Genomic DNA, 59,175 nt, shown 5'->3' on the forward strand with positions numbered 1-59,175 from the left:
TGGTGAAATTGACTCCTGGTTCTCGTTGGTCTTTGTTATTATTCTGGTTCACGTTGCTCTTTGTTATTATTCTGGTTCTCGTTGCTCTTTGCATTGTTCTTGCTCTTTTTGCACTTTATTATTGTTCTGGTTCTCTTTGCTCTTTGTTATTGTTCTGGTTATCTTTGCTCTTTGTACTTGTTCTGGTTCTCTTTGCTGTTTGATATTGTTCTGGTTTTCTTTGCTCTTTGTTAGTGTTATAATTCTCTTAGCACATTAATATTGTGTTGGTTCTCTTCACTCTTTGATATTATGCTGGTTCTCGTTGCTCTTTGCATTATTCTTGTTATTTTTGCTCTTTGATATTGTTCTGGTTCTCTTTGCTCTTTGTTATTGTTCTGGTTATCTTTGCTCTTTGTTATTGTCCTGGTTTTCTGTGCTTTCTGCTTTTTAGTTTTGTTCTGGTTCTCGTTGCTTTTTGATATTGTTCTGATTCTCTTTGCATTTTGTATTTTTCTGGTTCTCTTTGCTCTTTGATATTGTTCTGGTTTTCATTGCTCTTTGTTATTGTTTTGATTCTCTAAGCACTTTAATATTGTTTTGGTTCTCTTCACTCTTTCATATTATGCTGGTTCTCGTTGCTCTTTGCATTATTCTTGTTATTTTTTGCTCTTTGATATTGTTCTGGTTCTCTTTGCTCTTTGATATTGTTCTGGTTCTCTTTGCTGTTTGTTGTAATTCTGATTTTCTATGCTTTTTGCTTTTTAGTTTTGTTCTGGTTTTCTTTGCTTTTTGTTATTGTTCTTATTCTCTTTGCTCTTTTCTTATGTTGTTGTTTTCTTTGCTCTTTGTTATTGTTCTGGTTGTCTTTGCTCTTTGCTATTGTTTTGATTCTCTTTGCTCTTTTCTTATGTTCTGGTTCTCTTCGCCATATCCACTGTTCTGGTTCTCTTTGGGATTGGTCTGGTACTCTTTGTTATTTTTTCTATTGTTCAGTATTTTTTCACTTTTTGTTCGTCCATCCTTTTGTTCTCTTTTTCTATTGTCCTATTATTCTTTTCTATATGTTTGCTCTTTCTCATATTTGTCTTATTATTTCCTGCTATTCTCTCTTCTTGTTATGCTACTCTTTGCTATTGCTTTGTAACACTTTACCATTTTCTTCTGTTTCCTATTGGTCCTTTCTTTCTATATATTTTCCGTTTATTCTATTACTCTTTCTCTTGTTGTTTTTGTACTATTTCCTAGTGTTCGTAAACTCTTTCCTATTGTCTTGTTTTGTCATTATTCAGATACTGTTCATTTTGTTCTGGTTCTCTTTTCTTTTTTTCTTCAGCTGATTCTTTCTGTCGTTCTAACATTAGATTTCAGGTCGGATTTAAATTGGTTTGAACTTTCTACTGTGTATCGTGTTTTTCAATGTTTTAATCTTGTCATTCCTATTTTATGTATATGAGAATATGTAAATATACATATGAACACTATAAATCTTGTTTATGGTGAAATTTAATTCTTAATGATGCAACCTTATTCTTTATTATCTTAATATTATTACATAATTACATTCCGTTCACTAAGCTGGTGTTTTTTAAGTGCGATTCTGCATTTATTTGATATTTTAATGGAAGTTCTCGATAAGCATTAAATTACCAGAGCAGAATATTGAAACGTGGTAAAGCCAGAGGGTAGCTGGCTAATGATAACCCTGTAAAACATTCACGTCATTGATTGTAGCCACGAGTAAAATCATTTACGTGTGAAAGTGTTATACAGGTAGTTGTGTCAAGAGATTATCTCAAGAGCGTAGGTTTCACTTTGTCTGATACGTCAATAAGACAGTATTCAAACGACAAAAATAATCAGAAGACATCTAGATGCAACTTATGGGTTACAAGAATAAGCAAGTGTCTATATGTCACCGTAGGCGCTAAATATTATCACAAGGTTAGCTATATAATACCAAAATCTCTACCAATTAATTACTATATATATATAATTACTCTAAATACCAGCACAACAATGTGAAGATAATTTAGCTAATCTGCAATCAATTCCATCATCATGCCTAATATATCATGTACTGTGTTATAACTCTAGATTCTACTGACGAGGAAAACACTAGGCCACCGTAAGCTAAATTTTCAATTTATTCTTAAGGTGGTGAGTGGTCTACTGCTTTGGTCATAGTGCAGGCGATGTTGTTTCGATATCTCAATTGTATGAGTTCGAATTCCGGCGAGAAAGAACAAAACTCTGCTTCTTTGACATCATAGCAACTGCACATTCGTTGTTTCTAGCGTCTAAGACCCATTCGACCAATTAGCTGTACGAGAATGTCTGTCATTAAAAATTTAAATCACAAAAATACTGAACTCCGTGGAAAATACAAAACATGTCCTAACATATACATTTTAGTTGAAAATGTAGGCTTACATTAAACTATAGTTTTTCCTTCTCTTATATTCAAAATTACGCGTATGGTGATATAACTCATTCACCATTTATAATAAAGACTAAGTGTCTCTTGATTTGAGATCCTTGGTTTATGACCTTCAAAAAGAGCTCAAGGTCAAAGGTAAATTTTATGTTTTAGATTCTGACTTTGGCTTTTACTGCATGATAAAGCGATGGGACTTTTTGCAATTTACGTTGAAGTCATATGACCTTTAAAAAGTCTGCTTGAAGTGACCTTGTGTAAACCGGAAGTAGCTATTTTTTCAACCTATTTCAGACAAAAGTGTGTAGAAACCATATATTTTAGGAATTATATTAGAATAAACTATCATTTGACACTGGAAATTACATTTTAAACGGCCGAATATACACTCGAAATGACATTCTAAACCGAATTTTAATATTTGGATATCAAAATAAATCGTAAGGTTGAAAGACCTTCAATTTTCTCTCTTATCAATAGACCACTTTCGAGTTCATCCGTCACCGGAAAAAACTCGTCAATTATACGCGCCTTTATCACCGTCATTTGTGCGTTTAGGGGCGTCGTCACTTCCTTCCAATGTTGAGCGAGTGGTTGGAAAACTATAATTCTATATTGTACGAATTATTCGGCAAATTGAATTCTTAAAATTGACAATCAACACTGCTGTCATTAGGGAATTGTCAGTAAGTACCTACAGAGCAACCATTATTTCTAGTTTATCCTGCACAAAGACGATCACTAAGACGCTTGATGAACGTAAATAGTGCAGGGATACAGGCGAGCCCCTCTATCTGGTAAATGACGTCATAAAGGCGTGCATAATTGACGAGTTTTTGCCGGTGACGGATGAACTCGAAAGTGGTCTATTGGTTTTTAATTGTTGTAAAATGTGTTGTTTATATGTTTTATGTAATTTGTATTTCGTGTTACTTATTTTGCTAGAACAGATTATTACTATTATTTTCACTTTAAGTTTCGGTCTGATTCATATGCGAAATCAACATGAGATTACGGACTTCTTCAAAGGAACATTAATACAATTTTTTACTGAACAGTGTACAGCACTTTGTAGTTAATCCACAGGCTTATATAACTAATGCAAAAGTTGTGCTCTCACGGTTGTAGATAATTGATTACTATCTGAAAATAGATAGATAAAGTTATAGGTATTTATAGCCCGGCACCACAGACGTGGAAACTTACAATGCTTTGAAATTAAAATTACCAGAGATTTTTCTATGGAGTGTTTTTTTTTTTCGTTAATGTTACACGAATTCATTCATTTTATAAAGTGTTATAGAACCGTTTTAAAATTAATGTTCGTCCTTAAAAATAGTTTGCACCGACTGCAGAACATAACATGTATTAATGAAAATGATTATACTTAATACTTCAACAACTGACTTTTATGAAAATGTACTGGAAATGATGAGAGTAAGAAGAAAAGCGACATTGAAGAGATATTAATTAAATGTTCTGCGCTTAACAGGTGTATTCCCTCACTTACATGTTATATGTTATGTTGTACATCTATATAATAGTGATGAAAGTATAATACAGTTAAAATCTTACAGATGATAACAATAGGAATTGTGAAGAAGTTTATAAGAAATAAAACTACTCGGAGTGTGTACAGGTCAGGTGTCACTTGCAGAGTAAGATCTTTTTACACCTTCCGAAGCACCTGAGATAATCTGCAGATTTTGAAAGGATTCGTGTTGTTCAGTCTTTAGTTTTTTTAGGTTGAGTTATGTATACTATTTTTTGCCCGTTGGTCTCTTTCCTTTTTGGTCCTGTCGTGGTCAGTTTAATTTCGACTTATAAGTTTAAATGCTCCTTTGCTATATTTCGCAATTCTCTGTCACATGTATATAACCATGAAATCTACTAGAGAAACAACCAAACTTAAAAACATTAATATTATACTCAAATAGATTCTATGACACACAAATGCGACTGGCTTGATATGTTCATCTGAAACATTGGTGGTATTACACTTCCAATATGTACTACGACACACCAATGCGGCTCAATATTTTCATCTAGAAAAATGTATCCATTTTTTTGACAGGCTTTAATTCAAATGGTTTAGTTTTTACAAGTTCAGTGATCAAATAACGTCTCTTATCATGCGTTCTATTTTAGTTGTCTTTTTTCTTCCCATATATTAGTGTTCACTTCAGGCTATTTATAGGAAAATACCAATAAGGAAATAACAAAAATCTGATACATGAGAAGCATTAAGTCCAAATTAAATGGTGTCAATCCATAATGATTCATTAATCATGCTTCATTCCAAAACTTTCGGAATCCAAAACTCAAGCTAAGACCTCGAAAAGCTACGAGAACAAAAATGATAAATAAGAGCCAACGTAATTAAATCCAGATAAGAAATTAAACCTAAAAAACTGAGAATAGAAAATTGGAAAATGTGTCAAACAGATAACTCTCGCTCGGACACACACAACTCTCGCTCGGACACACACAACTCTCGCTCGGACACACACTTCATTATACGGGAGTGAATGAGCCTGACACACACTTCATTATACGGGAGTGAATGAGCCGGACACACACTTCATTATATAGGAGTGAATGAGCCGGACACACACTTCATTATACGGAGTGAATGAGCCGGACACACACTTCATTATACAGGAGTAAATGAGCCGGACACACACTTCATTATACGGGAGTAAATGAGCACTCATTTCAAAACGGGTTTTGTATGTGTGTATTATTTCTTAGAATGTTTATTCCGATATATATATATATCAATATTGGTAATTGCAGTTAATTACGAAAACAATCCAATAGCCTAAAAAGAAATAATAGAAATGAATAATACAGTTTAGAAGGAAAAATAATTCGTAAGAATGTCGATTAAGTTAATGTTTACATTTACGTGCTGGGAAAATGCCAAATCTAAAAGAAGTGTTATAGGAAGCAGGAATTAAGCTTGTGACTTAGCATCGCACAGAAGAGTAGCTGAAGATCCGCAGTAACGTAATAAGTGAATACTTCACACTACCACAGCTTCCTCGTAATGAAACAAGCATCTGGTACGTTATTAAAGAATAGATTTCTACCATCTGGATGTTAAAGTAAACTACATTTCTATATTGATACAGACTTGTCAGTGATTGACGAGTTATAGCAATATATCTTCCCTGTTTTAAATCAATACTTGACCCAGTTATACTTTACTATTCAGAGCAAAACATATAGTTGTAGTATGATAGGTTTTGATGGAACAATTCCTAGTTTGATTTGAACCGTCAATTTAAACTATAGGCTGAAAAAGTAGATTAATAAATTAAAGTAATATATAAGCTATTATATTTGCAGTTTGAATTTTCAGAATCGAATTCTAAACTCTCAATTTGTTGTCTTTTTTTTCGTGCTCATTTTGTACAATACTCTATTTTTAATGGAGTGAGCATACATATGTAAAATTGAGAAAGGAAATGGTGAATTTGTCAAAGCGACAACAACCCGACCATAGGGCAGACAACAGCCGAAGGCCACCAATGGGTCTTCAATGCGGCGAGAATTCCCGCACCCGTAGGTGTCCTTCAGCTGGCCCCTAAAAAATATGTATACTAGTATAGTGGTAATGCACGTCATACTAAACTCCGAATTATACAAGCTCAATTATGAACTTCAAACTTTGAATAAGTAAAATCGTTGGAATAAAGATTGTTTAATATCAAATTAATCCGGATATCTTTTACTAATTTTTAAATTAACTCTGCCTGAACAATTTATAGCTGAGATGTGTTTGTGTTCTGAGATCTCCCTGTGTTTGTGTTCTGATATGTCCCCTTTTTAATTTCTGAGATGTCCCTGTGTTTGTGTTCTGAGAGGTCCCTGTGTTTTTGTTATGGGATGTCCCATTGTTTGTGTTCTGGGATGTCCCTGTGTTTGTCTTCTGAGATGTCCCCTTTGTGTGTTCTGAGATACTCCTGTGTTTGTGTTCTGATGTGGCTCTGTGTTTGTGTTCTGAGTTGTCATTGTGTTTGTGTTCTGCGATGTCCCTGTGTTTGTGTTTTTTATCCTGTGTTTGTGTTCTTTGATGTCCCTGTGTTTGTGTTCTGCGATGTTCTCTGTTTGTATTCTGAGATGCCCCATTTTTGTGTTCTGAGATACCTTTGTGTTTGTCTTTTGAGATGTCCCCTTTTTATGTTCTGAGATGTCCCTGTGTTTGTGTTCTGAGATGTCCCTGTGTTTGTGTTATGAGATGTCCCTGTGTTAGTGTTTTTTTATCCTGTGTTTGTATTCTAAGTTGTCCCCTGTTTGTATTCTGAGAAGTCCCCTTTTGTGTTCTGAGAAACCTCTTTGTTTGTGTTCTGATGTGGCTCTGTGTTTGTGTTCAGAGATGTCCGTGTGCTAGTGTTTTGAAATGTCTCTACGTTTGTGTCTGAAATGGCATGATGCTTATGTCCTGAGTTGCTCCTGCATTTGTGTTCACAGATTATTCTCTTTTATATTCTGAGATGCCTCTGTGTTTTTGTTCTTAGATGTCCCTGTGATCTGAGTTGTCTATTGTCTGAGTTGTCCCTGTGATTTTGTTCTGTGAATTCCATGTTTTTCTTTTCTGAATTGTCCATATGTTTATGTCTGAGATCTTCCTATTTGTGTGTCGGAGATGTCCCTGTATTTCTGTTTTGAGATGTTTGTCTGTTTGTTATTGTGATGTCCCTAAGTAAGTGTAACGTAAAGTCCTTGTCTTTTGATCTGAGATGCTCGTGTGTTTGTTTTATGATATGTGCACGATTTTTTGTTCTGAGACGTCCCATTACCGTTCTTCCTACTGGCAATATCACTCTGCTGAGCACAGTAGCATTCACAGTATTTTTTGCAAATGAGACGGAGGCATAATACACTGTCACAAAAACTACTTTTAAATATCTGTCTCATTGCTATTAGTGTAAACATTATACTTTACCTAAAACCTAGAAAATTTTGCATCTGTTTATCAGAAATATAAACTTCTTAATTCTGGAAATATGAAACATATCAAATTCATGTTTATCAATAAATCATCCTAAGTTCTGTGTTTTCGTGTGTAGGTAGAATGTTTCCATGATCATTCAGCGTTTAAAGTATAATTTTTGATTTATATAATGTATCACTTGGCATTAAAAATTCCCAGTAGTTTGCACTTTAAAAATGTACTTGAAAAACATAAAAAAATATCTCCAATATGAAACACCGGGTAGTACTACAGAAAAGTTTGTGGTTTATTTTTGTCAATTGGGACGACGTCTATAGGTAACAGACTTTGATAAAAACATTCTTTTGACTAATTGGTGTTTGTCTGCTAGTAATTTAGACAAACAAATAGAGACTATTGGTTGTTATCAATAACATTCCTTATTGTTTATTCTGAGAATAAACAGACGCCATTTATTCATTAACATTATGTGTCCTCAGTTTATGTATAAGATTTAAGCTTCTCATATCTTAGGGCATCAGCCATGAGAAGCTTACATTTAATACATACATATCACTTGGAATCGGATGGCAGGTATCACACTTGTATATCGACATCAGGAAGCAATTGACAAAATGCTAGTGCAATAACCAGAGTAAATTAATGTATAATATATCAATACTGAAACTGCGAATTTCATCTTGTTTTAATCCGTCAAATCGATTTTGAAATTTGTACCGTTTATGCTATGAAATCAATAAAAAAAAAAATTTAAAAACTCAATCAAAAGGCATCTGACCTAATAGAATATTCATATGAATAAGATGTGGTATGATTGTTATGAAACCACCGTCCAACAGAGTCCAATAACGTGGATAAAAACATGCATACGCCCTCCAACAATGAGCAAGCCCATGTCGTATAGTCTGCTATAAAAGTCATGTTAATTTAATTGGAAACCCAAACGGCTTGAATTATGACAAAAAAGGATAATGTATTATGATTTAAATAGGAATTCACTGTCAAGTGTAAGGAATTTGAAGGGCGATATAAATGTATAATGAGATAAAATGATTGTTTGAAATAAAAATTAATAAAATTGTTCATTGAGATATGATAGGCCAGGAAAGAAACAAAATATCTAATTAAATGAGAAAAATGTGTCTTCAAATATCTAAAATTGTGAAGAAAGTATGATATGATCATTTCATTATAAAGATTTGCAGTTGCTGAATCTTTGGTCATTTAATCTTTATCGTTTGAAATTTCTTTTTTTCGATTTTATCAACCGTATTGTATGTTATATCCGAGACATTTATTACTAGTATATGATTATATGTCTCTGCAGTTATTATAATGCAGATATCTCATCACATGCCATATAATGTTAACATCTTGAAATTTCATTTAAAGGTTTTAAATAATTGTGTTAGCTCAAGGCAGGATGAGGGAAGTGCAAGTATTCTCTTAATATGAACATTTTGTTTACTCTGTTGTTACTGCTGGCATAGACCTGGAAATATAGCAACAATTATGATCATATAGCTCAAAGGTTGCTTTCCTATTATGATACCATATGTTATTAATGTAAATAATTTAGTTTATAACAAAGTTCACGATCTCCGACGTATAAATAAATATCTGATATTAATATAAACAATAGCACCCTGTCTTGTAAGGCATACTAATTATACAGGTCTATAAACATGACTTATTCTTTGATTCTGAAGTGATGCCAACGAGAAAATGAATTCTTGTCAATAAATAATATATATATTTTGCTAACTTTATTACAAGAGATAAAGATTTTATTGTCTTTTATTGGTGAACACTTAAAATTATCAACTTCAGCGATAAACAAATATACCTGATGAAAGAGAACACTGTTTAAAAAATACATTGATGACCGATCGTTTGGGGAACCCTGAAATATTTATGAATTCAATGTATATAGGATGTTTTTGGGATATCGAATGTTTTTTGATGAAGTATCAAGTGTTCTTAAAGGAAACAAGAATAGAAAAAGTACATTTTTACACCTGCACCTGCTATTTTTTTTAGCAGATGTACTTCTTCGCATTATTTTGTTTACCTAATTTTATATTACTCATATACAATGCATTTTATTATGTGATTGTGATAGTTACAATACTAGTCAGATGTAATATATTGCTAATTGCTAATTTATCAGAAGTATTTGTTTGATAAGTCTTTCTTGTAGAGTAGATTTTTAAAGCAGATATTGTAAAAAGATCAGGAACCAAACAAATAGTCAATGTATTTCATATGATAATGAAAAACAATATTTACTAGAATTGAAATCTGTCGTCACGACTTTCAAAAGCTTTTAACAGCATGTTAAATGAAGGGAGGGGCAAAAATTATTACTCCCTCATTGCAGTTTCAATTTACGCTCCTCTGCAAGCGTATTTTCTGGCAAGATCACTGATCACTGATCTGTAAGCCAATAACTGAATGAAGCAATCATTCGACTAATCAATGCATATACTTTTTATTACCAAATAATCTTTAATTTAACCCCTCATATTACTTGAAATTTGGATAACTGTGAACGATGACATACATGCCCATTTTTCCGCAGTTGTTCATTCTACATTATTATTATTGCTTGGTCCGTTTTCGTTAATAATAATGCCACCTGCTCTACTCCTAATGAATGCATAAGACATTAAAGGGTCTACCTACCAGCACAACATACCATTTCAATGACCTGCAACGGAAAACTCCTTAACGAGAAACATAAACAAACCACATTGTATGAATATGCCACCATACGTTGAGTCGGTATTGCTGAGTCTGTTAACACAGTCTCTTTTACTATATTATCCGCCCAGTGGTACTTGAATTAGTCTTGATCGTTTGAAATGAAATATTTTGTTTGTAAAATACCCAGTTCACACAAGTAATAATTTGAACTTAGTTGTGCTAAAACAATGTTTGCGACGCCTTCAGGCAAAATCAACTTTATGTGTCAGTTGTCTGCTCTGCAAAGACCACCGAACAATTACTTGTAATGAAAACTTTGGCTCTCAGTTGTATGGTCTCGTGCGCTCCTAGAAGCAGTTATGATTTTTTCAAAACAATCAAAACTTAAAAAGCTGTTTAAGCTCATTAGAATCATAAATAGAAAAATGGATTTTCTCTGATAAAATGTTAGCCTTTAAACCTATGCATTATTTTCTTCTCTGTTTGCTGTTACCTCACCATATGTCTTATACTATTATCATGTATGTCTATGTATTTCTGTATACCATTGTATCAACATAAGTTTTTTCAGATATATATATATATATAAAGAATCATGGAAATCAGTATACCATGCTTTTGAATACAATATGTCGTATGCAGCTTACTCAAGACTAATTAAAAATCACTTTCAGAAATATATGTACAATGCACCATGTCATCTCTCATTATTTGGCGGTTATTTATATATATTGAGGACTTGACACACGCTGTTTCCTCTGACTTTGAAATTACATGACGAATGGTTGATTCAAAGCAGGATATGCTTACCGTTATCTGGTCTTACTGTTTTGGAGCAATTTTCTTCAACTCAAGTTATTGGAGGTTGCACAATTTGGTTACAATCTAGATTGCGTTATAAAAAAAAATGCATAAAAAAAGGAGATTTGGTATTATTGCCAATGAGAACTATCCACCTTATACATAATTTTTATTCAGAAAAAACTTTGTTGATACAATAGTATGTACATAGTTCAAATATGCGTAGATGTTAGTTTTTATAGATATTGTTTTTCTTCCTATATACACCAAAACTATATCTAGCAATCATTATGATTTACTGAAATTAAAGATTGTCTGATCCTTCGTTATAATAAACAAAACTTGTACCGATTTATATTGAAATAAAGAAATTATATTGAAGTTATCAAACAAAACATCATAAACACTGTTTCTTGTTTGATCTTTATCTTACAAAAACATTTCAAAGATATATCTAGAGGCTTTTGTTTATTATCATTTTATAAATGTGATTAATTATGTTTTGTTGTACTAAATCTGTGCTTGTTTAGATAAGGCTCATCCTAAAGCAAAATGTATTTCTTAATTATAACTATATTGTTCATGACAGACCATAACTAGGATTGTCGCTGATATATCTACATAAATCTAAACAGTATATAAGAAAAGATATTTTTTGTATTTCCAATAGAGGACCCAGGTTTAATCCACCCTTTCAGATCCATTTTGAAATAGCACGAACAAGTGCATGCACATTAACATATATAATAAGTCATTCACTTTAATTTGGTATAGAAAATGAGGATACCGGTATAGTTTCACAATGAATGACCAATACTTTTGTTAGTTGTTACGTAAGCTTAAATGCTGGTAAAGACATTGTTTCATTCAAATTATCTCCAGTAACGACAAATATCTTCCTTGCGGCTGTGAAGTTTTCATAATTTTACAAATAAATAATAAATCTCATCATATTGATAAGAATAATAAATTATCTTCAGGGAAAATGTAATAAGAAAGATACCACCTGTTCTATCTAACTTCAACCAGAGAGATATATATAGTTCAATTAATATGTCTCTGCTTACACTTACATTTTTGCTTGTTATTGTTTTCTACCTGATTCTTTTTTGTATTAATCATAAAAGGTGCATGTAAATTTAATATAATTCTGCGGAAGTGTCTTAGCGCTACACATTTTATTCTTTTTCTTTCTATCTTTGCGTTATAACGCAAACCTTTTCTTTTATATTATTTAAATATGCATCCTCTTAGTCTAAGAAGCATTCTACGTTGGGTCCGCTCTACGTTAGATGCATAAACTCAAATTGATTCATGTACATAAATGTGAGCATAAGTTACTAATTTTTGAAATTGTTATCTCCTTTTCATATATTAAAAATAGCATGCGTATCCATAACCTTGTAATGTTCATGAAACTTCTAAAGTTCTGAGAAGGTGAGCTATAGAGGTTGGCCATATATATAAATCTGAGAATGACAATAGCTTTAGAGGTTTACCCTCAGCCTGCATGTCCATGTATATATCCATAGAACATATTTTATTTGGAACCGACGAAATTACTGTTGAACAAAAACACAATCCTTTTCAGAAATGTACATAGTTATATACGCCATACAAAAAGATTCTTTGATTAATATTGCTGTATCATAAAATGTACTCGTATCCAACTGTTATACTGTTTAAACATAATATAAAATTGTATATATTTTTCATATTGTACTGAAATATATAATTGCTGTCATCTTGAAATTTTGAATATTGTACTTGTATGGAGAGGATTGTCTTAAGTTGTTATATAACTTGTATCCAATCCTATTGTATATTTAGACAATAAAATATGTTTAAACTATAAATCAGAGGAGGTGATCTTCAGAGGTTGGTCATGCATAAGTCTGCGGTGATCTTTAGAGGTTGGCCCTGCATAAATCTGAGGAGGTGGGCTTTAGAGGTTTGTCCTGTATAAATCTGAGTAGGTGAGCTTTAGAAGTTGGCCATATATAATAGATATAGGAAGATGTGGTGTGAGTGCCAATGAGACAACTCTCCATACAAATAACAATTTATAAAAGTAAAAATTATAGGTCAATGTACGGCCTTCAAACCGGAGCCTTGGTTCACACCGAACAACAAGATATAAAGGACCCCAAAATAACTAGTGTAAAACCATTAAAACGGGAAAACCAACGGCCTAATCTATATAAAAAACGAGAAACGAGAAACACGTATAAATTACATAAACAAACGTCAACTACTGTACATATAAATCTGAGGTGACAGAGCTTTAGAGGTTTGTCCTGTATAAATCTAAGTAGTGATCTTTAGAGGTTTGACCTGTATAAATCTAAGGGGTGATCTTTAGAGGTTGTCCTGTATAAATCTAGAAATGATCTTAAGAGGTTGGCCCTGTATAAATCAGAAAAGTCTATCGTTAGAGGTTGGACCTATATAAGTCGGAAAAGGTGAGCCTAAGAGGTTGGCCCTGTATAAGTATAAAAAGTGGGCTTTAGAAGTTGGGCTTGTATGATTGAGGAGGTGAGCTTTAGAGGTTGGTCAGGTATAAATCAGAGAAAGTAAGCATTAGATGTTAGTCAGGTATAAATCTATGGTGAACTTAAGAGGTTAATTTTGTATAAATCTGAGGTAAACTTTAGAGGTTAATCCTGTATAAATCTGAGGTGACCTTGAGAGGTTGAACCTGTATAAATTTGAGGAGTTGAGCTTAAAAGGGTTACCGTGTATAAATCTGAGGAGGTGAGCTTTAAAGGATTGACCTGTATAAATCTGAGGAGGCGAGCTTAAAAGGATTGGCCTATATAAATCTGAGGAGGTGAGCTTTGATGAATTGTCCGATATTAACCTTAGGAGGTGAGCTTCAGATGTTTCTTAGTTGTATAAATCAGAGAAGGTGAGCTTTAAAGAATGACAATGAATAAATCAGAAAAGGAGACCTGTGGATGTTTGCCCTGTATTAATCAATGGAGATGATAAACTTTAGAGGTTGGTCATGTATAAATCTGAGGAGATGAGCTTTACAGGATTGCTGATATAAATCTGGGGAGGTAAGCTTTAAAGGATTTGCCAATATAAATCTGAGGAGGTGAACTTTAAGGGATTGCCCGTTATAAATCTGAGGAGGTGAGCTTCAGATGTTTACACTGTATAAATCAGAGAAGGTGAGCTTTATAGGATGACGATAAATACATCAGAAAAAAGAGACCTGTATATGTTTGCCCTGTATTAATCAATGGAGATAATGAACTTTAAAGTTGGTCATGTATACATCTGAGGATATGAGCTTTACAGGATTGCTGATATAAATCTGGGGAGGTGAGCTTTAAGGATTTGCCTATATAAATCTGAGGAGGTGAGCTTTAAAGGATTGCCCGATATAAATCTGAGGAGGCAAGCTTCAGATGTTTGCACTGTATAAATCAGAGAAGGTGAGCTTTAAAGGATGACAATGTATAAATCAGAAAAGGAGACCTGTGGATGTTTGCCCTGTATTTATCAATTGAGATGATGAACTTTAGAGGTTGGCCATGTATAAATCTGAGGAGATGAGCTTTAAAGGATTGCTGATATAAATCTGAGGAGGTGAACTTTAAGGGATTGCCCGATATAAATCTGGGGAGGTAAGCTTCAGATGTTTACACTATATAAATCAGAGAAGGTGAGCTTTAAAGGATGACAATGAATAAATCTGAAAAGGAGACCTGTAGATGTTTGTCCTGTATTAATCAATGGCGATGATGAACTTCAGAGGTTGGTCATGTATAAATCTGATGAGATGAGCTTTAAAGAATTGCCCGATATAAATCTGAGGAGGTAAGCTTCAGATGTTTGCACTGTATAAATCAGAGAAGGTGAGTTTTAAAGGATGACAATGTATAAATCAGAAAAGGAGGCCTGTGGATGTTTGCCCTGTATTAATCTATGGAGATGATGAACTTTAAAGGTTGGCCATGTATAAATCTGAGGAGATGAGCTTTACAGGATTGCTGATATAAATCTGGGGAGGTGAGCTTTAAAGGATTTGCCTATATAAATCTAGGGAGGTGAACTTTAAGGGATTGACCGATATATATCTGTGGAGGTAAGCTTCAGATGCTTACACTGTATAAATCTGAGAAGGTGAGCTTTATAGGATGACAATGAATAAATCAGAAAAGGGGACCTGTAGATGTTTGCCCTGTATTAATCAATGGAGATGATGAACTTTAGAGGTTGTTCATGTATAAATCTGAGGAGATAAGCTTTACAGGATTGCTGATATAAATTTGGAGAGGTGAGCTTTAAAGAATGACAATGAATAAATCAGAAAAGGAGACCTGTGGATGTTTGCCCTGTATTAATCAATGGAGATGATGAACTTTAGAGGTTGGTCATGTATAAATCTGAGAAGGTGATCTCCGAGGGTGGTCATTTATACATTTGCGGGGGTGATCTAAAGAGGGAGGTCATGTATAAATCTAAGAAGATGATATTTAGAGGATGATCATGTATAATTTGAGAAAGGTGGGCTGTATATGTTTGACCTGTATAAATCTATGAAAGTAACCTTTATATGATAGTCTCGTATAAATCTGAGAAGGTCGGCTGTATATGTTTGACCCGTATAAATCTAAGCAGGTAACCTTTATATGATAGTCCTGTATAAATCTGAGAAGGTCGGCTGTATATGTTTGACCTGTATATATCTAAGCAGGTAACATTTATATGATAGTCCCGTATAAATCTGAGAAGGTCGGCTGTATATGTTTGACCCGTATAAATCTAAGCAGGTAACCTTTATATGATAGTCCCGTATAAATATGAGAAGGTCGGCTGTATATGTTTGACCCGTATAAATCTAAGAAGGTAACCTTTATATGATAATCCCGTATAAATCTGAGAAGGTCGGCTGTATATGTTTGACCTGTATAAATCTAAGAATGTAACCTTTATATGATAGTCCCGTAAAAATCTGAGAAGGTCGGCTGTATATGTTTGACCTGTATAAATCTAAGAATGTAACCTTTATATGATAGTCTCGTATAAATCTGAGAAGGTCGGCTGTATATGTTTGACCTGTATAAATCTAAGAATGTAACCTTTATTTGATAGTCCCGTATAAACCTGAGAAGGTCGGCTTTATATGTTTGACCCGTATAAATCTAAGCAGGTAACCTTTATATGATAGTCCCGTATAAATCTGAGAAGGTCGGCTTTATATGTTTGACTTGTAAAAATCTAAGAAGGTAACCTTCATATGATAGTCCCGTATAAATCTGAGAAGGTCGGCTGTATATGTTTGACCCGTATAAATCTAAGAAGGTAACCTCATTATGATAGTCCCGTATAAATCTGAGAAGGTCGGCTGTATATGTTTGACCCGTATAAATCTAAGAAGGTAACCTTTATATGATAGTCCCGTATAAATCTGAGAAGGTCGGCTGTATACGTTTGACCCGTATAAATCTAAGCAGGTAACCTTTATATGATAGTCCCGTATAAATCAGAGAAGGTGATCTTTAGAGATTTGCCTCTAATAATTAGGAGAAGTTGATCTTTGGAGATCAGACATGTATAAACTTGAGAAGTTGATCTTTAGGTGTTAGACATGTATAAATTTGAGAAGGTGAGCTTTATGGAATGAGCATGTATAAGTTTGAGAAGGTGAGATATAGATGATAGTCCCATATAAATCTGAGGAGGTGATTTTGAGCAGTTGGCAGTTTATAAATTGGAGAAGATGATATTTAGAGGTTAACCTCGTATAAATCTGAGAGGTCATCTTTAGGGATTGGACATGTTTAAATCTGAGAAGGTGAGCTAAAGGGAATGATCATGTATAAATCTGAGTCGAAAGCTGTAGAAGAAGACCCCATATAAATCTAAGAAGATGAGATATAGAGGATTGCCCGTTAGGAATCTAAGAATGGAATGTGTGTGTTAGATTTTGGCACAGTTTAAATCTGAGAAGGTGATTTTTTTTAGGTTAGCCAAGCACATGAAGCACATAATAATCATTGAAGGTGAGCTCTTGCGGATCGTCCTGTTTACTTTTGAGAAGGAGGAGTAAAAAGTAAAAACACAAAAATACTGAACTCCGAGGAAAATTCAAAAAGGAAAATCAAAAATCAAAAGGCAAATCAAAAGGTAAATCAAAAGTCCAAACACATCAAACGAATGGATAACAACTGTCATATTCCTGACTTCGTACAGGCATTTTCTAATGTAGAAAATGGTGGATTGAACCTGGTTTTATAGCTAGCTAAACCTCTCACTTGTATGACAGTCGCATCAAATTCCATTACATTGTCAACGATGCATGAACAAAACAAACATACTCAAAGAGTAAAAATGTCAAAAATAGGAGGTGAGCTGTATAAACAAATTCTCGCTTAAGAACGTAAAGGGCTCTACGATTGAATTTGAGGGAAAAGTGGGGGTTATCTTTAGATATATAACGGAAAAGTTACAAAAGTATTACAGTATTATCTGAATAAAGCAATGTTTTCTCTGAAAAGCCCAGATTATTGAAGAATTAGCTGTAGTTTGATTTTCTTTTCTCGATTGGATTACATATAGAGTTCATTTATTATTTTGTCAGTTACATAAAGTTTCATGTTTAAACTGTAATTCTGAATTCAAATAACTTTTATTAAAAGGAAAAGATTTATTCAACACTTCATGTCTAAAAGTTAACATTCAAATCTACATGACAATGGCCGCTGAGAAGTTCTTTTCATAAAATAATGAACATTTTCAAGTGTGAACTATCATAAGGATCAAATACGTGTCTCTTACCAAATGTGATGTAATAGCAATGCAAACATTTCTACGTTTATTTCTACTCGAACTTAAAACATCAAAAGTATGCACAATTATTTATGCAAACACTGTAGACTTTGTAAATATTTTACGTGTTCAAATTAAATCACAGTTTCTATTTAGCAAATATTTAAATCTATGTTTAAAAATTATCACTTTTTCATAACTTTGAAACTTGTATTTGATGATTATTGTTATGTTATGTTTATAGTTATTGTACGATTTAGGAATGATACACAAATATTTATAAACCTTATTAAACTATTTGACCACACTGAATTGAAAACACCCTTTATATAAAGTCAAATAAAATTATTCAATTTTTCACAGCACTTTAAATATTTATCGCAATCACAAGTTCATGAGAACTTATACTTTCATCATAACTGTACATAGGTATAACAGTATAAGAAGATGTGAAAAAAACACCATTATATAGGTAAAACATACATGCTTTATCACCTTTCTGTATGCTCTATTGCTAATTTTGAAACAATGTTTAAAATCATGTATTGACAGATGAAGTACAAAAGTCGCATTTAACTAAAAAATAAATCACTTTGGTTTCAAAAAAATATAACTAAGCACGTATGAAGCCCACCCATCCCAAACTAAAAATAACTCGACATACGTGCTATAGTAGGTAGTAGAAATCGTAGGAGAGTAAACTTTTTTTCTTTTTTTAGTAGATTATTGGATTGTTTAATATTCAGTTTGATTCGATTTCTCAAATTCCATTTGAAACAAAGAACCGTTAATGCATGCAAGTATTTGATTTGCATTTGGTGCCGAGATAAACAACAGTATTGATAAGAGATATCGGTTGACAGATTTATTCGATATTCTGTGCAACATGTATGCATAATACCTATTAAAATTCAAAGCATTAATATAGTCAATAACGGACTGGAGAGATGCTTGATCAACCAATTATAAGAGCTTTAGTAGGGATTTGTTGGCATATTCTCCCGTCTATACCTGTCATGACGGTATAAATGATAGTATTCTAGAGATACATCATCACGGTCTATAGACAGGATATCGATTGTCGCACCTGTTAACGTGCTATATATTAACATTATTTACAGTTATCACTTATTTGTTAAGATAACAAATACTTTAACAAACACTTAATTATCTAAGTCAATAGTAATGTTATTAACTTTCTCAATTGTTACGTAATCCAGGAAACAATAATGAATACATCATTCCTATGATATAGTACAGGTACAAAGGTACTGTCAATTGTTCTAATCAAGATATATATATAGTGAAAGAACAACTAATTTTTCTTAAACATATGTAAATGCTCAGAGAGAAAAAATAAAAATCAAAACGTTTTTAAATGATAGTTTGTTGGGTTTGTTAAAAACGATATAATCAATTTGTTATGAGCAGAAAATATTGCATAGTAATAATGAATGTATTAAGTCTGTTACACCTTGGCCGCATTTCTTTCTAACCAAATTTTGTAAACGCTGTGTCGCGTTGTTGTTGTTTTCTAAACGCTATAAAAGTAGAAACAAATACATCTTTTGATAATTCTTTACTGACCCTGTATGTTCAATAAATCATGCATATGTTGTTGGTAAACACACTTTTAAAAAAAAGTAAAAACAAATACCTCGTTGAATCAGGTTGTATTAAGAAACAAATGTAGCGTTTGTACTGAAAAACGACAAACGACAAACTGCAGACGCATTTTTATCGTTTGCATAGTTTGTCAAAGTTTATGCAAACTTTGCAAACGTATGTTTGAAAGAAATGAACAAAACATGTGCACACTTTTAGAGTGCATTTGTTTCTAACGCGAAATTTTGTCATCGATGACTATCGTTTAGTAAACGCGAAGCTGCTAGAAACAAATACATCGTTTAATAAATTTAATTGACCCCACGTTATCAGACAGAAATAGATTACACTCACGCACTGTAAACAAACAGGTAAAAGTACGGGAAATAAATAACCAATAATTTGTGAAAACAACACGTGCTCGTAATTATTTAAACGACAGATGCAGAAACAAATGAATCGTTTACACGTCTCAACGATAAACGATCAACGACTACGCGACTATTTTGCGCGTACATCGTTTATGTAAACGATGTCAACGTTGACAAAAAAATGTAAGAAACAAATGGATTGAACGACTACGCGCGTACTCGTTTACATCGTTTAGGTTAGAAACAAATGCGCTCTTAGCCGTTTGCATCGTTTGGGATAGAAAGAAATGCACTCTAAAATGACATCTTATTTTGCAGCCATCTATTTTTCACCTTTCTTTTGTAAGGTTTTGAATATATCCAAAACTTTGATATAACAGAGTCAATAAATATTTACTTATGAAAAGACGACCCGTGATTGATTTCCTGGTAATGGCCCTTAGAAAGCACGTGATTTACTCCTAATAGATTAATTAATGGACGACATATCCTAATTTGTATTTAGATTGTAACAGACCTTATAGATTTAACCGATTTTATCAGATATAATTGACGTGGCTCTCAATGTGTTATACTTATTATTTGTTACAGATTTGTTAATAGGACGATATACTGATGAACAATAACCTTATTCTAAACATTACTTACAACATTATTCTGCACAAATGCTTAAACTTGATTCCTTTGTCGTAGTTGAAGCATCGACAATCTTCAAAACGATTTTATTTGTGACAATTATAGTTCCAGTTTTTATCGACAAATATTTATTAAAAACACAAAAGTAACAAAAAATGGAAATTGTGTGAAATGATTTGTAGGTGTAATACCATAATTGATTTTCTCCTTATATTCTTTGTTAAATTTGCACTTTAAAAAAAAATCTGCAGACTTTATCTTTCGTTTCAAAAAAAGAAATACTAGGCATGAGTCAACAGTTATCAAAGGTACCTGGCTCATGATTTGATACGCCAGACGCGCGTTTCGTCTACATAAATAAGATCAAATAAAGGCACCAGTAGTATACCGCTGTTTGAAAGTCATAAAACGATTGAGAGAAAAAAATTCGGGTTAGAAACTTCTTCCGAGGGAAACACATTAACTATAACAGAAAAAGGACGAAACAACAGAAACACTCATAAACGAAAAAAAACCAGACAACAATGCAACATAAATAGAAAAGAACTATTTGATAACAACTGCCATATTCATGAGACTCATCAGTGACGCTCAGATGAAAATAGTTAGCCAAACAAGACATTAGTATAAAGTGGATGAGCAATAAGGACCAACAATTCCAAAAGGTTGTGCCAAATACAGCTAAGTTAATCTATGCTGGGATAAAAAAAAAATCCTTATTATTTCGAATAATTCATACTTTTGTAAACAGTTAATTATAAAAATGACCATATAATTGATATTATACTGGAATGGTGATACCATCGGACACGAAACGATAAAGTGTTATCCTTCTCAGTACTACTAGTATATACAAAATTTCAAAAATGCATCAACTCAGAATTCATAACGTTAAAATATTCAGTCGTGCACAAGAGGTACTGACTACTGTGCTTATTAAATCCCCGATGACTAACAGTCAAGCAGAATCACCGAATACAGAGGATATAATTCATCACTAACAGTCTACTAAATTCCCTCGCTAATACGCATGTTATATTCCATTCGAGGCTCGGAGGACCCCCGAAAAAACTCATTATCGGTACCATTGGATTATAATTGTGTACTCCAGACACGTGTTTCGTCTACAAAAGATTGATTAGTGACACTCAAATCGAAAAGTAAAAAAAAATCAAAATATAAAGTACGAAGTTGAAGAGCACTGATGACCCATTTACCAAAGACAGCTAAGATCATCTATTCCTTGTATAGAAAATCCGTAGTATTTCTAAAATCCAAAGTTTTGTAAACAGTCAATTTATACTTATGATAATGTTCATCATAATTTAATCACAAAAGTGATCTTTCTTATATTAAGCCGCAACATAAAAAAAATATCTGATTTAAAATATTACCAGTATAAACACAATTTTGGGGTTAACATGTTAATAACAATAAACCTTGTTTATCTAAAAATATTATTGTTATCTTATTGATTCATTTTCATAGAAAATGGGTAAAACACAAGGAAATATATTATATAGCATTTGTATTAATATAAAAAGAGAAATACCAAAAATACCGAACTCTTAGGAAATTCAAACGGAATGTCCGTTGTGTTTATACTGGTATTATCTCAAATCTCATCAACTTCGTACTCTATTTGGCCTTTTGAACTTTTTTGGATTCGAGCGTCACTGATGAGTCTTTTGTAGACGAAACGCGCGTCTGGCGTATTAAAAAAAAATTGGCCCTGGTATCTATGATGAGTTTATTATCAAATGGCAAAATCAAAAGCTCAAACACATCAAACGAATGGACAACAACTGTTATATTCCCTGATTTAGAACAGAAATTTTCTAATGTATAAAATGATGGATTAAACCAGCTTTATAGAGCTAGCTAAACCTTTCACCTGTATGGTAGTCGCAAAAAATTCAATTATATTGACAACGATGTGTGAACAAAACAAACATACATTATAGGTAAAAATGTCAAAATGAGGGTACAACAGTCAACACTGTGTTATAATCGTAATAGCCAATGTCTATGTAGCGTGCCCATCTTTTTAATCCCCAACAATGAAATTTTATACGACCCTCTTACTCCATGGGATTTATACATGCATGTAAATTTACATTTTTGATACCCGTCTGTTTACTTATTGTTTGTGAGATATAAGCCATTAAAATTTGACGGGAAATGATTTTCTCTACAAATATTCAGAATATCTTACAAATAGACGAAAAAAGACTACCGAACATTTTTAGAACTTGTTCAAGTATAATATTTTCTAATGAAATGATGTTATTTTGTGATGCTCATAAAATATTTTCAATGGAACATTATGCGCATTATCAGATGGGCGACGTCTTGTTTAAGTAGTTTCTGATGATGAATGGAATATATGATAAATGAAACTTACTATGTATCCGATATCAAATTATATTTTATAGTTTATAGAATAAGCATTGCATTGTTTATCGCTTGATAAAGTGTATGATGCATTGGTTAAAGTTGTATTGAGATATGTTTAAACATTCATCACGTTTCTTGTTTGAATCCATGGTGCCATGCTGTTTTATATTATAATAAAGGATGTTGATAAAATTGAAAATGGAAACTGGGAATATGACTAAAAACGACACAAAAAGCAGACAACAGTCGGAGGCCACCAACGGTCTTCAATGTAGAAAGAAAATCTCGCACAACATCTAAACATGTTTTTAGATATTGTAAATTTAATTTATATTTATGTATCAAAAATATTTTAATAAATGCTTTGTTCATACCAAATAATGTTTTTCTTCAACAGAAATAAATAAAGATTAGCTAGTTGTGCCAACATGATATCTACTTTTATCGTACCAACAAAACATCGTCTATTATCTATGATAACATTACGTCGTTAATTTCGATGCAAACAAGATATTTATTTTGTTTATTATCGTTTCTACAATATAGCGTCAATTATCGATGATAACAAGGTATAGTTTATTATCGATATGATCATGATATTGTCTATTATGGAATCAACCAGATATCGTCTTTTATCGATGCCAAAGAGATATTTTCTATTATCGTGCCAACAAGATATCGTCTATTATCGTAGCAAAGAAATGTCGTCAGATATAGTCTTTTATCGATGCCAGTAAGATATCTTCTACTAATTTCGTCTACTATCATAACAACAATTAAGATAGTGTTTTCTAATGTGTCAACGAGAGATCTTCCAGTATCGTACCAACAAGATATCTTCTAATATCATGGCAATAAGGTATCGTCTTCAACTTACACTTTTGAAATATCATTCCAAGAGCAAAAAAGTCCGATTTGCTATCAAAAGTATTAAGTACAGCTATCTACAATCTATTGTATCCTGTTGGCATCGTTCTACCGTGCGATAGGATCAGGAAACTATTCGTTCTTCTGTGCATTTGAATTATATGATTGACTATTTGCATAATAATTTTCGTAATATATTGTTATTGCCATCTTCAGAGATATGTATTAAAGGAAATCAAAATAAATGCAACAGGCTAACATATTTGAAGAATTGAGAAAACCAGCGATTTCCATACAATTAATAGCAATCAATAGATCTAGCATTGTAACCAACTATCAAGTTGCATTTTATTCTTCAGAGAGATTCATTAGCCGATGAATCGACGACTTTCCTTTTTATTTAATATAACAATACTTTAATATGCCGAAAGGGTATTGTGTGGAAATAGTATTAGTGTAATTCAATTGATTGAAAGCAGCATGCTAGAACAAAACAAATTAATAGGAATGATTTTGAATAATGGAACAAAAATCTTTCCATGTATATTGCTATATAAACTTGAGGGATTTACCTCTTTACACACTACGTAGTATACAGTTAAATAAATCGTCTATCAGGCTAATGGAAACAATACTTACTTTAGACTTAATTAGACAACACAGATATGTCAGCTATTGTTTAAGTACTGAAATCTGATGTTAAGCAGAATTATATTTACTCAAAACGGATTCTTATCAATAATTCCGTCTGGCGATCATAAAGCCATTATAAAACTTGATATAGTAGCTTTTCAAAATAATCAATAGATATTTGTGCCTTATGCTGCTCTTTTTCTAATTGGTATTGATTCTATTTGATATCAATTATCCCAGGGGAAAACTAGTTATCTTTTTTTAGATTGGTTATCAGCAGTTTGTGAAGAACTCAGAATAAAACGAGCATTAAACTGACTTTTCTCTCCCAATTTACACGGTTGAACATGTTAATCTGGATTGCTGTCATATTTGTCCAATAAAATAAGGATTAAACTGTAATTCTAATGCAGTCACTGTATTACTACTGTATAACAAGAAATTGACAGGGATTACTTAAAGATTACGTCAAAAGAGAAGCAAAATATACCAAAGGGAAATTCAAACTCATAAGTCGAAAACAAACTGTCAATGCCATCAACAAAAGTAGCCGTAATTGGATTTTTTTTTGGAGAAAAGTTTAATGATGGCATTTTGTTTACGATTTCAAGTGTAAATAAAATAATCTTCCGATCGTCATTAGCCTATTTTTTTTATTTTTTTTATCTTTTCTGTTTTTGTTTAAAAACAATTTTTGTTGGTGGGAGGGGGTTGTAGTTATTTGGTCGAGCGTTCAACATGGTCTTTATATACATGTACACAACGACCGTTATAATGTACAATTTCCCTGTTTGAGTTTATTTATGCAACGAACTTCTTCTGAAAATGAATAATTGTATGACATCACCTGAACAGGATTTGCCACTAGAAAGGGAACTACTCATACCACATCTTCTTTTTTATATACTTAACAAAGGTCTTAACAATTAATTTAAAGTATCTTCGAAAATAATTTTCATAACTTAGTTGACTGTTGCGGAGTATACTTGTGACTATTGAAGATAATTAAAGGCTGATATATTCCGTTTGTCATATATTTGCTATGACTGTCTTTCTCTCTTCAACTTTGTACTTGTTTGGCTTTATAAATATTTTGATATGCGCATCACTGATGAGTCTTATGAAGACGAAACGCGCGTCTGGCGTACTAAATTATAATCCTGGTACTTTTGATACTATTTTCCTTTTATAACCGAACACTTCATTCAACTTAACACTGATGTGTAATAGATGATGAACTGCTTTACCTTTTCTATCTGAATTCATCACTGAATGGGGTTCATGTGTTGCTCAATATTTGGTATCTCAGTGTTATAATATCCCCTTATATCCGCTATGTAAAGGGAATTTCTGATCACGGTGTCTGTCTTTCTTATTCCGCTTATAATTTTATTCTCTTTCTGGCTTACTTGTTTTGGTTTGTTTATGTCCCTTTGATGAACTTTTAATTTTTTTTTTTTTAGAAATCTGGTAATTTGACGATATGAATATAAGCCCACAGCAATTCTAAATTTACGCATTAGTATCGTGGGATTGCAGTGAAAAACTTATGTCTTTATAATGTTATCGTATTGTACATGTCGTCTATATTACTCTAAGAAACATGTCATTTCATCACAAATGATCGCTTCATTACTACAATATTTCTTTGAAGATCAATCGAAATCGTGAAAAATACATTTATGCACAAATTTGCAAAATGAAAAGAAAATTATATTTGACGTAACAGTTGTCGAAATAATGATCCGTAAAATATCCTTGATTTGAATGTATGTACTGACTGAAGTATTAGGACTGTGTTTCTTTATTCTGCCTATTAACTTCTATTATTTCTGACAGTTCGGTAGATTTCAGAGATTTATTAATCGAATCTACAGTAGAGAAACATTTTATAAAACGTGCAATCATCTTCTGAACCGATGCGTCATGCGATTATCTCTAGATATGTGCTGATGGTAAAGTTCTCTACTGATATATCAAACCAGTCTGGCATTTTCGTATAATACTTCATCTCCATGGAAGTTTCTATAAAAAGCCATCTGGAAAGTTATTTTAATGATTATCGTTGTTTAATTCAGTAAACAAGCTCAATAAATGATCTTCCCAATCTCATCGACTTAACTATTACAATGAACTGAAAGCCTACTTGGGTGGGTTGTGTGAAATTTAGAAAAAAGAAACTAACAGTAAATTATTTCTACAACACAAAGAAAAGAAAAAGGTGATGCCTTGTCTTTAACAATACACCTTCGTGCCAATTTTGCAGTATTTACTTGACTTTACTGTTCTTCCTTTATTCCCGAGATCCTACCATGTTTATGTAATTGTAATTTGAACTTTTAAACTTTTACTTGTGGTGGAATCATTGTTGCTCAATCTTTGGTTTTCTGTGTTGTTTGTCTGTTCGTCTATATCTTCCTTTGGTATTTGTTTTGCCTTTTGTCCTTGACATGAAGTTCTGGTATAGTCCTTTGTTGCGTTCTATATGAAACTATAACACAAATCATTGTATTTAATGTATATACAAAATACAGAATCTGTTATTTTAAAACTATATTTAAACGCTTAGTGTTTTGGGTTGAAAAGAATTTTTAAATTGTTACAGTATCCCTGTGAATGATTACATCGGTTATTTGGTCGTATTTAAGCTGATTTTCGACAAAAATCTATCATGTACAGAGAAGTGGGAGTCATATAGTTAATATGAAAACTTCAAGAAACGTGAATTTATATCAAACTATAAGTATCCAAATGTTGTTTTATGATATATTGGTTTCACGGGTAATTTATTTTCATACATGTTTAAATGAACATCAATTTGTTTCTGTATCTTTATAATATTCCACCAGAAACATCGTAAAGTGAAGCGTATAATCATTACACAAATGTGTTGCCATTAATATTTTATCTATTAAAATCTGCATAAATTACATATGTAAATGGCATAAAGGTCTTTTGTAAACCATTACTTCTTAAAAACTAATTTGCATAAGGACTAAATAGATTAAAGTGCACCGGTGATACCTGAAGACGTTCTAATCCTCTCTCACCTGTATGGATTTAATCTCAGGTATTAAATTTGATCATAAAAGTGTTGAAGCACCCTTTTATCATAAGGACTATATACGGCATGTATGTATAGAGAAACACCTGGTAGAGTTTCTAACGCTCATGTAGTTTCAGATCCAAATTCCAAATATTAAATATCAGTACAGAACATGATCAATAGAATATTTTAAAAGATATATTTTTTTCATTTTATCAACAGCATATATTTTCATGGTTCCGATTAATTTAATGAAATTAAGTGGTTGTTGTGACATATCCATCTGCACTCTATGCAAAATGGTATCTTTCGACTTTGATTTCTATGCAAATTGATGCATTAGTAGAACGTATGTGTTCCCTTTTTCGTGTTTCATTTAAGGTTAACATATTCATTGTGTTTGCACTGAAGTGCTGACCACTGGGATGGTAATACCCTCGGGGACGTAACGTCCACCAGCAGTGGCATCGACCCATTGGTGTAAATAGTCAAAGGTAACAGGCTTGTAATTTAATACGCCAGACGCGCGTTTCGTCTACATGAAACTCATAAGTGACGCACAGATCAAAATATTTATAAAGCCAAACAAGTACAAAGTTGAAGAGCAATGAGGACCCTAAATTCCAAATAGTTGTGCCAAATACGGCTTAGGTAATCTATGCCTTGTATATGAAAATCCTTAGTTTTTCAAAAAAATCATAGTTTTGTACACAGGTTAAAAATGACCTTATAATTGATATGCATGTCAACGACGAAGTGCTGACTACTAAAATAATAACACAATGTTGACTTATGTACCCCTGTTTTGGACATTTTTACCAATTGTGTCTGTTTTGTTTGGTTCAGGCATCGTTGTTAATAAAACAAAATGCGAAAAAAACAATGAAGCCGGTAGGAAGGATAGAGACATATTAATTTATACAATACGTTTTATGATAAAGACTGCAGTTAAAATTTTAGTGGTTTACGAAGCCACACATCAGGTTATAATAAAAAAATCATTGAGAAAGTGTGACCACATAATTTTAATGTTATAATTAGAAAAGCATTGAGAAAGTGTGACCACATAATTTATCTATAACAGATTACTGATAAAATGCTGAGGTTAATTTGTAGAAATATCGCAAATCTGGGCTTATGTCTTAGAGTGATAATGGAATTTGATGCAACTGTCATACAAGTGAGAGGTTTAGCTAACTATAAAACCAGGTTAAATTCACCATTTTGTAAATAAGAAAATGACTGTACCAAGTCAGGAATATGACAGTTTTTATCCATCCGTTTGATCTTTTCATTTTGCCATTTAATTAGGGACTAACCCTTTTGATTTTTCCTCGGAGTTCAGTATTTTTGTGATTTGACTTTTAATACAAAAATATAAGTATTAAAGGAACTTTAATGGTGTAATCCGCTGTAACACGAAACAGGCTATACCAAGTATAGCTAGTATTGCTAAATATCCCCATGATCGAACGGATAGATCTGCATCAATCAGTCAAACGAAACGAATGGATATAAAGAGTTAGTTGCATTGCAAAAACATTCAATTAGTTCGTATGGAATTTATCAAGAAAGAAATATCCTTCCCTAAAGACTCTTAAGCAACTATTAATGTTTATTTGGTTTCAAACTACTAGATTTAATGAAACCTGTATACGATGAGTATGTATCTTAGAACGCTATTAATCATTTTCTCCAAATACAATAGATATGTCCAGGTCAGTATTTTATATTTTGTTATCAGTCAGTTTTTCAATGTTTCTGGTCATTCTTTTTCTCTTAATTATAAACTTCATTTCCATGATCAACTTTATTACAAGGTAACAGCTTTGAATGTCATTCTATAAAATGTAAAATACTCCGACATCTGGTTTCATGGAGGTTATTCAGACAAAGTATGTAAATTATTGTTGAAAACTATAATAGACTTGTAATAAATACAATCTATGCAAATTCATTAACATGGGAAAACAAGGCTATTATTTTTAAATTATTGAATATGAATCTTGAAATAGATTGTCTATGATTACCTCTATAAGTTGGCATGTTTTATCGATATGATTATATATATTGCAGCTGTCTGAAGAAGATAACAATTCTTGTTAAATGTTGATCGTACACTCACCAGAGATCAGCCAGGTACTTAATACTGGACAATTAGCACGGACAATGGACTGTAAAGGTTAGCTATGGGTCAGTTAGTGATGACATGTAACTATCAACATCTTTGACGGGTACAAATGTTGGAGTTATTAAGCTTGTTTGATCATACATATTTGTAAGAGTCAGGTGTGAGGTTAGTTAGTGAACAACGACCAAGGTTGGCAATAACTTAATGCAATATTTTCCATTAGATATAGTAAGGCAGACAACAACATGACCAAAAGACAAAGAAAGAAAGACAGACACCATATCATGATCATTATACAAAACCAAGAGAGAAAGAAACCAAGACAGCACATTGATCAAAAGATAAAGATATTTGGGTAATACCATGAGCAAGAGACTAAGAAAGACAAACAACACCATGAGAAATAATAGCTTGTATCGTGACTGAGAAATGTATAACAGACGGCACCATGACAAAATCAAAGTATTAAACGTACCATGACCACAAGACATTGAAACACAACACCATGCACAAAAGACTTTGAAAGCAAGACAGCATCATAAGACATAGAAAACAAAACAACACCATGATCATCAGACAAAGAAAGTAGTCAACACCTTTACTATTAGACAAAGAAAATAAGACAAAAACATGATCAAGAAACAGAGAAAGTAGGACAAAACCATGAAACAAAAACAAAGAAACTAAAACAAAACCATGACACAAAGACAAAGAAACTAGAAGAAAACCATGACACAAAAGACAAAGAAAGTAGGACAAAACCATGACACAAAAGAAAAAAAAATGATTTTTTAAAAGTTCACATAAAAACTAATGATTGAAAAACACGAACCCCATTATAAACCTGGGGTGACTACACGAGTTTTCGAGAAAACAGCAGTTCAAGCAAAGGTATTGGCTTCGACTGACACGCAAAATTCTGGCAATTAATCGTATAAAATTGATAATCAATAGTTGACATACAAACCTGTCCATCTTTTTATTGTAATTTTAAAGTGAAATTTCATACAAATCGAATTTAAATAAAACATATCTCAGACAGATGTTAAAAACCTTATAGTTCAATAAAATATACTCTAAAATCAATTGAAGAGTCACTGTCATCTCTTTGAGGTATTATGCGCGGGAATAAAAGGCAATTGTTAAAATCAATTTATCCACGTAATATTTCTTTTGATACGGATATATAAATCAGAGTTTTACCATTGACACAGTGATGTTTTTATTCTTGTCTTTGTAACGATCCTAGAAGCGTTAACTTTAAAAGTGATGGAATTGATTTTTCTTCGTAGTATGTTTAATTAGTTGTAATACAGTCAGTTACCACCCACACTAAACAAATTTCCGTATTCTTGAACACATCGTAACTATTTTTCTAACTTTACAGAAATAAAATGTATAATTATACCAAGTTTATTGTTCGTAATCTGACTCTTACATTCAATTAATTAACAGAGCGTTTTACAACTTATATTAGTTCTTTGTTCGGTTGTTCCCAAACACAATGAACTAATACAAATGCTGCTTCCCTGAATGACCTTTGCACAGACTCCGATTTAAATATTCACGACTATTGTAATCACAAAAATATAATTTAGCTATATAGAAATAAACTTTAGCATTTGTGAAGCACATTACTATAATTACATATATGTACGTGGAGATCGATGTTATCAGCTAAAGAGAAATGACTGTAATTAGTCTATATCGTATATCCTGTCGCCTTTGAGGTTGTAATAGGGTCATGACACCGATGGTATAACCTACAGAATAATTACAGTTTTTCTTTAAGATGTATTTCCTTATTGATGTGATTTTAAAGTAACTAACTCTTGCAGTTGTAGTATCCGCTTCGTACCGTACCAGCACAGTCAAAAGTATACCAAACATACACCCATATATCTATTACATCTATAGTATGGTACTACGTTCTTTACTTTGTTTGAAACAAATCAAGATTCAAGTAACCTCCAAACGGATTTAACTCTAAAGATGTGTAATATATATTTTTTCAATTATCAGTAAACTTAGTTTTCTTTTCATCTTTTACTTTTGCATTCAGAAGTTAAAATCTGACAAAAGTTTGTTCTTAAGTATGTATTTAGCTTGTATATGGGGATAAAAGTCTATAGCTATTTAACTAATACTACAACCTACAACATAGTTAAAACAGTAAACACTCTAACCAAACATTGATGTATTTTCAGCACAAGAGATTTAGCTCTACATTGATAGTGATTGTGGTCAGTTTGTAATGTTTGATTTCCAGCCCTTCTCTGATTAGTTTTTATTTTTGACAGGTCTTATCCAAGACATACTACATGTATGAAAACATTTTCGCAACATGAAAGCCGCTTACAAAGGAAAATTATAATTAAATATTGACCATTAGACATTTTAAAAGGGTTTAATATTTGTAGATCTGACAAGATGGTCTAACTACTAAGCACTTGACACAAGTATTTGACTAATAAAACCATATTACTGCTGACATTTAACGACATACAAATAATCCCTCAATAAATCTCTCCATAAATCTCTATACAGAACTGTTCATCCTGTATCTGTCCTGCCACGAATTATAATAGGCTGAAATACAACACAAAAATGTCGTTTAAAGATCATTTATTTATCACATAGCTCGTTTTATGCTGAATGGTGAAATAAATAGAATAACTTTGTATATAAATTCTTTTCAGCATAAAACTAAATACGTGTATAGAATATGAAGTATCATTTGACAATATAAAATAATCATCTACCAACACGTGGGAATTTGTCCCCAGTCACACTATCTAAGTCTTTCATACTAACAATATAATAATCAACTGACACGTCCAAACTTACAATAATCAACTGAACCTTTCCATGTGCATTCACCCTTCCTAAACCTTTCATTCTATCACGAACTCTCTTTTTATCTTACATGCAGCCCTATCATGTGTGAAACGTATACATTTCTCACCAGACAAATACCAAACATTTTGATGGATATTTTACAAGAAATGTTGCTTCAAATAACATCTTTTTATACACATTCTGATTTATAAGTGTAGCACTTTTGTGTAATCTGCAGTCACGAACAAATAAAACAATATTTGTTTACACTAAGATTATTCTCAATTGAAAAAACATATCTAATCATATTTTAAAATTTGAGGACCACATTGTATACCATAGCTAAACACATTAAACTATCATATTACAAAAATACTGTAAATTACACTTTAATTAAAATGATGAAAAGATACATATGAATTAACTATCGGCTGATTCTTTCTGACAGTTCAAACTAATACAATATTGGACCACCTTTTTAAAATGTATGGTCCATCATATATAACAAAGCCCAACATATCTCTTTGTCATATAACCTTTAAATATGTGGAAATTAACCTCTCTTAATAAAAACATTTATGTTAAAAGTAAAAAAATGTTTTCATTCTCTGTTGAAAATATAATATTGTCACTTCTCCTTGAGTGTTAAACAATTAAGATCTACCCTGGAGAAAAAAATCTTGATTTAAACTTATTTGACCCGACTGAATGGACATGTACAATGTGAAAAGTGAAATATAAATACCTTTTTAAACAAGTGAGAAAAACAATATTATACTTCAGATTGACCTTTTATTACCAGATATTTATCTCAATAACTTGTTTTGTGTTGATAAACTTGTTTCCCCTCAATGTCAACATTTGTTTAGCAGACTTGTAGTCGGCTTTAGTATAATAAGACCAGGAATGATTTCAATCAAGGCTACAAGATGGTAAAAATATTCTGTCGTACAGATATGTCTTAATCGATAACATTTTTTGTATATGCAGTGAAGAAAAAAGAGAATATTCCCTCAGGGTAAAATGTTAAAGTGGAGAAAAGCAATTTACGAATACGTTGGAGCATTTGATATAGTTATAAGGCTATGGAAGTGATTGGCCACAGTTTTAATTTTACGTCTTTTACAATTATCTTAAGAGTGGAAATCGATGAAGTGATTTTCTTCAAGAACAATACCATTCTGTTCTGTTTTTGACACTTTACACCAAATAGTGTTTCGACAGATGCATTTAAATCAAAATAATGTGCTCCGCGTGTTTACAGAGCATTAGAGTAGAACTGTACGATTAGCCCGTAACAAATGAGCAGAGCTAGCGGGATGTAGTGATTCTCTTGACGATAAAACTATTAACTTCGCATAAATCCACGGAAAAACAATCAAATAAGCAGCCATTAACATATTAGGCTATTGATTTTTTAGGAAAACTTATTTAGGAGACCATAAATAAAATGGAGAAAAAGGTTACAGCAGTTAAATAAAAATAGCCATTAAATATTTCCGTCCACTTATCATCATTTAGTTAGAAAAATGTAACGTGAGAAAATTTGTTACGTTAATTATGAGAATATATATAGGTCTCACATTAAATTTACAATGTACACACAATTATTGTCTACTGTATAAACAATATTAACCAGCTGACTAGAATAAGAGTTCCATAGTGCACATACTTCATTAACTAAATAAATACACAGTTTATAAGTACATGTACGTTTAAGAATGATGTAAGTATGTTAGGACACGTTCCGGTCATCAATCAATGTTTATGGCCAGTAAGACTGACATTCATTTACCCTTATAGCCGGTTGTTAAACTTAAGATATGACAGTATGAGTGCCGTAAATTAATAATCCTCCACAATAAATTAATTTTTTTGATGAATGTTCGACCATCTATTTGTATATATGTGCTTTATCCTGACTAGAATTTTGCACCTCATATATTACTCCGACAAAGCACCTTTCAACAGAAACACATTTCCCTGAGGATTGAGAACCGAATTTCTTTCTCCTGTTCAGATATTATTTTGTAACATTTTCATATGCTCTGTTCGTGCGTCAACAATTATATGATTGTTTGTCTGTTTTTCCTGTAATTCATTCTGAGATTTGTACATAAGATTATGATTATATCGGCGATTGACGATGTGGAATATGGCGATACATGCCAGTAATGTCAATAAGAATGTTCCGACGACGGCACCAATGATGTCGGTCAATGAAAATCCTCCTTCAATAGTCGTTTCTCTTTTCATGCTCATTCCAGATTTACTCGCGTTTATAACAAATGTATCATCTTTCGAATTTTCCGTTTTCTTTGGCGTTTCAGTTCCAAGGAGGATCGGCTTTTCTGATTTTTCCAGAATGTCTGATTTTTCATTATTGTTTGATTTTGATATTTTGTCTAATTTTTCCTTTTCTTTTGATTTGTCTTTTTCCAGCGTTTCAGGATCAGGGATTAGAATTACTTTTGTCGGTGGTAAAGTCGGTGGGGGTGTAGGTTTTGGTGTATTTATTATAAATTGATCTCTGGAATATTTCGGCGGCCATACGACATTAAGGGAGAAAGTTACATTCCCTGCTGGGTTGCTAGCAACACATTTGTACACCAAATCTTCGGTTGCTTGAGGATCGGATAAGTACAGAATTCCGTAATTGTCATTAGAATCTGACTTAGCTTTTGGTTTGAACGTTTCTACTTCGTTTCCTGGTTTTAGCCACTGAATTGTCGGGACTGGGTCTCCTGTAGCTACACAGTTGAGTTTCCCTACCTGCTCCTCAAATATGGCATCTACTTTTTTGAAAACTGGTAATTGACAACGGAAATCCTCGGCGGATAACTCGTTAAAGTTTTTGGCTCTGAGTCTTGATGGCGTGCGACAGGATGGAGGATCTACTCCAGTAAACATTTTTAAATTGTTCTTGTAAAATTCAAATAACCAACCTACCTCACAATTACAATGAAGCGGATTCCCAGCAAGTCTTGTATGGCTTAATGTTCTAAACACATACAGCCAATCTATTTGGAAACTCTCAAACTTATTCCCGTCCAACCACAAGTATTTCAATGTCCTGTTCATTGGTCTTATAACTTCCAGTGATAGTTGAGAGATAGCACAGTTGTGGAGATATAACCCCATTGTCCGTAATCCAACAAAGGCGTTTTTTGATATTCGCATTCCTGGATTATCATTGAGAAATAAATGTTCCAGTGTGAGACCACGGAACGAGTAATCTTCAATGACTTTAAGACGATTCTTACTTAAATCGAGCCATTGTAGCTTGGTCAAGTCTGCGAATGTATCCACTTCAATTCTCTCTATTCCACAACTACTGATGTAAAGATGTTCTAATCTTGTATATGAAGAAAAGTTACTCCTGAACAATCTTGGCGTTAGGAAATTGTTTTCATTCATGTTAAGTTGCACAGTATCAGGGGATACTCCGCTTGGAATAAACGGCAGATTTTTCCTCGAACAAAAAACATTATCACTCAACGGTGGACAAAAACAAATCCCCGGACAAGCCGAGGACACTAATCTGCTACATCCTAAGAATATAAAAACAAGTTCTAAAATTGTTTCATAAACTTTCACATTAATGTTATGAAACATTGTTGACCCAAATTGTAGTTGATTTCATTTCTATTTAATAATATTCCAAGTAAATTTCCAACGAGAGCGTGCATCCTTCATCGTTAACGTTTCTCTGTGTTATGTATAGATTAAAACAGCGACCTCTATCGGGGTATTTATAACTGCACAGTCGAATGCTCTTGGATAACGTTATTTCAATCAGATACTACTTTCCCTTGAATTTTTTATCAGGATTATCAGACTTGCTATAATTATATAAGATATGAACATTTGTAAACAATTTCTGCGTCCTATCGTCTGCTGATTTGTAAATATTTTCGTTAGAAACAATGGAAGTCATTCTATTGATTTCCCTGTCAACATACCAGGGTTATTTGAGGATAACATTTTATTCATTTTACAGTATAGAATTTAAAGTAAGAATTGTTATTTGACGTGTTAATGATATAAACTTTTCATGTTGAATAACTCAAAACAGAAAAAATGCTTCACAAAATTTCGTATTTTTTTGCTTAAATTAAGCTACTTTCAAACAACAAATGAATTTAAAATAAGAAACAACATTTGACGGGTGTCATGTTGGAAAATTTAAGATTAAAAATGCCTTTCAAAACTTCTAGAATTTCTACTTGAATTAAACAAATCATGGTTTTTAAACCGATTGATTTTTTATTTTATTTTACATTCGTAATATAAATAATCAAATGGAAGCTGAAGATTCCCTCATTTTGCCCGTAACTTTGCACTGCAATCTGCTTTTAATTGGATGTTTATATTAATTCAGTAACATATTTGTGATCAGCCGACAGCTGTAACTGTCATTACGAGATCTGATTCAGTATATATATAAAGAATTAAAAGATGGTATCATGTACCCTCAAGTAACATGTATTGACTTATAGATTTAAAATCATATGTAAATATTTATATGGATGACAGGAGCTAATATTTGTTTAAATATTAAAACTTCCAGATTAATGATATCGGTATGTTTAAATGATCTATATTACAGGCGGTTTAATAGTTTTGATATTTATCAAATAATTTTCAAATTTTAGAATTAATGAATTTAATAACCAATGTAATGATAATAAAATTAAATGTATCATTGATAATTTTTCAGATACGTTTGGTAGTGGTAAGGAAATTTGAATTTTAAGTACTACTATACTGCATTTTATTTAGAAGATATTTTTCTTCATACATTTTCTGTAAAAAAAACCAAAATCTTCTATTGAATTGTCGAATATGTATTTATTCAAGTTTGATTATTCAAATACACTTCAACATTTATATTAAAGGTCTATCAAGTTATTTGATTGTCAAATCTCCGCATATAAAATCTTCAGTTAGAGTATAAGACATAGTTATAATAATCTACGAGACAACTATATAAATGCACCAAATATAAAATATGTTACAGTAATTGAATATCTAGAAAAAAAACTATGTAGGGATCCACACGCTTTTATATCTGTCAAACTTATGTAGAAAAATAACACAAAAGGACGAAATAACTAGGATATGCACTAAGGACAAGATCATCGTATTAAAATGAAGCCACATACCAGTATATAGCGCTTGCGTAAGATGAATTTACCTCTAAATTGATATGATGTATATAGAAACTGTGTTAATTTCTGGTCAAAATTAATATTTCCTTTGGAAGATTGTCGATGAAAACAAGATGCATATACTCCAACGGTCCGGATAGTCTTAAGTCGTCATTAGGTCTTCATTCCTAACAGTCCTTCCTTGGTCGTTCTCTGAATACAAAAAAAAACACTAGAAGAAACACAACGGACACAATAAGTGGGATAAGAACGGCTGGTCATTCCACAAAAGCAACTTACTTTGTGCATATCACTTTTTACGATAGAAATCTTAAAGCTTAATAAAACTTAAAAAAGTTTTCTGTCTACTGATTGCCTGATTGATTGATTGGTGCGTAACGCCACTTCGGTACTATGACGTTATTTCGTGGCGGTCAGCTTTTATTGGTGGAGAAATCTGAGGAGATCCATACCGATATCTGTCTATAAATGTTTTGCGAGATTAACTCGAAACTATAGGCTTTCTTACATTATATTTACAGCTATTTTAGGTTTCTGATTGCATTTTCATATTAGTTTTTATTCCAGGTAATGCATTTTACAATTACTATTGCATGGTATAATTTATGGGCACCTGTGCACAAGTATAATTATCGGTATTACATTTTGATGAAATGGCGTTAAATTTGAAATGATACGGAGAGTTACTTTAACTAGCTTTTCTATTGATCAGAAAGAGAACTTTCCTTTTTCTGAATTTGAAAGTACAACATCAATGAATACAGTGTAGCCAGTTTTATGTGTTAGATTTTTTTTTTGCAGAATTTTTGAAGAATTTTGTAATCATGCATGGTTCTTATCTAACTACATTCCTATTAAATATTTATTTTATCGGGTTATCAGGTTATGCATTTTTTATTCGTACCTGTCTTTTATCATATCATATGTCTGTTATCATATAGATTTGTCACGATTCCACAAAAAAACAGCAGACCTTTGTCAATAACACCGATAGTCATCAAAGATATTTGATAAGTCGAATCAATGTTTCCTTAAACTTGAGCACTGATAAACTTTGTGTCAGTGTACTAGTAATTTAAACCGATCAAAATTAAGATTAACTTAACATAAAAGTATTAAAACGACGACAATTCACACGTTGATCTTCTCTACTTATTAATGTTGCTGGGATCCTTCAGGACAATTGATTTCAAAATAAGGTTCCCCTTCCCGTCCGCTTCTTATACAGCTTCAAAATAGACTTCTTTTCTGTGACATTTGGTTTCTTGTGCAGAATTGTCTCATTGGCAATCATATCGCATCTTCTTTTTTATATTGATCTCAGTAAAAGAATGTTAAATGCATGTAAAGGGATAATCAATATATGCAAACCAAAATAATAATGAGCAGATAAATGTATTGTTATAAACATGCTCTCTTCAGTAATCATTTTCTAAATATGGCTATACTTGAACTATTTTCTGTGTTTTATCATAACGAATATTGTTATTGTGTGTTTCCTGCTCTGCTCTTTACATAAATTAACACCATGTTCTTTTGTTCGCTAAATGAAGAACCCTCTTAGCTATGCAGGTGATTTTTTAATTATCACCAATCGTGTCCATGCTGTATTGTTTGCGGATCTTGGTATTTTAATGCTTTATTGTTCGGATTTTATTTTACCAATAACATTTTCATAATTCTATTTTTATCAGTGCAAAGCCTCTGCTACTTCAAAATATTTTAACCGATAAGTGTTTTATTCATTAAAATGAAAAATGTGTTTTAAGCTATAGGTCAATAGTTCTTAAATTCGTAGCTTAACCATAAATCGTTTGATAAGGATCTAATCCTATTTAGTTAATGTGAAGGAATTCACACTCTGCCATAACAATTTACGATATTAAACACCTATATATCTGGAGAATACGATTATCCGGACTGTTATGATACAATGTCATTACGAAGAGACTGACACAATCAGTGAAAGTCCTGCGGTTATTTATCTGTATACTATAAAGTATAATTGACCATGAAGGGATGTAACAACGGTCTCTATTGTCCGGCTGAATTAAAGGGCGTCTTAAATGGTTGTCTGGTGTATTTGAGGGATGATTTATTGAACGGGTGGTTGCGTGTGCAAATTAAATGTTGATTCTTTTATTCGTAAAAGCACATAATGTACTGTTCATCAATACTGTTGAGTTTTATAATTGTATTCAGTCGTTCATCCACGTACTAATAGTTTAAGGAAATACCATACATTTTTAACCATTAAAGGTTAGATGTGTATTCAAATGTAATAAACAAAACCACACCTTATATCTATGAAACATTTCTTATTTGAAAATTCGTGCCTTAACGAATAGTACTTTTGTTTGTCATAATAATTGTAGAGTTGTCCCTTCATATTAGTCCCAGCATAACGTATGTCTAGCTTGTCATTTCATCGATATTGTATTTCCAGCTAGATAACGCACATTGATCCTGATAGTAATATTTAAGAAAGAAAGGGAGACTTGTCAGCTTAAAATTAGTTGCTCGCAGTAACATCTTATCATCTTATTTTCTCTTGCGATACAATATCTTTTTTTACTTTATTGTACATATTTCTTCGATTGAAACAATATATAGACACATGACATATAACATTGTTCCTCTTTCGCATCGTTTAAATTTCACCATCAGAATCAACCTACTGATTAAATAGGAATACACATCACTACATCATAAGTATCAATGCACTGACTAGATGGACATACATAACATAACACCATCAGTATCAATGTAATGACTAGCTAGACATACAATACATAACACCATAAGTATCAATGTACTGACAAGCTAGATATACATTACTTGACACCATAAGTATCAATGTACTGACAAGCTGGACATACATTACTTGACACCATCGATCCGTATCAATGTACTGACAAGCTAGATATACATTACTTGACACCATAAGTATCAATGTACTGACAAGCTGGACATACATTACTTGACACCATCGATCCGTATCAATGTACTGACAAGATGGACATATATTACTTGACACCATCAGTGTCAATGACGTGACAAGCTAGACGTACATGACATGACACCATCAGAATCAATATACTGACATGCTGGAAATACACAATATGACACAATCAGTATCAATGTACTGAAAAGCTGGAAATAAATTACTTGACACCATCGATCCGTATCAATGTACTAACAAGATGGAAATATATTACTTTACACCATTAGTGTGAACGACTTGACAAGCTAGACATACATCACATAACCCATCAGTATCAATGTACTGACAAGTTGGACATACATAACATAACACCCGTAGATAATATACAGACAAGATAGACATACTGAACATGACACCATCAATATAAATGTACTAATTGGCTGGACATATATCACATGACACCATCAGTATCATGTGACATCAATGTACTGCCACGCTTGACATACATGACATGACACCATCATCATCAATGTCCTGACAAAATGGACATACATTACATAACACCATGAGTACCAATGCACTGACAAGCTGAATTTACATTACCTGATACCATCAGTATCAATGAACTGACCAGCTAGACATACATAACATGACACCCTTAGTAACAATATACAGACAAGCTGGACATACATTACGTGACACCATAAGTATCAATGTACTGACAAGCTGGACATACATAACATGACACCAATAGTATAAATGTACAGAAAAGCTAGACATACATTACATGACACCATCAGGTCCAGTGTACTGACAAACTGGACATTCATAAAATGACACTATCAGTATCAAGGTACTGACAAGCAATAACAACACGACACTATTGTTATCTAGGTACAGACAAACTGGACATACATTACATGCCACCATCAGTACCAGTGTATTGATAAGCTAGACATAAATAAATTGACACCATCAGTATCAATGTACTGACAACCTAGAAATATTTTACGACATCATCAGAATCAATGTACTTACAAGCTGGACATACATGACAAGACACCATCAGTATCAATGTACTGAAAAGCTAGACATACATAACAAGACACCACCAGTTTCAATGTACTGACAAGCTGGACATACACAACAAGACACCATCAGTATAAATATACAGACAAGCTGGTCATACACAACAAGACACCATCAGTATCAATAAACTGACAAGCTAGACATACATAACAAGACACCATCAGTATCAATATACAGACAAGCTGGACATACATTACCTGACACCATCAATATCAATGTACTGACTAGCTGGACATACATGACATGACACCATCAGTATCAATGTACTGACAAGCTAGACATACATAACAAGAAACCATCAGTATCAATATACTGACAAGCTGGACATACACAACAAGAAACCATCAGTATCAATGTACTGACAAGCTGGACATACATAACATGACAAAATCAATAGCAATGTACTGACAAGCGTGATAGACATGACAAGACACCATCAGTAAAAAAGTACAGTAAGCAAGACATAAATAACATGACGCCATCAATATCAATGTACTGACAAGCTGGGCAAACATGACATGACACCATCAGTAAAAATATACAGACAAGCTAGACATACATTACTTGACACCATCAGATCACGTGTACTGACAAACTGGACATACGTCACATGACACTATCAGTATCAAGGTACTGACAAGCAATAACAACACGATACTATTGTTATCTAGGTACAGACAAGCTGGACATACATCACATGACACTATCAGTACCAGTGTACTGACAAGCTGGACATACATAACAAGACACCATCAGTATCAATGTACTGACAACCTAGAAATATTTTACGACATCATCAGAATCAATGTACAGACAAGCTGGACATACATAACATGACACCATCAGTATCAATACACTGCAAGCTAGACATACATAACAAGACAACATCAGTATCAATGTACTCACAAGCTTGACATACATAACAAGACAACATCAGTATCAATGTACTGACAAGCTAGACATACATTACCAGACAACATCAGTATCAATGTACTCACAAGCTAGACATACATAACAAGACAACATCAGTATCAATGTACTGTTAAGCTAGACATACATAACACGATTCCATCAGCATCAATGTACTTTCAAGTTAGACATACATTGTATGACACCATCTGAATCAATGAATTTACAAGATGTTCATACATTACATGACACCATCAGTATAAATGTACTGACAAGATGGACATATTGAATAAGACACCATCTGTATCAATCTACTGACAAGCTGGACGTACATAACATGACACCATCTGTATCAATTTACTGACAAGCTGGACATACGTCACATGACACCATCAGTAGCAATAACATGACAGGCTAGACGTCAAGATATGACACCATAAGTATCAATGTACTGACTAGCTGGACATACATCACATGACACTATCAGTACCAGTGTACTGACAAGTTGGACATACATAACAAGACACCATCAGTATCAATGTACTGACAACCTAGAAATATTTTACGACATCATCAGAATCAATGTACAGACAAGCTGGACATACATAACATGACACCATCTGTATCAATCTACTGACAAGCTGGATGTACATAACATGACACTATCTGTATCAATGTACTGACAAGCTAGACAAACATAACATGACACCATCTGTATCAATGTACTGACAAGCTGCATATACATAATATGACACCGTCAGTATCAATGTACTGACTAGCTTGACATGCAATACATAACACCATCAGTATCAATAACATGACAAGCTAGACGTCAAGACATGACACCATAAGTATCAATGTACTGACTAGCTGGACATACATAACATAACACCATCTGTATCAATTTACTGACAAGCTAGACATACATAACACGATTCCATCAGCATCAATGTACTTTCAAGTTAGACATACATTGTATGACACCATCTGAATCAATGAATTTACAAGATGTTCATACATTACATGACACCATCAGTATAAATGTACTGACAAGATGGACATATTGAATATGACACCATCTGTATCAATCTACTGACAAGCTGGACGTACATAACATGACACCATCTGTATCAATTTACTGACAAGCTAGACATACATAACATGACACCATCTGTATCAATCTACTGACAAGCTAGACATACATTACATAACACCATCAGTATCAATGACATGACAAGCTAGACGTACATGACATGACACCATACGTATCAATGTACTGACAAGCTAGATATGCACTACTTGACACCATAAGTATCAATGTACTGACAAGCTGGACATACATAACATAACACCATCAGTATCAATGTACTGGCAAGCCAGACATACACAACAAGACACCATCAGTATCAATGTACTGACAAGCTGGACATACACAGCAAGACACCATCAGTATCAATATACAGACAAGCTGGACATACATTACCTGACACCATCAGTATCAATGTACTGACTAGCTGGACATATATGACATGACACCATCAATATCAATGTACTGACTAGCTGAACATACATTACATGACACAATCAGTATCAATGTACTGACTACCTGGACATACATTACCTGACACCATCAGTATCAATGTACTGACAAGCTGGACATACATAACATGACAAATTCAATATCAATGTACTGACAAGCGGGGTAGACATGACATGACACCATCAGAAAAAAAGTACAGACAAGCTAGACATAAATAACATGACGCCATCAATTTCAATGTATTGACAAGCTTGGCAAACATGACATGACACCATCAGTATAAATATACAGCAGACAAGCTAGACATACATTACATGACACCATCAGGTACAGTGTACTGACAAACTTGACATACATAACATGACACTATCAGTACCAAGGTACTGACAAGCAATAACAACACGATACTATTGTTATCAAGGTACAGACAAGCTGGACATAACACCATCAGTATCAATAACATGACAAGCTAGACGTCAAGACATGACACCATAAGTATCAATGTACTGACTAGCTGGACATACATAACATAACACCATCTGTATCAATTTACTGACAAGCTAGACATACATAACACGATTCCATCAGCATCAATGTACTTTCAAGTTAGACATACATTGTATGACACCATCTGAATCAATGAATTTACAAGATGTTCATACATTACATGACACCATCAGTATAAATGTACTGACAAGATGGACATATTGAATATGACACCATCTGTATCAATCTACTGACAAGCTGGACGTACATAACAAGACACCATCTGTATCAATTTACTGACAAGCTAGACAAACATAACATGACACCATCTGTATCAATCTACTGACAAGCTAGACATACATTACATAACACCATCAGTATCAATGACATGACAAGCTAGACGTACATGACATGACACCATACGTATCAATGTACTGACAAGCTAGATATGCACTACTTGACACCATAAGTATCAATGTACTGACAAGCTGGACATACATAACATAACACCATCAGTATCAATGTACTGGCAAGCCAGACATACACAACAAGACACCATCAGTATCAATGTACTGACAAGCTGGGCATACACAGCAAGACACCATCAGTATCAATATACAGACAAGCTGGACATACATTACCTGACACCATCAGTATCAATGTACTGACTAGCTGGACATATATGACATGACACCATCAATATCAATGTACTGACTAGCTGAACATACATTACATGACACAATCAGTATCAATGTACTGACTACCTGGACATACATTACCTGACACCTTCAGTATCAATGTACTGACAAGCTGGACATACATAACATGACAAATTCAATATCAATGTACTGACAAGCGGGGTAGACATGACATGACACCATCAGAAAAAAAGTACAGACAAGCTAGACATAAATAACATGACGCCATCAATTTCAATGTATTGACAAGCTTGGCAAACATGACATGACACCATCAGTATAAATATACAGCAGACAAGCTAGACATACATTACATGACACCATCAGGTACAGTGAACTGACAAACTTGACATACATAACATGACACTATCAGTACCAAGGTACTGACAAGCAATAACAACACGATACTATTGTTATCAAGGTACAGACAAGCTGGACATACATTACATGACACTATCAGTACCAGTGTATTGATAAACAAGACATATATAAATTGACTCCATCAGTATCAATGTACTGACAACCTAGACATACATTACATGACACTATCAGTATCAGTGTATTGATAAACAAGACATATATAAATTGACTCCATCAGTATCAATGTACTGACAACCTAGAAATATTTTACGACATCATCAGAATCAATGTACTGACGAGCTGGACATACATAACAAGACACCATCAGTATCAATGTACTAACAACCTAGAAATATTTTACGCCATCATCAGAATCAATGTACTGACAAGCTGGACATACATAACATGACACCATCAGTATCAATGTACTGACAAGCTAGACATACATTACAAGTCACCATCAGTAGCAATGTACTGACAAGCTAGACATACATAACATGACACCATCTGTATCAATCTACTGACAAGCTAGACATACATAACATAACACCATCTGTATCAATTTACTGACAAGCTAGACATACATAACACGATTCCATCAGCATCAATGTACTTTCAAGTTAGACATACATTGTATATAACACCATCTGAATCAATGAATTTACAAGATGTTCATACATTACATGACACCATCAGTATAAATGTACTGACAAGATGGACATATTGAATATGACACCATCTGTATCAATCTACTGACAAGCTGGACATACATAACATGACACCATCAGTATCAATGTACTGACAAGCTAGACATACATTACAAGTCACCATCAGTAGCAATGTACTGACAAGCTAGACATACATAACATGACACCATCTGTATCAATCTACTGACAAGCTAGACATACATAACATAACACCATCTGTATCAATTTACTGACAAGCTAGACATACATAACACATTTCCATCAGCATCAATGTACTTTCAAGTTAGACATACATTGTATATAACACCATCTGAATCAATGAATTTACAAGATGTTCATACATTACATGACACCATCAGTATAAATGTACTGACAAGATGGACATATTGAATATGACACCATCTGTATCAATCTACTGACAAGCTGGACGTACATAACATGACACCATCTGTATCAATTTACTGACAAGCTAGACATACATAACATGACACCATCTGTATCAATCTACTGACAAGCTAGACATACATTACATAACACCATCAGTATCAATGACATGACAAGCTAGACGTACATGACATGACACCATACGTATCAATGTACTGACAAGCGAGATATGCACTACTTGACACCATAAGTATCAATGTACTGACTAGCTGGACATACATTACATAACACCATCAGTATCAATGTACTGGCAAGCCAGACATATATAACAAGACACCATCAGTATCAATGTACTGACAAGCTGGACATACACAGCAAGACACCATCAGTATCAATATACAGACAAGCTGGACATACATTACCTGACACCATCAGTATCAATGTACTGACTAGCTGGACATATATGACATGACACCATCAATATCAATGTACTGACTAGCTGAACATACATTACATGACACAATCAGTATCAATATACTGACTACCTGGACATACATTACCTGACACCATCAGTATCAATGTACTGACAAGCTGGACATACATAACATGACAAATTCAATATCAATGTACTGACAAGTGGGGTAGACATGACATGACACCATCAGAAAAAAAGTACAGACAAGCTAGACATAAATAACATGACGCCATCAATTTCAATGTACTGACAAGCTTGGCAAACATGACATGACACCATCAGTATAAATATACAGCAGACAAGCTAGACATACATTACATGACACCATCAGGTACAGTGTACTGACAAACTTGACATACATAACATGACACTATCAGTACCAAGGTACTGACAAGCAATAACAACACGATACTATTGTTATCAAGGTACAGACAAGCTGGACATACATTACATGACACTATCAGTACCAGTGTATTGATTAACAAGACATATATAAATTGACTCCATCAGTATCAATGTACTGACAAGCTGGACATACATAACATGACACCATCAGTATCAATGTACTGACAAGCTAGACATACATTACAAGTCACCATCAGTAGCAATGTACTGACAAGCTAGACATACATAACACGATTCCATCAGCATCAATGTACTTTCAAGTTAGACATACATTGTATGACACCATCTGAATCAATGAATTTACAAGATGTTCATACATTACATGACACCATCAGTATAAATGTACTGACAAGATGGACATATTGAATATGACACCATCTGTATCAATATACTGACTACCTGGACGTACATAACATGACACCATCTGTATCAATGTACTGACAAGCTGCATATACACAATATGACACCGTCAGTATCAATGTACTGACAAGCTGGAGATAGATAACATGACATCAGGAGTAGCAATGCATTGAACAGCGTGTCATTGTACAATGGTTCTTATTTTGGGGCCAGCTGAAGGACACCTCCTAGTGCGGGAATTTCGCGCCGCATTGAAAACCAGTTGGTGATCTTCTGCTGTTGTCTGGTCTATGGTCGGGTTGTTGTCTCTTAGAAACATTCCCCATTTCGATTCTCAATTTTTGTGTCATGTTATCTATGTCCTACTCGTCAGTTCAGAATGATATTGTCATATTATGTTAAACCAACTCGTCAGTAAATTGTGACTGATTCTGTCATGTTTTATTTGTCATTCCATTGATACTCCTGGGGTCATGCTATGTATGTCCAGCTTGTCAGTACATTGATTATGATGGTGTCATGTTATATGTGTTCAGCTTGTCATTACGTTGATACTGATGGACACATGTCATGTATGTCCAGCATGTCAGAACATTGATTTTGATGGTGTCAAGTCATTTATGTCTAGCTTGTCAGAACATTGATACGGATTGTGTCATGTTATGTATGTCCAGCTTGTTAGTACATTGATTATGATGGTGTCATGTTATATGTGTTCAGCTTGTCATTACGTTGATACTGATGGCCACATGTTATGTATGTCCAGCATATCAGAACATTGATTATGATGGTGTCATGTCATTTATGTCTAGCTTGTCAGTACATTGATACGGATTTTGTCATGTTATGTATGTGTGGCTTGTCAGAACATTGATACTGATGGTGTTATTTAATGTATGTCCAGCTATTCAGTACATCGATACTTCTTATGTCATATTATGGATGTCCAGTTTATTGATACTTATATGTCATGTAATGTGTGTCAAATTTTTAGTTACATTTATACTGATGGTGGCATGAAATGTATGTCCAACTTGTCAGTACATTGAAACTTATGATGTAATTTAGTGTATTTCCAGCTTGTCAGTACATTGATAAATATGGTGTCATGTAATATATGTCTTATGTGTCAGTACATGGATACTGATGGTGTCATTTAATGTATTTCCAACTTGTCAGTACATTGATACTGACGGTGTCATGTTATGTATGTACAACTTGTCAGTACATTAATAATGATGGTGTTATGTCATGTATGTCCAAGTTGTCAGTTCATTTATTATGATGGTGTTATGTCATGTATGTCCAATTTGTCAGCTTATTGATACTTATGGTGTTATGTAACGTATGTCCAGCTAGTTAGTACATTGATACTGATGGTGTCATGTAACGTATGTCCAGCTAGTTAGTACATTGATACTGATGGTGTCATGTAAATGATGTCCAAGTTGTCAGTACATTGATAACGATGGTGTTATGTCATGTATGTCCAAGTTGTCAGTTCATTGATTATGATGGTGTTATGTCATGTATGTCCAGTTTGTCAGTGCATTGATACTGATGGTGTTATGTAATGTACGTTAAGCTTGTCAGTGCATTGATACTGATGGTGTTATGTAATGTACGTTAAGCTTGTCAGTACATTGATAACGATGGTGTTATCTAAAAATGTGTTAAGCTTGTCAGTGCATTGATACTGATGGTGTTATCTAAAAATGTGTTAAGCTTGTCAGTACATTGATAATAATGGTGTCATGTTATGCATGTCCAACTTGTCAGTTCATTGATACTGCTAGTTTCATATAATGTATGTTAAACTTGTCAGTACATTGATACTGAGGATGTTATGTAATGTATGTCCACTTTGTCAGTTCATTGATAATAATGGTGTCATGTAATGCATGTCTAGCTTGTCAGTTCATTGATACTGCTGGTGTCATGTAATATTATGCATGTCCAGCTTGTCAGTTCAGTGATACTGATTGTGTCCTGTAATGCATGTCCAGCTTGTCAGTACATTGATACTGATGGTGTCATGTAATGTATGTCCAGCTTGTTAGTTCATTAATACTGATGGTGTCATGTAATGCATGTCCAGCTTGTCAGTACATTGATACTGATGTGTCATGTAATGCATGTTAAGCTTGTCAGTTCATTAATACTGATGGTGTCATGTAATGCATGTCCAGCTTGTCAGTACATTGATACTGCTGATGTCATGTTATCATGTTAAGCATGTCAATAAATTGATACTGATGGTGTTATGTAATGTATGTTAAGCTTGTCAGTGCATTGATACTGATGGTGTTATGTTATGTATGTTAAGCTTGTCAGTACATTGATACTGAGGATGTCATGTAATGTATGTCCAGTTTGTCAGTTCATTGATAATGATGGTGTCATGCAATGTATGTTAAGCTTGTCAGTACATTGATACTTATGGTGTTATGTTATGTGTGTTAAGCTTGTCAGTACATTGATACTGATGGTGTCATGTAATGTATTTCCATTTTGTCGGTAGATTTATTTTAAGCATGTTTTAAATAGTTTTTTAATAGTTATATATAAACACTAAAATGGTCTTATGTATATGCATGTTATATTTACAGTTAAATCTTCTGAAGATCAAAATGTTAGTGCAGGCCCGTAGCCAGGAATTTCCAAAGGGGGGACAGAACATTGACTTTAACAGTGCTTATTTGTTTTCAAGGGGGGTTCGTCCGAACCCCCACCCCCCCCCCACCCCCTTGCTACGGGTATGTTGTGAGAAAGCAACAACAGAGTCAACCAAAGAACTCTTGATGTGAAATATTTCACCTGAATTTCACGTGAAATTTACAACAAAAAATGATATTTTTCATGATTTAGACAGATTAAATTTAAAAACTTATATGTTATTTGAAATAATCCATTTTGAAAATTCTTGTGAATTTCACATGAAATTTTTTTACGTGATCATTTCATGTAAAATTCACATGAGTTTCACACGAGATTCCCCTGAAACTCACAAAAACTGATTTCACGTGAGTTTACCGTATAAGCTCGTTTGAGGTGAGTTTGATGTGAATTTCACGTGAGATTCACATGAATTTGAATTCACGTGAAATTGATGTGAGTGAAATTTGCATGTGTAATACAAGAAACTTATCTTTACGATCCCCACATTATAGTTAATTTTTAGTGGTTTTTTATTACGGGAAGTTTCATTATTTTCTATTACCATATCGTTTCTGATCCAATTTAATTTCCATTTTATATTAACCTTTAATTGTGTAGAGAACCGGTTAACACACGATCCATAACGTACTTGTATTATCTTTCATGTAGCTGGTTACCACTGAAGCTTTTTTTCTGATGTTTAATGGATTTTGATGTAATGGTCAATATAAAACCTATAAATAACTACATACAAATTTCCAGATTTGCCAATTTTTTTGCTATTGATACTGTTTAAAAGTGCTAGTTTTATTGTATATATAATACTGGTAGTACATGAAGTTCTTAACACAGAATAACGCTATTTTTACAGACAATATTGGTAGTACAGAAAATTATTATCACAGAATAGCGATATTTTACAGACGATATTGCTATAGAAGACAGGAAATTAAAACCACTTAAAGTTATCGTTTCAGTGGCAGTATCATCTGTTATGGCCTGAATTTTAGAGCATTACCCGACCAATTAGTTTCTAATGATACAAGACAGCTGTGAACACTACATTATAACAATGTTGTGTCTCTTGTCCAGCAGCATCCCAATGAACACCACGACATAATAATGCCAGATATCTTGTCCGGCAGCAGATGATAGCATCTCAAGATGTTTTGATCTGTATGTGAAACTAATTTTAAAACTCAATAACAAAAGAAATATCAAACATTCGATACCTACATCTCCTGAATTAAACCAAATTAGAAGTAAGTTTTCCTGTCAACATAATTTTAAAACTTGTTATGCTGTAAAGCACATCAAAAAGGAAATGTTATAATGTAGGCATCTTACAGTAATATACATACTAGTATAGTGTAACAAGATACAAAAAAAGATGACTAAATTTTGAATTTAAGGAAATTTAATATTATAGCTAACGAGACAAGTATTGACCAAAGACCAAAGCACGATGATGTATAACTATAGGTCTTTATGTGTTCTTCATCAATGAACAAAACACGTCCCGTAGATAAAGTAAAAAAGGCAACGACTTAACAAAATGAGTAACTTTTCACTAGAAAACTGATTTTTGCTAAAACTAATAAAAGAAAAACAAATATGGCAGAGATCTACCAACGCCAACCACTGAGTTACAAGCTCCTGGCATTGTACTGTTATGTAAAGATTGTAGCTGTGTTATATATGCGAAGGAAGTGTAAAGCACAACGAACTCTAAACAAACAGTTTTAGGGCTTCACTCTTCAGATCGGAACTAAGCACAAAATAACTAAAAAATAAAGGTAACGATCTAAGAGTTCGTGTTGTTACTGAAAACTAAAAGAGCGAAATTAAAATAATACTTAAGTCATATTTTCCCAAACTATCTTATATCGATCAGCACACATCCAATGGATTCCATGTAAACACATCATAAGTATAACATAGATAACGTTAAAAAGTATAAAACTTCTGAACGGACACGGATATAGCGAACGAGTTGAAAACCCAAACATACAATTTTAGAAGCGGTGAAAGGAATATCAGCGTAGATAAAGAACTGTTCCTCTATATGTCATACAGATTTATATAGAGCTACCCATGAAACGGGATGTACACTTTGGGACTGCACCAGTAGCGGCATTTACCTTCTGGGTGGGATGTTACACTATTGGACTACATCAGTAGCGGAACCAGAACGTACATGGGACTGCATCAGTAGTGGCATTTCCCTTCTGGATGGGTATACACTAGGGCATTGCATCAGTAAAGGCATTTAGCTTCATGACGGGATGCACACTACGGGACTGCACCAGTAGAAACATTCATCCGTTGATGGTCAGAGGCGGATTTAGGGGGGGCAGGGGGCCCGCCCCCCCCCCCCCTCTTGGGAAAAATTGGTTGCTTATATAGGGAATCATTGAAGCGTGACTGGAGCAGGCCCCGTCTTAGGTCAGTCAGGGGGCCCCCACTTATGAAAAATTCTGGATCCGCCACTGGAGGTACTATAAACGCATTGTAAATAAAAGTAGAGGAAACAAAATTTGGATGATAGACGATAAGAGAGTCATTCTACTAAAAGATGTTTACGGTCACAGAGGGAAGAAATTTGATAATCTGAAGACGCCAATTTGAAGATGATGTCAAAGGTTAACAGACATGTACACTTGATACATGACACTCATCACAAGTAAAGTAGTTAATGAAAAACCCTTATTACAATTCTTATGTTTTAACTTCGACATGTGTCAACCGTAAAGGTTTGTTTAAACTGTCAGTAAGTACAAACTAAGTACAATAATAATAGTGATTAGTTATTTATCATTGGAGCAGAAGAATTAATTCGGATTATGATGTAATGTTCTAAGGAATTATACAGTTATTTCATATCTGTATCGATTGATTAGATTAAGTAGGAGTGTTGAATTTGAATAAACAGATTCAATTAATCGAAAAGATTAAAGATGAAAAAAATATCAGCTGTAGTATGTAATATGCCAAATACTTCTTTGTACGGAAACAATCATAAGAATATATATACAAATAGTATAATGACACTTGAAAAGAAGTGAAATTCGGTCAAGAAATGAAATGGTTTATTAAGTTCTCTACAAAGATTTTTATAGAAGTATGCAAGTATTCTTGTCTATGGACACCCGGTGCAAAAATATTATTTACTTATTTTTTAAATGAAAATATGTTATTTGTATAATAGTTACATTGATATTAATTATATCTACATGTAATACTTTCGTGGCTATATAGGCAGTTGATGGGGTAGTGCCACTGCAAGTTTCCGAGTGTGGCAATATAAGCTGTTGGTTGTGGTAGTGCCACTGCAAGTTTCCGAGTGTGGCAATATAAGCTGTTGGTTGTGGTAGTGCCACTGCAAGTTTCTCAGTGTGGCAATATAAGCTGTTGTTTCTGGTAGTACCACTCCAAGTTTCCGAGTGTGGCAATATAAGCTGTTGGTTGTGGTAGTGCCTCTGTAAGTTTCCGAGTGTGGCAATATAAGCTGTTTGTTCTGGTAGTGCCTCTGTAAGTTTCCCAGTGTGGCAATATAAGCTGTTGGTTCTGGTAGTGCCACTGCATGGTTCCGAGTGTGGCAATATAATCTGTTGGTTCTGGTAGTGCCTCTGTAAGTTTCCCAGTGTGGCAATATAAGCTGTTGGTTGTGGTAGTGCCTCTGTAAGTTTCCCAGTGTGGCAATATAAGCTGTTGGTTGTGGTAGTGCCACTGCAAGTTTCTCAGTGTTGCAATATAAGCTGTTGTTTCTGGTAGTACCACTCCAAGTTTCCGAGTGTGGCAATATAAGCTTTTGGTTGAGGTAGTGCCACTGCATGTTTCCGAGTGTGGCAATATAAGCTTTTGGTTGAGGTAGTGCCACTGCAAGTTTCCGAGTGTGGCATATACGCTGTAGGTTGTTGTAGTGCCACTCCGAATTTCAGATTGTGACAGTATATGCTGTAAGTCGTGGTAGTGCCACTGCATGTTTTACGAGTGTGGAGATATGAGCTGTTTGTTGCGGTAGTGACACTGCAAGTTTTCGAGTAAGGCAATATAAGCTGTGAATTATGGTAGTTCCACTGCAAGTTTCCGAGTAAGGCAATATAAGCTGTGGATTGTAGTAGTTCCACTGCAAATTTCCGAGTAAGGCAATATAAGCTGCGGATTGTAGTAGTTCCACTGCAAGTTTCCGAGTAAGGCAATATAAGCTGTGAAGTGTGGTAGTTCCACTGCAAGTTTCCGAGTAAGGCAATATAAGTTGTGGATTGTAGTAGTTCAACTGCAAGTGTCTTAGTGTGGCAATATCAGTTGTTGGTTGTGGAATTCTCAATGCAAGTTTTCGAGTCAGGAAATATAAGCTGTTAGTTCTGGGAGTGCCACTGCAAGTTTCCGACCGTATTCACTTTATGTGAATAATTAGATATAAGTTGTATGTGTGCTAATGAAACAACTCTCCATCCAAGTCACAATTTGTAAAACTAAACCATTATAGGTCAAAGTACGGTCCTCAATACTAAGCCCAGACTCACGTCAAAAAGCAAGATATTGAGGACCCCAAAAATAACTAATGTAAAACTATCCAAACGGAATGAACTCAAATTCAAAGTTCATAGAGTGAAAATGCTATAAATAATATATTTGTAATTTCAAACTTTTAAAAAGCGACTAATGCGAAAGTACATGGGTAAAACTAAAACATCTTTTTTGCTAATTAGTTAAAATCAATGTTTATTTCGCACGTGGTTGTATAAGGGTGCACGCACTTCAGAAGATTTTTTCAATACTATTTTTTACAATTATCTACTTATTTTGATGAATGAAAAGTAGAATAGTTCTTTCATAAAAGACAATTTAATATAGGACTGCTTTTTTCTGGATGTAAATTCAAATCACAAAGTAACAAATTCTAAAAACACAAGAAATGTCCGATATACTACCAAATAGGTTTGATACATTAACAATAATCAAATAATTATTGAGTTACAGTATTAACTTCCCATCCTAATGGAAGTTTTATCTGTTATATCACACGGAAAATGACCAATTTTACCCACTTAGTAAACGGGAATATACCAGGCAAACTGTAATAATTTGTTTACTGTCAGTTAATAACTCAGTCAGTTATATATACAACAGAGAACATACAGTACATCTAACATCAGTTCAGGATTTAGAGTACAGTACTATCAAAAGATTCGAATAGCTTGACAGTGAACATAAACTTTTGTATAATTTTTAGCAATAATGGTGCTAAAACATCTCCATGAATATTGTCTCTTTTAAGGTTACGGGTAGGTGCAGCCATTTATGTTTCATAACAGAAAGGGATTGTGTACGGCTATATATTATTGATGATGGCGCATTGGAACAGAAAGGGATTTTGTATGATATTTAACAAAGATGGTGTATGTGAAGTCAGAACACAAAGGGATTTTGTATGATATTTAGCAAAGATGTTGTATGTGAACAGAAAGGGATTTTGTATGATATTGAGCAAAGATGGTGTATGTGAACAGAAAGGGATTTTGTATGATATTGAGCAAAGATGGTGTTTGTGAACAGAAAGGGATTTTGTATGATATTGAGCAAAGATGGTGTATGTGAACAGAAAGGGATTTTGTATGATATTGAGCAAAGATGGTGTATGTGACAGGGATTTTGTATGATATTTAGCAATGATGGTGTTTGTGAACAGAAAGGGATTTTGTATGATTTTGAGCAAAGATGGTGTATGTGATAGGGATTTTGTATCATATTTAGCAATGATGGTGTATGTGAACAGAAAGGGATTTTGTATGATATTGGGCAAAGATGGTGTACATCATCAGAAATGGGATTATTCTGATTCCCTCAATGTTTGCTATTCTACGGAAGCCCATAGGGGACCTAACAAAAAATAAAATTATTTCGTTATCTCAATATATATATCGTTATTTCAATATAATTAAATCGTTATTTCGATATAATTAAATCGTTATTTCGATATAATTAAATCGTTATCTCGATATATTTATATCGTTATCTCGATAATAATTTATTTCGTTATCTCGATATAATTATTTCGTTATCTCGATATAATTATTTCGTTATCTCGATATAATTATTTCGTTATCTCGATATAATTATATCGTTATCTCGATATTTAAATCGTTATATCGATATATTTATTTCGTTATCTCGATATAATTACACCGTTATCTCGATATATATGTGGTGTATGAAATGACTGTAGCGGGTACATGTCTGTCTGGCAGGTGTCATTTGTCCTTGACCTCATTTTCATGATTCATTGGTCAATGTTAAGTTTTCATGGTTTGGTCTTTTTCTTGTATACTATAAGCAATAGGTCAACTATGTTTGGTGTATGGAATGATGGTAAGGTGTACATGTCTGTCTGGCAGGGTTCATCTGACCTTGAACTCATTTTCATGGTTCATTGGTTAGTGTTTAGTTTTCCTGTTTAAGTCTCCTTCTTAGATACTATAAGCAATAGGTCAACTTTATTTGATGGATGGAATGATTGTAAGGTGAACATGTCTGTCTGTCTTGGTTTATATGACCTTGACCTCATTTTCATAGATCATTGATAATTTTAAGTTTATGTGATACTTGTAGTGAAACTTTATCTGTAGGACTATCAACATTAAACCAATCATGGTTAGTAAAGCAGGCGAGACATTTTAGCATGTGCACTCTTGTTTAACGAATCCACTACAAAGTAATAACACTTGTGTAGGACCTATATAGTGAACACCTATATCAAGTTTGGTTCGATTCTGATTAGTGATTCTCAAAAAGGGAGATGCAAATGTGGTTTTCCATAAGGTTTCAATGCAAATTTTGACCTCCGCTAGTGGCCAGACAGTTTGAATTTCGTATCGGCTCAAAAAGTAACAACACTTGTTAAGGACTTTGGTAAGAACATATTAACTTATAATTAGATTCAATCAAATCAATTCAGTAGTTATAGAAAACTCTTGAAAATCGACCAAACAGAATGTTCAAAGTCCCCTGGTGGACGTACGTACGGACGGGCGGACGAACAAGGGTAACACTATATGCCAGAATATCCATAGTGGTTCCAAAGAAAAATTTTAAACTAAACTGTTAATGGACGGAAGACGGATGCATGATGATGGCATTGGCTGAGGCTCATGTGATTCTTCAGATTAGGTGCAACAAAACACAAACCAACATATAAATATAAGAAAGAAGATGAGGTATGATTGCCAATGAGACAACTCGCCACAAGAGACCAAATGACTCAGAAATTAACAGCTATAGGTCACCGTACGGCCTTCAATAATGGGCAAGCCCATACCGCATATTCAGCTATAAAAGGCCCTGAAATCACAAATGTAAAACAATTCAAACTAGAAAACTATATTATGAATATTATATATAATATATGTATGTATGTGCCTGTCCCAAGTCAGTTGCCTGTAATTCAGTGGTTGTCGTTTGTTGCTGTGAAACATATTTGTTTTTCGTTCATTTTTTTGTACATTAAGTAGGCCGTTAGTTTTCTAGTTTGAATTGTTTTACATTTGTAATTTCAGGGCCTTTTATAGCTGACTATGCGGTATGGGCTTTGCCCATTATTGAAGGCCGTACGGTGACCTATAGCTGTTAATTTCTGAGTCATTTGGTCTCTTGTGGCGAGTTGTCTCATTGGCAATCATACCACATCTTCTTTCTTATATTTATATGTTGGTTTGTGTTTTGTTGCACCTAATCTGAAGAATCACATGAGCCTCAGCCAATGCCATCATCATGCATCCGTCTTCCGTCCATTAACCGTTTAGTTTATTAAAAATCTTCTTTGGAACCACTATGGGTATTCTGGCATATAGTGTTACCCTTGTCCGTCCGCTCGTCCGTACGTACGTACACTAGGGGAGTTTGAACATTCTGTTTGGTCGATTTTCAAGAGTTTTCTATAACTACTGAATTGATTTGATTGAATCTAATTATAAGTAAATATGTTCTTACCAAAGTCCTTAACAAGTGTTGTTACTTTTTGAGCCGATCCGAAATTCAAACTGTTTGGCCACTAGCGGAGGTCAAAATTTGCATTGACACCCTATGGAAAACCACATTTGCATCTCCCTTGCTGAGAATCACTAATCAGAATCGAACCAAACTTGATATAGGTGTTCAGTATATAGGTCCTACACAAATGTTGTTACTTTGTAGTGGATTCGTTAAACAAGAGTGCACACGCTGAAATGTCTCGCCTGCTTTACTAACCATGATTGGTTTAATGTTGATAGTCATAAAGATAAAGTTTCACTACAAGTATTACATAAACTTAAAATTATCAATGATCCATGAAAATGAGGTCAATGTCATATAAACCAAGACAGACAGACATGTTCAATGTTAAGTTTATGTTAATGTCATCTTACAATCATTCCATCCATCAAATAAAGTTGACCTATTGCTTTTAGTATCAAAGAAGGAGACTAAAAAAGGAAAACTAAACACTTAATGAATGGCTTTTATTTATTTTGAATTTATTGAACCATAAAACTAATTTTTGACTCTTCACATTGAATAATCCGCGAAGCGGATAATGTAAAATGTGAAGAGTAAAAAAATAGTTTTATGGTTCAATAACATCAAAATTATAAATTATTGCCATTCATTATAAATAAATTTCTATCAAAATAAGGCTCAAAGAACTTTTTATATTATTTATCTTGACAATAACAACGTACACACATGTTGGCGTATGAATACACAACGTCAGAGTGGGCGTGTCGCCATTAAAATTGACAACATTGAAAATAAAACTAA

General features: G+C 33.4%; 1 protein-coding gene across 1 annotated transcript; it reads right to left on the reverse strand.

Annotated features, from left to right (window-relative positions):
* Positions 1 to 31,960: 31,960 nt before the first annotated feature.
* On the reverse strand, positions 31,961 to 36,074 carry LOC134714746 (leucine-rich repeat and fibronectin type III domain-containing protein 1-like protein). Its single transcript, XM_063576264.1, has one exon. It carries the CDS (start codon positions 35,803 to 35,805, stop codon positions 34,207 to 34,209), a length of 1,599 nt encoding a protein of 532 aa, XP_063432334.1. The 5' UTR covers positions 35,806 to 36,074; the 3' UTR covers positions 31,961 to 34,206.
* Positions 36,075 to 59,175: the final 23,101 nt, after the last annotated feature.

The sequence above is a fragment of the Mytilus trossulus genome, chromosome 4 (genome assembly GCF_036588685.1).
Source record: "Mytilus trossulus isolate FHL-02 chromosome 4, PNRI_Mtr1.1.1.hap1, whole genome shotgun sequence".
Lineage (NCBI taxonomy): Eukaryota > Metazoa > Mollusca > Bivalvia > Mytilida > Mytilidae > Mytilus > Mytilus trossulus.

Bases quoted from the DNA above. Each gene is read 5' to 3' on its own strand.
- LOC134714746 (XM_063576264.1), bottom strand. From the start codon at position 35,805: ATGTTTCATAACATTAATGTGAAAGTTTATGAAACAATTTTAGAACTT.